Source organism: Nelumbo lutea, chromosome 1 (genome assembly GCF_056320005.1).
Source record: "Nelumbo lutea isolate HS-2025 chromosome 1, American lotus-T2T, whole genome shotgun sequence".
NCBI lineage: Eukaryota > Viridiplantae > Streptophyta > Magnoliopsida > Proteales > Nelumbonaceae > Nelumbo > Nelumbo lutea.
This window is the reverse complement of record NC_142684.1, coordinates 119,627,798-119,690,287: the sequence shown is the minus strand read 5'-3', so window position 1 is coordinate 119,690,287 and position 62,490 is coordinate 119,627,798. Positions and strand designations below refer to the sequence as shown.

The window sequence follows — 62,490 nt, the reverse complement described above, 5'->3', positions numbered from 1 at the left end:
TCAATGCATGTATACTTTATTTTTTAAGTTTCTAGGCATCGGATGCTCGACGAAGGCCAGATCGGACTTGTTACCTCCCGATATACAGAGACAATGATTTTTCAATGTGCTTTAACTTATAAATCACCGCATATTGGATGGTAAAATTTTCTAACTTCCGATTAGCGTAGGATGTCCCTCTTCCCTTTAAAAAGATTGTAGGTTTGTTTTGTTGAATCCAGTGTTTTATCCCTTCCCCATTTTCTTTGTTTCATCTCTTTTCTCATTGTGTTCAAGGAAAATAGCCATCCCAAGTACATCATATTGGGGTTCGTGGCCTGAGTTTGTAATGTTACAATTCTCCCAAACGATAGAAAAATTGTATCGATAGTTTGTTCTCTTCTTCCCAAACAGTAGCAATGCAAATGGCCCTTACAATCGGCTTAAATTTTGCTCTTACTTGAATCGGTCATACTTGCATTTACACTCTTCGCAAATGGAGCCTAACCTCGGTTGTAGTTTGCTTCTATTTGTTTTCATGATAAAAAAGGTAGTTGCTCGGCTATGGTGCCTTTGCGAAGGGATACCACATCTACAAACACGGAGGCCAAGGCTGAAGGGCATTTTTCTTCAGAAAAAAAAAACAAAGATAAAATCGGAATTTATAAACTATATAAATTGCATGGTATCGCAATACTAAGTGCATACAATTTATGATGGAGCACTAAATATTTACTCAATTATCCAAAAATTTAAGAATACTTTAAGAGATTTTATAGAAGAATTTTTTAATCCATTTCAAGTTTTTTAATAACAAATTCATTTCATTGCTTAGTTAGGAAACTGTTGGTATCATACTATCATGCGGATGAAAACAGGTGTAATTAGGTAATTAAAATATGTTTATATTCCTTAGAAATATATTGGTGGCTCTCTGCTTCTAACATGATGATTTTTACTTTTTTGACCACCCATAAAAAGGCTTTGATATCAACCGAGTGGTGGGTCGGTGGGCACATAATTGGGTAAGTCACAAACGAGCGGTTTCGAAACCTGCTAGACCAAAAAAGTGTGGTATTATCCCATATGCCATGGAAATTGAAAATAACTTTGATTTTATTTGTCAATACAAAAAAAAAAGTGTGGTACTTTAAGGGGGGTGTTCTTTTTTTGGATTTGGAGAGTGAAAAAAGTTGATCAATGGGATTTTAATTTTCATTGGCCAAGAATCTCATGTATTTTTTTTTTTTCAGTTTTATGTGGAGATCAGTGAAAATTTATTTTCCTACGTATTATTTATCCAGGAAAATGATATTCATCTTTTACATGAATAAATAATTTTTTCAGATAAGAAAAAAATTGCCAGTACTTAAATAGCATAATGGATTTTTATGGCTAAAATGATCATTTCCAAATAAAAGAACATGAATAAATGCAGTATTTTCTAGAAAAAGCTTACTCAAATATAATTGCATTTATTCGAATAAATAACTTACCAACTTACCGAAAAATGAAAAGGGCCTATATTCACCTTTATCTTTTCGATTTTATTATTTTATTTTCATTTGGATAAATTTCTTAACCTACCAATTTTTCGTTACACTCCTTCACATATAACATCACATGTAATATCACATGACTATTATATCTTTGAAATTCCTAAAATGCCCTTTCAGTATTATGGAAGCCGCTTCTCTTGTTGTCAAATGAAAATGTTCTATTTCCAATAAACTCTTCCCTTCTTTACCTTCACACCCTCACAGCGTTCATCGTCCTTACTCCTTTTCTCTTAAAAAGCCGTGCTACTTTAACACGGGTGTTATGGTGAAGGATCTGGTGAAATGGAAGTAGGGCAATTATGAGAATAAAGGCCCGGCTTGCTGGAATTACAGAAATAGAGGAGGCCGATCAGTTTAATACAGGATAGGGGGTTGGCCGGCTGGAATTACAGCAAGTGAGCTGACATTGGTTATCTCTTTCACCGATCATGTTCCGTGTATTTGCCGCCGTCGGAACATCGCAGAGGCCACTGTGCCCGTCAAATCACCATCGTCAAAGTTGAAAGAAATCTGCAGGATGCAATGGTTGTAGCAGGAAATATAACCAAGAACCCAAAACTTGTTCCTGGTGGAGGTGCTACAGAGATGACTGTATCAGCAACATTGAAGCAGAAGAGTTCGTCTATTTAAAGGCATTGAAAAGTGGCCTTCAAAATAACTTTTGAGGCTATTTCATGGACTTTGACACAGAACTGTGGGGTGAATGTGATTCGCTCCATGACAACCTTTCAAGGAAAGCATGCAAATGGCGAGAATGCATGGGTGGGCATTGATGGGAATACATGAGCGATTGCAGGTATGAAAAAGCAAAGATCTGCTTGCAAGACAGAAGAAATAAGGAAAACCTTATCTAATGGAAGAAGGGGAAATAGATCTTTTTCCTTTGTTGCTTGTTTCCATTTTCTGAGAAAGCTTGTGGAGAAGGGAAAAGATTTGCTTTCTGTTTTGTATTCGTCTTGGGTTTCTTGTTTCCAGGAGGCTCGTCTAAGATGCAGAGTTATAAACAAAGGTCGCCATTTGAGGCGTGGGCTTGTATCGTTTCTTAAGCTTTTTCGAAATTTTCATGAGTTTTATTTTGAAAATTTAAGAAATAGTAGAGGATAAATTTGACATTTCGTTGTTTAGGTAATTAGTGAAAAGATAGTTTTTTGCGCATTTCATTTTTCAAACACCCTCCCAGCGTTTGTTCATACGATTTCGCGGCAAATGTTTTGTTTTTATGGGCGCGGCAAATGTCGATTAACTATAGTTTCTTTAACTCCAGTTAAACCCTAGTCTCGGTGTAACCAGCAGTTCACTCGGAAAGTAGGCGAAGAAACAGGCATTACTGTGAAGAGGAAAGATGAATTATTCGGGTTGAAGGGATCGAGGATTTTCTCTGGTTTTCTAGTCAGATTTGGGGTTGATAGCCTCGGAGGTTGCTTATATTTGCGCTTTCGCTCTTTATTTTTTTAGTTGATATTCTGTGGAATCTGAAAGAACAAATTACTTCGCAGTCACTTGTTTCTGGTTATTTTCGTGGAGTTGTCATGTTTTCTTGTTTTTGCTTTTGCTTACTCTCAGTGGAAGTTTCAATAAATGTCTCATTGATATTAAAAAAATCGAGAAATTTACTTGTTATTATCCTTTGACTTAACACATTTCTGAAATCTCGTATGTCATTTTTTTTTCTCAAAATTTATTTGGAAGGCTTGATGGATATCTGTTAAATTCAAGCTATCGTGCATTTCATTTTTTGTCTAATTGATTCTATTCGTGTCAACTATTTCCTCTTTCCCTCATCCTTTTCTTGTTCGAGATTTTTTACTAGTTCGTTTCCCACATCCTTTCTCTCGTTGAATGCGTGAAAGCTCTAGTAAATCATTATTTCTAATTAGTCTTTTTATCCCTTCTTCTATGACTTTGTTTCAGATTGGTGCTGTACTTCCTTTCTGTGTCTGTTCGATGGAAGACTAGAAGGTAGAACTAATGCCTGAAATGTTATTGAGTCGATTTGTTTAAGTTTTGCCCGTTCTTTGCTTTGCTTGTTGGTTGCAAGCATCATCTTTCTATTAATTTGAAGGTTTAAGAGAACCTTGGGAGATGCATGCTAGTGCGTTGGTTTTTTACCTTGAGGTCGGAAATACCGTGTTTGACTTTCAAGTTGAAAATTTGGTTGAAGGTATTGGCTGGGTAGTAGATTTTGGTTGACTGTTTGAAAATCTCTACCAGAATGGAGATTTTAGGATTTCTGGCATTTGTTTTTTAATTTCTGGGGTTTTTTGGAACTTTCTAGTTACCACATGCCATTTTGGTTACTTTTGTTTTTATCCCCTTCTATTAGCAACAAGATCAAAAGAATTTATTAGATGAAAAAATGGAGTTAATACAATCCCATGATCCACAAAGATAAGGGAATTAGGGATCTATGGTCTTACAACTGATGATATACTGTAATGAAAAGAATGTCAGTACAAAATTGATACCTGATTTAAAATTTCAATGTAATGCATTATATTTGTTTATTATTATTGTTATTATTGCTTCATAGAAAACTTGATTTTTCTATCTTCCTTTTGAAGACACCGAAATTATGTTTAGTTTTGAGTTATAAACCCAAATTATTGATTATTTTCATCCTATTGGCTGCACAGAATCTAATGTAGACAGATAATTTTGATATGAGAACATCTCAGTATGAATTTTCTGCCCCAATTTGAGATTTATCATTCTTTTTTTTTTTCATTGAAAAGGTTCTCATATTTACGTTAAGAATTTATAGAAAAAACTGGTCCTGCCAGTTAGAGGAAACTAATTTAGTTTTGTTTTTAAACTGAAGCGGAGTTTTAGTATATATTGACTTCAATTTTGATTTTGGTTTAATATTATTCAGCTTGCTTTTGATTCATTTGTCATCATTTTAGCTTTGCTTCAAAATAATTGTGTTCGTGTAACTTGTTACATTGCATGCCTAGAGTATAATGAGATGCTACCACTAAATCGATGCTAAAACCATTGAAATAAAAAAGGAGAGCATGCGTATGTGGGCATTTCTGAGCTGATTTTTGACATACTCTCTCTTAAACCTGAACCATCTGGTGTTGGGCACTCGGTCTTTTAGCCAACATGTGTCAAGCTATATTAGGTGGCTTTTTGCATTCTGGATCTGATTTGAAGTCCATGTGTATGTATCCCGACATAACATTATGGAGGATTCTTTTTTGTTGTCTTGAGGGAAATTTATCTTTGCCAAGTCCATGATATGCACCTATGAAATTTAATTTCTTTTGTTATAGTAAATTTATGAATGAATTGTAACTTTGTCACACCCCATATATTTAATGCAAACTGTTATATATTGTTTAATCTGCACTGGTGTTGTTCGCATTGGTAATCCTTCTAATTTAATCTTCCCAGCCCAGGCCTTGCATTGGTGGGAGCCTCGTGCACTGGACTGTCCTTTTTAGTTACAATTTGTTAGCAATTAGATTATTTTGTTTTCAGAATTGCCAAGTGAATTTAGTTACCCTCCAGCAGATGTCCAGTTGTTGAAATTGGTGGGGATATTGTGCTCAGGAACATGCTTTTTTGCAAGGTTTCTCCAATGTTCTCTACATCATAGGTTAAAGTGTAATGTATTGTCAATTATGACCACCTATTGGCTCATAGTCCCTTGAAAAGTTCCTTTTTGTATACCTAAGCTAGTCTCAATCCCCTAAAAAAGAAAAAATCCTCTTTGATTTTAGTAGTGTTGTTTGATTCTCTTTATCAATCTCAGGTTTTATCATGTTTTCACAGAAGTAGCTCTAATTTTGACTCATTGTCATCTTCACGACTATTTGGAGTTCTGCACGTGATTTCAAATCATAGGCCCTGTCTTAAATTTTCAGTTATGGCTGGTGACACCTTGATGAACCTTTCAAATGGCAATGCAAATATACATCCTGATCCCCAGAGGACTTATCAAATTGTTGTGGCTGCAACTCGAAGTATGGGTATTGGAAAGGATGGGAAATTACCCTGGAGACTGCCTTCTGACCTTAAATATTTTAAAGAGGTCACAATAGCTACGTCGGATCCTGTAAAAAAGAATGCGGTGATAATGGGTAGGAGAACATGGGAAAGTATTCCTCTTGATCATCGGCCATTACCTGGTCGGCTTAATGTTGTCCTGACTAGGTCTGGGAGTTTTGATATTGCAACTGCTGAGAATGTTGTAATACGTGGAAGCATGTCTTCGGCGTTGGAATTGTTATCAGCATCTCCTTATAGTTTGTCAATAGAGAAAGTGTTTGTTATTGGAGGTGGGCAGGTACTAAGGTCAGTACTTTGTTGCTCATTGCTCCAGTTTAGAACCTTATTTTTTGGATAAATATTGATGATGTTTACCACTATGATTTTCAATGCAGAGAAACTCTCAATGCACCTGGATGAGATGCTATTCACATCACAGAAATTGAGACAAGCTTTGAATGTGATACATTCATCCCTCCTATCGAATCTTCAGTCTTTCAGCCATGGTACTCATCCATTCCATTGGTAGAAAACAACACGCGATATTCTTTTGTGACTTATTTCGTGTGAGGAATTCTGCAGAAGAATCTCTTTCTTTGAACAATGGAGTGATGTTTGATGCTGTTCCAAACAATGCTAAGTTTGTGATAGAGAAATTCTCCTTTCTGCCAAAGATGATTTTTGAGAGACATGAAGAGTATATGTATCTAAGACTTGTTGAAGATATTATCTCAAAAGGCAATTGTAAAGATGACAGAACAGGAACTGGTACCCTGTCTAAATTTGTTTTGGTTTGCACATGGTGTGTTTAGTTTTGCTTAGTTTTGCTTTGCACATGGTGTGTTTCCTAGTCGTGTTTTATGCATGCATTAATTTATCCTTAATGACATTCATGTGAGCTTTTTCCTTCTTGTCTGCTTGTTCCCAGATGCGTTTTAATCTGCACAAATCATTTCAACTTCTTACTACTAAGGTGTCATTTCACTTCTTAGTTCTTACTACTAAGTTATTATCAGCTTTCCATTTTGTGTGCTAGCTTATGTTTTCAACTCTTTTTCCTGGTCTTCATGATATGCATCAGGCTAGATATTTAAACAGGAATCCTTTCTAGATCTATATTTTGTAAGGGTCATTAATGGTTGTTATTTGGTTTCCCAGAAGGTGTTCTGGCGAGGTGTTGTTGAAGAACTTCTATGGTTCATCAGTGGTTCAACAAATGCGAAGGTAAAATCTATACTACTATTAAAAGTATGAATGAGAGTGTGGAACTTTTATTTGGCTAGAATACCTCAGTTTTTGAACAACCACTTTTCTCCTCATTCAGATCCCTCTCATTAAGTTTTATATTTAAGGTATTAAGTCCTGTTAACATTTATTGAGTCCTATTCTTGACTGGAATACCCCTACTTTTGAATTTGGTCCTTCTCTAATTGTGAGTGCACAAAATGTAATTTGAACTACTACATTTTTCCTCATTCAATACCCTTTCTTTAAGTCTTATATTTAGGATATTAATTTCCATTTTTTCATTGAATGCTATATTAATTAATCATATTATATTAAAGAAAAGTAAGTGTGACAAAGAATTCATAAAAAAGCGTGACAAAGAATAATTGTTTTTATTGATCATAGAAATAAAATACAAATTTAAAACCAACCCATAGATTTGTTTTCCTGTTTGGTGGCAAGTCAACAAACAGTTTATCATAAATAATGAAGAACAACAGTTGGGCAGTAAAATAGATATGGAAGAAAAACCTTGCTGAGTCCAACCCCCCCTCTGATTCCAATAAAAAAACACATTGGGTCAAAATGTATCAATCTTTTGTTCATAGTTAAATAATAGTAAAATTTAAAAGGATGAAAACACACAAAAGTGTAAAAAAATTGTATAGAACATTTAGGCACATCTCTAATATCTTATATTCATCATATTAAGCAAAAATAAGTGTGTCAAATAAGAATAATTTTTATAGACATAGAAATATAAAAAAATCATTTATTATCATCATTATCATAAAAAATTGCCACCTGCAAAGCACATATACACTTACTAGTCCTAGTTAAACATCTTATTAAGGGAGGGCTTAGATGAAGATTCAGCTAAGCTGGTTCAGCTGCTTTGAAGCACTTGGGATGGGCTATTCAAAGAGGCTGAAGCGGACAGCCCTTCAAACAACAGACAATCAATTTGGGGCCCACCTTGGAAAGCCAGAAGCTGCTGCTTCAGCACTCCCAAACAGGCACTAAATATCTGTGCTCATTTTACTTTCTTCTTTCTAAATGCGGGGCCCACCTTGGAAAACCAGAAGCCACTGCTTCAGCCCTCCCAAACAGGCACTAAATATCTGTGCTCTTTTTTACTTTCTTCTTTCTAAAACCCTAAAATAAAGTGAAGCTCATGATTCTATTTGTTTTGGAAATCGTGGATATCTTTTTTTTTTTTTAAGTTTTAACCTACATATTGTGTTACATTGATTGGTTTGGTTGAGCATTGTTGAGAGATGAGATATTATTTATTTATTTTGATCAGTAAGGTGAGATATTAATTATGCTTATGGACATAGGTGGCATTTGGTTGGGCTTTCTAAAAAGGTTTTTCAAAGCTTAAAACCTAAAGGATCTTTCATGTTTCAAGAGATGACAATAAAGCTTTAAAGCAGGTTTAGTAACACTGTTCTCCAAACCCTCATATTTGGTCTTGTGACAATGAAAAATAATTGAAGGATCTGAAGGATGTTTTCCAGTTGCCTTATAAATAGCACACTTGACCAGTGTTGTCAAACTTGGACCTACCAGACAGTTAAACCATCAAAACCGGGAATCAACAACCAAAATGGTTTTTAGGTTGCTTGGTTCTTAAACGTTGGCTTGATGAAACCTACCTTAAATACATGTTTAAATCTATGTTACACCCCATGCTATCCTTTTAAGCTTATTTTGATACAAGGCTTCAAAACATAGCCCTGAACGTTTTTTTTTTTAATTTTTATTGAGCAAGCTGAATTATTGAGCTGGATGACTAGATTGTTTGACTTGTGACCTAGTGATGAAAATGGTTGTCTGAACCAAGTTTGACAACAATGTATTGGAAGCTCAGATCCAGAAATTGGAAGGAAGCTTCAATTGGAGCTTCCTGTTTGTGATCTTTTTTGAGCTTTTACTTCCACTCAGCTGTGGAAATAATACCTTACCAAAACCATAAAATATCTTTCCTGGGCTTTATTAGCTTTCAAAAGCCCAGTCACAACTTAACCAAGCAGGGCCTTGATTGTTTAGGAAGGAAATGGTTGCTGATATCTTGATTTGCAAGTTGGGATTAAGGAAGACTTTCATCTTAACTCCTTTTGATAGTAAGAAGGCAGTATTGAATCCTCTTGAAATCTCAACTCCTTTACTTTGTATAAATGGTCTCCTTCTAATTCGAAATCTTATGCCATTGAAGATGGAATGATAGTAAGGTTGATTGGGCTGCCTTTCCATCTTTGGAAACATGATGTAGCTGTCTCTATTGCTGCATTTTGTGGAGCTCGTCTTGTTGGGGAGTTTTGGGGATATTTGCGCTATGCTGCCCTGTTATTGAATGGAGTTAAACCAGAGGAGATTCCTCTAGGAAGATTACTCTTCAGGCTGAAGGACTGTCGTTATAGGTGTGGATAGTTTCCTCCATTGAAGCTTCCCTGTGGTTAGAAGCTAGACAGGAAGAAGATGAATCAGTGGAAGCACAGGCTCTATTTGGTAGTCTATGATTGGAGAATCAGAGGAAGATGGAAAGTTTCACTAAAATGGACAAACACAGGTTCGACCAACCAAAAGATATGGGCAGAAAAGATGGTCAAATACGTGAGATACAAGGTAAAGGACTGAAAACCAAAAAATCCTTCGGAGAAGTATGGATAGACCCAATGCAAAATCTGATTTTCACTGCACAGCTAAAAACATTCAAAACGCCCAAAACTACACCCTATGCATCCATACCCATCTGTGAATTGGCACCTATAAATTCGCGGCGGCTTGCTTGCTAAGGTACGAACTAGCGCTGGTAAGTGAACGAACCTGTGAATTCTCGCGACAGGCGTTCTCAGCGAGAAAACTACAACAATCTTTTGAAGCTGAAAAACGGATGCGCGCGCTAGTAGTTTTTCAGCTGGGTCTCCCTGAAACCTTTTGCTCAGGTGCTAGTTTCAAGCGCCAAAATTTCAAATGAGTTCATCCATTCGAACATAAAATAAAAAACAGGGTTGACCAAGGAAATTGAGCCAACTCTTGAGAGGGTTGAGACGTTGGGTCAACCCGAAAGGGGTTGCCCTTTAAAAACTCACGTGACGAGGCTTTTGTCTCAGGTTAGGTCTAATGCATCGACTGGGCCTTTAGAAAAGCCCATCATTGGGCCAACTGGATTTGGCCCATTTGATAAGAAGTCACATGCTCCCTTAAAGTTGCACGTGTTTGAAGTTGGCCAGTTGATAGACGATGCCATTCGTCCAGCATCATCCCCATCGAGCTCCTCTAATTCTATGAAGACTTAGAACTAGAGAACTTGCTCGTTACAATGGGTTCCTTCAAAAAACTCCCTTGACCTTCCCAAGATCGTCGCAACTCCAGGTCTGTTCGATGTAGAGATCTTGAGAACGAAGAAGATCCTGTCAACAGAAGCCGAGGGCGACTCAGATTCAGACTTGGAAGACACTTTTAGCCTTGGAAGTGTGAATCTACAAGCTACAAAGGATTTGTTGGAAGATGAGAGTTTAAATACAGCTATTCTTTTCCTGAAGGAGGAAGTTTCTTTTTCGAAAGGCCTTGGAAATGAGGATAAGGGGAATCTAGTAGCAACTATAGAGGACGGTAAGGGTACAAATACTCCAACAACCAAATCCATTCCAGGAAAGCAACCATTAAAAACTTTTAGTATGGAGGGGCAAGAAACTTCTTTGCAAGTTTATGAAGAGGCACACACACAGGATAACCCAAGAAAGGTTTCTTTGGTTATAGAGGTTGACAAGGTAGCGATTGAACCAAGTTTAAATCCACAACTGATTCAGCTAGTGGGAATGATTCTTGTCCAGAATTCTATTGCTGATGCCCCAGTCGTAACCCATTCACCCCTTGATAGGCCAGGTATGTTTGTCCATTCGGGTTTTGATACTTACATGGGTTCTGTGCCTGAAGCAGGTGCCCGAACATCCCAATTAGGCAGAACAGCTGGAGGGGAGTGGAGGTGGAAGGGGTTGGATGTAAAGTTGGGGAAGAAAGCTCTTTATTGAGTAAAAGGCAGGTGGAGGAACTAGGGAGCATATGGGAGCAAATTTGTGCCTTGATGGAAGAGTATAAACAGAAGGAAGAGCATTTGGAGGCAACACCAAAAAAGTCAGAATTCATTGGGGCCACCTATAGTGAGAAGAAAGGAAGAGGAAAATTCGAGAGTGCAAAGGAAAAACCTTCTAATAAAAGCAAAAAGAAAAAGAAAAAAAATTAGAAGTAGAAAGATTACTCTCAAACATCGAAGGGGATTTAGAATTCGGTGGAAGAGGGGAAAGGAGGAAGGCTCCTACGTGAAGGACAGAGGGTATTAGGAGGGTGTCGTTCTACAACTGTGGTGATGAAGATCACTAGCTGGAATGCGAGAGGTTTAGGAAGTGCAAGGAAAAGAAGGTTGATAAAGGATTTGCTAAGGAGGGAAAGGCCAGATGTTGTATTAATACGGGAAGCCAAACTAACAGATTTAGATGGAAGATGGGTTAGAAGTGTGTGGAAAGCAAGAGGTGTGAATTGGTGCTCAACTCCTTCTTGGGGAGCCTCTGGGGCTATAGTTACTCTTTGGGGTGTGAAGATCACTAGCTGGAATGTGAGAGGTTTAGGAAGTGCAAGGAAAAGAAGGTTGATAAAGGATTTGCTAAGGAGGGAAAGGCCAAACATTGTATTAATAGAGGAAACCAAACTAACAGATTTAGATGGAAGATGGGTTAGAAGTGTGTGGAAAGCAAGAGGTGTGAATTGGTGCTCAACTCCCTCTTGGGGAGCCTCTGGGGGTATAGTTACTCTTTGGAGAGAGGATGTGGTAGAACCATTAGAGGAACTGAAAGGCAGTTTTTCTGTCTCTTTAAAGTTCAAGATGGTGGAGGATGGTTTTATTTGGGTGTTAACCAATGTGTATGGGCCAAATGATTATAGAGAGATAAATGAATTGTAGGAAGAGCTTCATGGGATTCAAGGGTTATGGGAAGGTCCTTGGTGCTTAGGTGGAGATTTCAATGTAATAAGCTTCCTAAATGAGTCAAACAATCCCCAACAATCTATCACTTCTAGCATGAGTTCAATGATTTTATCAACAATTGTGATTTAAAGGAAATTCCTTTGCTACAAGCCAACTTTACTTGGTGCAATTTCTAGAACCCATCTTGCTCAAATTAGACAGGTTCCTTTTCAATGAAAGCTGGGAAGCACACTAGAGGGGTTTGGTGGCTAAAGCTTTGCCTAGAGTTACCTCAGATCACTGCCTTATAGAGCTAGGGCAAGAAATTTTTGGTGTGGACCTAGACCTTTTAGGTTTGAGAGAAAATGTGGCTAACACATTTGGACTTTGAGCCAAAGGTTGAGGAATGGTGGAGAGAAGAGATTAGGGGCGTGAAGTGGAAAGGGGTGAGGTTCCTTAAGAAATTAAAAAGTTTGAGATCTAAACTAAAAGATTGGAGTTGGGAGAAGTTTGGTAGTTTGGAAGTTGGAAGAGCTTAAAGCTAAATTGTCAACTCAAATTGAGGATCTAGACTTAAAGGAGTATCAAAGGATCATGAGTGTACAAGAAAGAGAATTGAGATGGAAGTTGAAGAAAGACTTAGAAGAGGTCCTCTTGAGGGAGGAAATCTCCTGGAGGCAAAAATCTAGGCATAAGTGGATCAAGGGGATGGGAATACTAGGTTTTTTCATGCTATGGCCAACGGAAGAAGGAAAAATTTTGGTGGCTAAGCTTGAGGTCAAAGGAGTGGAAATTGACTCTCAAGAGGAGATAGCCAACTATTTTGCAGCCCACTTTAAATCTTTTTTGAACATACCTTTGGAGAGTTAGGTGAGGGTGGAGGATCTGGCATGGCCAGTTTATCTGCCTTAGATGTACTAGGTGTTCGTCCCATGTAGCGCTATATACCAGTATATCATAAAAAAAACGAGTATATATTTGCGCAAATGGGTTCGAAATATGTCATTCATAAGTGCTTGGAATGTAGCTAGCGCATTGGTCAACCCAAACGGCATGACCAAAAACTCATAATGCCCCTCGTGTGTATGAAAGGCAGTCTTGTGGATGTCACCCTCATGGGCCCGAATTTGATGATATCCCGATCTCAGGTCTAGTTTAGAGAATATGGTGGCTCTGCTGAGTTCATCTAGTAGTTCATTGATTACCGGTATGGGAAATCTATCCTTCACAGTAATGTTCAGGGCCCTATAGTCTAAACAAAGCCGCCATGTCCCATCCTTTTTCACAAGTAATACCGGCAAGGAGAATGAGCTTTGGTTGGGTTGTATAATTTTTCTATCAAGCATATCTTGCACTTGTCTCTCAATCTCTAGTTTTTGAAAATAGGGGTAACGATAGGACCTTACATTTGTGGGTGTTGTTCCGGGAAGCAATGGAATGCAATGGTCATGGGCACGTTTCGGTGGTAGTTCCTTAGGCTCTTGGAAGATCACTGAAAACTTTTGAAGTAGCTGCTGTAGTTGTATGTGGGCTTCTTTGGATCTGCTGGAGTTACTTCCTTGGGCTAGAATTGGGTTGTTCCCGTGGGAGTCTATTTGCATTAAAATGATGTGGGTTGGGTCTGCTGCTTGTTTTCTTAGGGTGGCGAGACTAATGGGTCCTGGACCCTTGGACAATTGTCCTTGAATATGCACCTGCGAGCTGCCCACTTGAAAATCCACGGTGAGACGGGCCCAGTCACATATCACCGGCCCTAGTTGCCTTAACCTTTGGACTCTGAGAACTACATCTGCTCCGCTGATTTCTAGGGATGTAGATCTACCTCGAACTCATGTCCCTGTATCTTCATCTTTAATCCTGTGCACGTACTGTCGCACACAAGGTTGTTCCCATTAGCTATGTGCACCCGGAATGCTGTACATGGTTGGACCAGAAGCCCTAGTTGTCTGACCAATGTTTCGGTAATGAAATTGAGAGTGCTGCCATTGTCTATTAGAACCGACACATGGCACCCTTGTACTAGTCCGGTTACTCATAGTTTGAGAGGAAGCAAGGCCGGTCAAGGCTTGTAGGGATACTTTCGGGTATTCCTTTGTCCATTGCCCCCTTTCTTGGTTGTCCACTGGTTCTTCAATGTCTGCTGATTGCTCGACGTTTTTGGTTTTGGGTTGAAGGAAGAAAACTTGTGGGATCTCACAACGATGGCTCGGTCCGAATTTGTCTCCAAATACATAACAAAGGCCCTTTTCCCGTTGGGCTTGCATCTTAGCCCAGGTTAACCTCTTGGTTGAGTTGGGACCTGAACCAAAGTTGGCGTCCTTGCCTGTGATTCCTACTCCCGGTCTGGACTCCCAAAGGTCGATTAATCCTTCTTGCTCAATTCAGTTGGTCTTCACGGAGTCGAGCTAAGGCTGTTGCGCCAAGAACGATGGTGGGTTGCATGGCTTTCACCTCCAACTGCAATTCTTTCTTGAGCTCACCAACAAAACTGCCGACAAGTGCGTTTTCTGGCCACCCTTGCATACGCACAGCTAACCTTTCAAATGCCATCTGATAATCTTGGATGGAGTTGGTCTGTCGTAGCTTAGTGAGGCTTTCATCATAGTTTTCAAAGGCCGAGATCCAAATCTCAATGTTAAGGCATTGGTGAAGTCCACCCATGTGGCTCTTGGGTGTCGTTGCCGGTACCACTGGTACCAAACGATTGCCTCTCCTTCCAGGTGTACGGAGGCTAATGGAACACAATCAGGTCCCTGCGTATCGTGGTAATCGAAGTATCTTTCAGTTCACAGAAGCTAGGATGTGGGATCTCCCCCTACGAAGATGGGAAACTCGATTCTTGCCGTTCTTGATCCGCTTCGATGACTGGTGTCACTGCGTTCTTCTTGCCCTTTCCGATTCAGCGCTGGTGGTGTCTGTTCCAGTCGTTCAAGCAAGGATGCGAAGCTTTCTTTGATTTCTTTGACGTCAGCCGATAATCTTTGCATTTTTCCTTCCATGTTGTCGACCCTGTTCTCCATCGCGGACGACCTTGTGCTTGGCATCTTGGCTCTGATACCAACTTGTTAGGAACTGCCTAACTCAGGGACTTTTTCGAGGAAGCCTGCCTCCTCTGAGAGAGAGAGAGAGAGAGAGAGAGAGAGATTGTATTTCCAAAATCAATAATTCCTCTTTTGGCTTCCTTTCCTTATTTATACACTTCTGTTACAATTCTATTATATCAGCCTCTCCACTTGTCCAGTTTGTTATTTAGTTAGTTCTAGTGGTTGGTTGTCAGTTACATTACTTAAAGGCTGACGTGGCCTTTTCTTGTACACTTGTATTCCCTTTATTTGTGTCTCAATAGATGGGTTGGCTGGAAAGAAACTTTGAAGAAGAGGAGATAAGAAAAGTTGTTTTCTCTATGGATAGATCTAAGGCATCTAGACTTGATGTATTTACCATGGTCTTTTACGAAAGATTGTTGGAGCATTATCAAAGAAGACTTGTTTGAGCTTTTTTTTTTTTTTGATCAATAACAACACTTTTATTAAAAGAGATAAGAAGATACAACAAGAAAGGAGGGGTAAAATGTCTTAACCCTCCCTTTCAAACCCGAAAAAACATTACAGAATAGCCCAAAACAAATTAGATCTTCCCACCCTCTGTTTAGCCAAGGAGTCAGCCATGGAGTTGGTACTCCTCTTAGCCCATTGAAACCTTATAGTCATGTTCTAAGTTAGTTGCTTGATTTTCTTTCTTTCATTTGAGAACTTCCACATGTTGGACTTTTCCATCTGCAACCTTCTAACAGTTAGTTGGGAGTCACCTTCCACCAACAACTTGCTAATATTCAACTGCTTAGCCCTTTTGACTCCTTCTACAACTGCTAGGATTTCACCTCTCAAAGAATCCCCCCAGCCTATAGGTCCTGAGAACATAGCAATAATTCGCCCTTCTTCGTTCCTGAAAATACCACCTATGCCTGAAGGGCCTGGATTTCCTTCACTACTACCATCAAAGTTCAACTACCACTTGTTTGAGGCTTTTAGAGAGTTTGAAAACATCCATGTTATTAGTCGGGGGATAAATGCTACCTTATTGGCTTTTATCCCTGAGATATTAGATGCAAAACACCCTAAAGATTTTAGGCCGATTAGTTTGGTGACCAACATCTACAAGATTGTGGCAAAAGTGTTATCATTGAGACTCAAAAAGGTTCTTCCCTCTGATTACTTAAGCTCAAGGAGCCTTTGCATAGAGTAGACAAATTATAGATAAGATCCTCATAGCAAATGAATGTGTGGAGGAGATGTGGAGATTAGGCAATCAAGGCTTTGCTTGTTAGTTGGATGTTGAGAAAGCCTATGACTTGGTGGACTAGAATTTTTTGTTAGAAGTGTTAAGGAAATGTGGATTTGGGGACAGGTGGTGTAGTTGGGTGAATGGCTGTATAACCTCTTGTCATTTTTCAGTTCTAGTTAATGAAGGGGTCAAGGATTTTTTTCCCAGCTTGTAGAGGGTAAGACAAGGATCCACTTTCACCTTTCTTGTTTACATGTGGCAGGTGTGTTTAGCATAATGATTTCTAAAGCAGACAGGGAGGAGCTAATGAGTGGTTGGAGGATAGGTAGAAATAATGTCCTGGTGACCCACATTCAGTTTGCATATGATATTATCATTTTTTCTGAGGGAAGAGACCTAAGGAGAGTGGGAAATTTGAAAACTCTAATTAAATCCTTTGAGTCTGCCTCCAACTTGTCAATAAACCTTGATAAAAGCTGCGCGGTGGGAATCAAATTTGGAGGATGGGGAGATAAAGGCTATTGCAGGTTGCTTAGGATGTTCCATGTCCCCTTGCCCTTTGACCTACTTGGGGCTTCCTCTAGGAGCTAACCCAAAAGAAAGTAGATTTTGGTATCCAATTGTGGAAACGTTTGAAAAGAGGTTGGCGACCTGGAAGAAGAGTTACATTTCCGTAGGGGGTAGAGTGACCTTGATTAGGGCTACACTTGCTAGTCTACCAATTTATTTTCTATCAGTATTCAGGATACACTCAAGGGAAGCTAAGAAGCTAGAAAAAGTGATGAGGGATATTTTGTGGGAGCCAGGGGAAGAAAGACTATTTGATTAGGTGGGAGATAATTAGCAGAAGCAAGGAAGAAGGGGGACTGGGACTAGGTAACTTAGTTCTTAAGAATGAAGCTTTGCTAGGGAAGTGGTTATGGAGATGACCTTTGGAGAGAGATAGACTGTGGCACAAGATGGTGACTAGCATTCATGGCTGTTCGGAGAATGGATGGGATGTTGGGATATCTCGACGGGCGACCCTTACAACACCATGGCTGGTCAAGTATGTTGTCTACTTTGGAAATAATGTTCTTTTTTGGGAAGACCTTTGGGTGGTAAACCAACCCCTTTCTGGGTTTCTCCTGTTACAAGAAAGAGTCTATTTCCAAGTTTACCTCTTTCTTGGTTTCTCCTTTGGCATTGAACTAGGATTTTGGTTTTCAAAGAGAGTTAAGTGATGATGAATATGCTTGTGTTTTAGAACCATTGTCATCACTCGAGTCCACTTGTTTGGATCCCCCCAATTCTGATTTAAGAATTTGGACCCCTAACTCGAGAGGCTGTTTTACTTGCTCCTCCTTTTTCAAATCCCTTTGCTCTTCTTCTGCACCCCTGGCTTTCCCAGTTAAAGAAGTCTGGATTAGATCCATTCCCCCAAAGATTGCTGTTTTCTGTTGGGAAGTCTACTATGGTAAGACACAAGTTTAATACCTTTGACAACCTACAAAGGAAGAGGCCAAATTGGTATTTATCCCCGAATTGGCGTGTCCTTTGTAAAGCTCAAAGTGAGGACTGTTACCACTTACTGATCTCTTGTTCCTTTGTTGCAGCTCTATGGGATTGGATCTTTGGGCTGTTTGAGAGTTGGTGGAGCCTGCCATTTGATATTAGTTTGTTGTTCACTCCATCTACTTTTGAGTTGCATACAAAGAGAGGGAGAATTATGTGGAAGGGTATTAGAGCAGCAACTTTGTGGACTGTTTGGGAAGAAAGAAACACCGGAATTTTTTCTGAAAAGGAAAGAAGTGTATCAGAAGTTAAGGACTGTGTTTTGACAAGGGCAATTCAGTGGCTGAAAACATTAAACCTGTTTGATAGTTATTCCTTTGATGACCTATGAAGGAACTGGTTAGCAGTGGCTAATACTTCTACTAGAAAAAGCAGACTTTTGGTACAATGGGTGCCACCTGGGGAGGAGTTTGTTAAGCTGAATTTTGATGGAAGTAGCAGAGGTAACCCTGGACCTTTGGGTATAGGAGGAGTTATGAGAAATAAAGACAATATTATCATATCCTTATATTCAGGGCCTGTGGGTCTGGGAGACTATAAGGGCTGAGTTGCTCGCTGCTGTGCAAGGTATCCAGCGCGCAAACCAGTTAGGGATAGAGCACTTGCTTATTGAAGGGGACTCTCAGGTGGTGGTGGGATGGCTACTGAATCCGGACTCTGTGATTTGGGGCTATAGAGATCTCCTTAAGAAAAGTCAAATGGATAACGAGAAATATGACAGAGTCCAGTGGGTAGGAAGATCAGCAAATTTAATGGCTGACTCACTTGCTAAACAGGGGGTTTCTCGGGACTCTACTTTGGGCTACCTTGTAATCATGTTCATCTGATTTTGTAATGCTGTAATCAATCTTAAAGAAAAGGTTGCATCTCATGCCTTTCCTTGGGTTGCCTGTAACTCTTATTTTTTGAATTAATAAAATATTTATTCATTGATAAAAAAGGGAGTTTTTTCGGTCATTTCTGCATAAACTGATTTACTCAGCTAAGTCGGAATATATTATAGCTAAGCCAATACTTTAGTTTTAGGAGAATCTAAGTTAATACCATGAATGCGGATTTTTTAATTGTGTTGATTGTTGAAGATTTGTGCTAGTTTGGTTTGTACAAGGCCAAAAATTTGCTTGCGATATTTTGGTTTTATTTATTTGTTCATATATGAATTAGATACTTTTTTTTTCCAGAAGTTCCCAAGGAATATGCCTATATAACTGATGGCCTCATTGATGGGTATGATGGGCACATGATGGCATTATGCATTATCTAAATTAACTACTACACGGGCAGAGTCAAGGGGGACCCAGGGGAGCCATTTATCCCCCTCCTCCCCCCCATTTATCCCCCCTCCTCCCCCTCCAATTCACCTTAGGTTTTGGTCCCCCTCATGAAAATTTCCTAGCTCCGCCCCTGCTACTACAGTACCTTATTGGCACTTTTGCCATCCAAATCTCAAACGTTAAATTAACACTCAGGATGAATGCTCTGCAATTTCAATTAGGTAATCTGGATGTTGCTGATCATCATCATCATCATCATCATCATCCATGCCTTATCCCAACCTATATGGGTTTGGCTACATGAATCCTGCTCTGCCAATCCATTCTATTTAAAGCCATATCAACTTTTAAATTATTAGTGTTTACGCCCTTTCTTACTACTATCCATGTCCATTTTGGTCTACCCCAAGCTCTTCTAGCCCCTTCGATGTGTTACAAATCACTTCTTCTAATTGGCACAGTTGGTGGTCTTCTATGCATGTGCCCAAACCATCTTAGTCTACTCTCTCATTTTATTACCCATTGGAGATACTCCTAGGTTCCTACAGATGAATAACTTCATTCCTAATCTAGATGATGCTGATAAAAAAAAAGTAACATGGATGATGTACCAGAACAACTTTGGTATCATTTTCTATCCATTGTAATTTATATTCTATCATTAATGAAATTTGCAGTTATTGATAAAAAAATCTCCTATCCGTTTCTATTTTATCCAAACTAATACTGTGAAGTTTCATAAATTTGCAATCTACCACATAGATCCTCATCCTTCTGATGCTATATGCAAAATAAGGCTAATATGTGAGCTGATGCAAGCATTTAGGCCTCTGTTTTGTGGTAGAGGATTTGATACTTGAAATCTGTTTCTGCATGATATGGTTAATTATTTTTCCTAATAAACATATATGAGAGTTAAGGATGTAATAAGACCAACTCTACATTTAAAAATACTTCCCTATGTTCACTGTAAGGATGTATTACTTCAAGATAGAGGCCAATATTTTTAATGGTATGGTTGTACATGGACTATATGTGTGCCGATAAAGTCATCTGATACTTGTGACATTCCTGTACTTGTGATAGTGCTTAGATGGTAATTCTTCTTTTTTTGAATTGGTTGGTAATAATGATTATGTTATTTGATGATAGGGGTATTTATTCAGAGAATACCCTTCCATAAAGAATTTGGAATGTATTGAAAGTAGATAAGATACTGAAAAATGTTATTGCCAACAGGTTTTACAGGAAAAAAGCATTCACATTTGGGATGGAAATGCGTCCAGAGACTACTTTGACAGGCATATAAGTCATCAAACCCTGCTTTTGGAAATTTAAGATCTAATTTACTAGCATGAATCTAACTTTTGATTTCTGTTCTGAGCTTTAAGAAATTTAAACATTATTTCATTAATGACGTAATTGACAGTTCTTGCATTCTCTCTCCTCAGCATTGGTTTGACTGGTAGGGAAGAGGGCGACTTAGGTCCCATTTATGGATTTCAATGGAGACACTTTGGTGCCAGGTGTGAGGACATATACTCTCCTACTTGAATATCCTGGATTCTTACTTCCCCATTGGTATTGGCATGATTTTTTAGATGAATTGTTTGTATGGCTTTCCAAATTTACTGTTCAACATACAAATTGGATAGCTACAACAGATGGTTAACATAACTTCCAAGTGGTGGGTTTCAAATTACCTGTCCAGAAAATAAGAAAAAGTTGTATTGCAAATTGAAACCTGTGAATGATTAGCATGAATTTCATGCCTCCCATTACTATGCTATTTATTGTATTTAACTTTAATTTGTCCTGTTTGAGTGAATCCTCACTAAAGGCTCTAATTTGCAGGTATACTGATATGCATGCTGACTACACTGGTCAAGGATTTGATCAGTTGTTGGATGTTATTGACAAGATCAAGAATAAGCCAGATGACAGACGGATTGTTCTCTCAGCTTGGAATCCTTCTGATCTTAAATTGATGGCACTTCCACCTTGCCACATGTTTGCACAGGTTAGTAGTCGGCTGGTTCATTTTCATTTCTATCTGCATTTCTACTCCTATTTAGCAATGATCATGATATTTTGCAGTTTTATGTAGCCAATGGGGAGTTATCCTGTCAAATGTATCAGCTTTCTGCTGACATGGGTCTTGGTGTGCCATTTAATGTTGCATCTTATGCTCTATTGACGTGCATGATTGCTCATGTTTGTGGTATGTATTCACCTCACCAACTAGAGTCCAGTTATGTGCTGATTTGCACTTTGGATGTATAATATCTGGATAGGCACACATTGACATTGAATAAAACATCACGATGAACTGTATTTTCTACTGTGTATAACAAGATGTTTTGTCATTGGATAAAGTTTTTGAGAACTTTATTTGATTAAACTTTTTTTCCAAGGCAAACCAAACCTCAAAGCTGGAGGTGGCATAATTCATGGTCCAGTGTTTAATTTGGGTATTTCAAACCTTGTTATCAACAATATGCCAGGGATATTTAATGATAGAAAAGATTTGAAATTACAAGTGCTAGGTTTACATGGTCTTTCCATGGTTTGGAACTCCTTTTTGGTGAGTTTGAAGGGAAAAATAATCTGACTTGAGGAGGGACTGAGACAAATTTACAAGAAAAAAGAGACTATTGCAAAACCAATCTATTCCCCCTCTTTTTGACTATGTTTATTTATATTCTCAGTTTTTTCTTCTTATATTAAATCGCAAATGTAGTCCTGTTTAAGTGAGGAAACATTCCATTTAAGCAGTCATCGGCATTTGATAGACAGAGTTTAATAGTAGGTGGCACCTTTTGGTTGTAGTCATAAGATTTGGATTGCACTTGCCTCAAGAATATATACCCCAGTCCTATAATTTGTTATGCAAAAATGAAACAAGGGAAAGAAGAAATTGAAAAAGAAAACAATTTTCTTACAATTCCTCTAGTGCTATGCTATGCCCTTTTTTATCAGTATATTATATTAGCAGTTAAAATTCTATATCAGATTATTAGCAGGAAAAATATGGAAACAGGGGGGATATGGTATTTGTTTTTTATTTTTTTCTTCACTTCTTGGGATGTGGATATTTTTTATTGATATATTACTTTTCCCTCCTTTTTCTGGTAGATTGGTTTATTTGGTCATGAAAAATCTTCCTTATAGGATCTCTCTTAATAGACTATTTTCTTTCTCTTTCTCTTGTGTAGGCCTTGTTCCTGGTGATTTTGTCCATGTTATTGGGGATGCCAATGTTTATAGAACTCACATCAGACCTCTGCAAGAGCAACTCCAGAAACTTCCTAAACCTTTCCCTGTGAGTATAATGAAGCAAACAGAAATTCAAATGAGCTATTATGTTTCCTTCCTTGGTGTACTGTTGGAGAGTTGTTTAGTTTCCTTCCTTTCCCTTTCTTAATTGTTTTATTCTGTCCTCTTACCTTTGTAATGCAGATTCTGAAGATCAATCCTCAGAAGAAAGACAGATAATTTTGTGGTGACTGATTTCAAGCTTGTGGGGTATGATCCTCACCAGAAAATAGAAATGAAAATGGCAGTATAGAAGCTCTGACCCTATTCTGACTTTTGAGGGTTAAGTAAATTATATACAGAGGTTCTGTTCATCCTGTTTGGTCAAGATATTGCCTTCAGCATTTGAGGTAAGTTGTTTTTTGAGGGTCAAATTACATTATCTAGTTCCATAAATTGCTTGTTATATATAAATATTATATTCTACATTTAGTGTGAGCTACGCCATGCTCCTTTTTTTAATCCAGGCATTGCATTGTTCACTTGTGTCATCAGTGTTCCCATGCAACTGAGGTAGGAAGGGGGTACAAATTGTTTCAGGTAGGAGTGCAAATCATTGCTACAAACAAATAGATGCAAAACTAAAGCAGGTGCAAAATTTATATCTGGTTCAGATTTGCACTGCAACCAAGTGCTGCCTTAGGCTAAGTTTGTTTGCTATACGAATTTCATTTGTGCTGGTGTAAATACATAGGAGTGCAAATAGGCTCTATGTAAAGTCTGGTTTACTTTTGCTTCAGATTCAACTTTTTGTTGTTTGTTTGTGAGAAGTAAAATTTAGTGCCCACCTTATATGAAAGGGAATGGAGGTAAGGTTTAAAATATTGATATGAACAATACAAAAGTCCATATCGTGCCTTTCCAAGGGTTGATATTCTTTTTTTTTTTTTTTTTTTTTTTCAATTTGATATTTACAGCTGGGTTTGTTAGGATGAATCCCCCAACTCTCAGTATTTTGAGTATTGGTGAGTGGTAACCTTTGATACCAATGGTACAGTGCAATATATATCGATACTTCAAATCTTGGATTGAGATAGGAAGTAAGATGATTTAGTCCCCACTTTATATGAGAGAGAATTGAGGTGAGGTGGTGAACATTTTGCATCAGTCTTTGGGACGCAAAACTTGCACTGTTAGTGAGTGTAAATGAGACAAAATACAAATTTTGTGTTAGATAAGAGTGCATATTATAATTACAAACATATGAAAACTGAACTGGGTTTAAAATGTATTTCATTCAGATTTGCACTGCAAACAGAGCCTCTGCAACAGTTAGGGGACGTGTCTCAGTTGGGGGGCATGTGAAGTATTTCAGGACAAAAGTAAATTGGTTAAGATCTTGACCATCTCTGACATTAACATATATATACTGGTTGAGGAAAGTCTCCAACGTTTGGATGACCACTGCTTAGGATGAATTTAATCCTGGCCTCTGAGGAAAGCAGATGTTTTTTAACCACAATTGCTATTTGTTTTCTCTTGTTGAGAACTGTTGCATTTTCCTGATAAGATGGTTTATAACTTTATATAACTTAGACGTCTTTTATCTCCATGACCTTGAGTATATTTGATTGATCTTGGTTAAGAAAACCCCAACCCTAGCTTATTTTAATGGTTTATTTTGATAAACATTCTTGCTTTATGAAATTTCCCAGTATGTATTAACTCTATATTCTAGATCTGGTCAAGTATCAGGCAAGTAAATTTTTCTTTTTTCAATTTAGAAAGCTTTACATTATCCAAATCCAACTAAGCTAGCTTCTACAATTTCATCTCGAGACAGTGGGTGGAGTGAAGAAGTTACCTCTGATCTGCCTAGTTGAAAGTTGTGAAGATTTTTTTTTTTCCTTTTTTGCTACAAGTTCTTTTGAACCTCTCTAGGTACACAGGGTTTACGTTGATATAGAGTTTTGTAACAGCTGGTTGTTTTTACTTATACAATAAATTTATACTGCTAGTACTTCTACATCCTTCAGTTCCACCTTTTATGATCGATCCGTTTACTATGAAGCGGTTTCTTCTATTGGTTTTCTTGTCTCTTTCCCCTATTATATGTAGCTTATGCATTGCTATATTACTGCAGAAAAAATTATAGTGATCAATATTTTTTCTCTTTCATGTTTTTATTTCATTCTTTTATGGGTTCCATTGTAACTAATTTATTGAAGTCTTGAAACCAGTTCAAGGAGAATTTGGGGAAAGCATATACCTAGACAAGGTTGGCAGATTAAGAATCTACTAGTAGGTTCAACTTGTTGGAAAGAATACAACCGATCTTTGTAGGCCTGCACTGAACGCTTGACAATCATAATGTTTTGAAGATAATTGGTTTATTGCATTCAGCTGCCTTTTGGTTTTGCTCATTTCTAGTAACAAAGCCATAGTTCAACTAATGATGGAAGACATTAAATTTAAACTAACACTTGTAATTTTAAAGATTGTACCCCGTTCTCTGAATTCTGAAATGCATTAGATAAAAGATTATAGTCTGAAATGGTTCTTAGAGTCGGTCTTATTTCAAAAGTGTGGAATATCTTGAGAATAGTACTCTTCATTGATTCAGCCTTAGGGAGCTGGCTACCAAAATTAATAAAATAAAAGGAAAATAAAGCACTACTTGTTAACTTAATTCTGTACCACATGGTTTGATCTTTGATGGTAATCAGTAAGGCCTAATAGTAAGCCTCCGGATCTGCTACCCACTACTTGTTGATTGGCCTGCATTCTCCGAAGTGGTTTCCTCGGGAAGGGCAATACATGGCTACTGCCATGTTGGAGGACATGATTCCTACCACCTGATTAAAAACCCTAAATTCTTAGACCTTAAATCCTAAAATCGAAACTTCCAACTTTTAATCCTTAAATCTTAAACCCTAAAATTTTAAAATCCTAAAATTCTCAAATCTTAAACCCCAAACTTTAAATCCTAAATTATTATGGTAGGATGTATACCAGATAGAATGCTATTTCCTTGGTAAATCATTTTTGCGAAGCAACAATGGGGAGTATGATGCCAATACGGGGATGAAGACTGATATCAATTTGATTTTGATGGTAATAATGGTTTTGGACATCTAGTGTTTTTTTATTTTTTTGAAGGATGATTTTTGGGCATCTAGTTAATGATATTAGTGATGGCCTGGGGATATATTCACCTAAAATTAGATGATTCCAACTTCCAACTTGCAAGCACGTGGGCATTAATGACTTTTTATCATCTCAAAATTAAAAAAACAGTGGCACTTCATCCGAGGGTTACCATTTGTCATCTCTTTACCTATGCTTACCGTACAACCAGAGTTAAAGCGCCAAGTGTAGGAAAGAATTAAAGAAAGCCACTCCACTTCCATCACTTTATGAGGAAATCATATTTTTATTCTGCTGGCAAAGTATGTTGCTACCTTCCTGTTCTTTTTGAACTTGTCTAGGTTAGTGTTTGGACCTGGCTAATCTGTACCCTGTTCATTTCTTAGGTCTGAGCTTAACATTATTGGACCCTTAACTGGACTAGATTTAAGGACCAACATTTTTAGGGGTGTAAACCAAAGCCTTCTCCACTCTCCTGTAAAATCCTCTTGTATCAACGAACTTCTCAAGATTCTCTATGATCGCTTTCTTTAGATCCGGATCCGTGGTCAGCGTATCGGAAGGTTGCGGGATGGTCAAGATTTGAGTCATTTGACGGAGCACCAGTAGTCCTTCCCATTATGATAAACCGTATGTGTGGAGCTTCACTACCTTTCTTGTTTGATGGCTTTTTTTTCTCTATGACTAGGACGTGAGACCAGTAAGAATCGAGCACTTTGTCTCTCTGTGTTTATTCGTGAAAAGTGAAAACTGAGGTCTAAGGAATGGATGGATTTTTGATCGTTGATTCGAATTGAGATTTCGGTTGGTGATGGGACTTGGGAGAGGGTTCGGCCCGGGCAACAGGTAGATGTATGTCCACTTCAATTCCTTTAATACCTTGGAAGAACGTCAACGATTTGTTGGTTTTTGTCAATGGAAACGACGAGCCTTTTCTCCTGACCTTATCGGGATTGTTCACTTTGAGTCTTGGAGCGCAAGGGGGGAATCTTGGTGCCCAGGACAAGTAAACGTTGGCACACCAAGCGTACCGAGGGGTGACTCGGTGAGGCCGTGGAACTCACTAACTCAGCGATGACGAGGTTGAGTTGAGACTTAGAGGAGGGTCAACCGGTCAAGGCTGCGGAGATGATAGAAGAAATCGTCCGGGATCTCGTCGGGTAGAGTGGACGTAGAAGGTAGAACTCATTGGCGATGGTTCGAGTAAGGATAAAGGAAGCCGCTGCCTGCCGCCGGCGCCGGGCTTCCAGCAAGTAAATAAATACTGGACAATGCTAATTGCTAACTCACGCCCCACGGGTGAGTCCTTCCGTTCACGGACATTGTCATCATTCACCAAAGGCCCCTCGTTACCGGCTTCTATTTAATAATAATAAACATTATTGTTAAATATTATTTATTTAATAAATAATAATTATTTTAATAATATTAAAAATAATAATAATAATAATAAACATTATTATGAAATATCTATTGTTAATTAATTAATTTATTTATTCATAATAACTTTTAGTCATAGTATTCATTTAATAATAATATATTATTAGAATAACAATAATAATTCATTTAATAATAATAATAATAATATAATATCATTATAAATATTTATTATTAATTAAAAACGTTATTATTTGTTTCTTTTAAAGAAATAATAATATTAGTATAATAATATTTCTTCAACAACAACAACAATAATAATAATAATAATAATAATAATTATTATTATTATTATTATTATTATTATTATTATTATTGCTTAATGAAAATAAATAAATATTACAATCCAATAATTATTACAAATAATAAATAATTTCCTTTTAATTTATATAATTTATTAAAAAATCATAACATTTGTTTATTAATATTATAATGTTTTAATTTAATATTCTTTTCATTATTTAATATTATCAAACGATCTATTTATACGGGTAAAATTTCAGATAATGGAGAATTTCCACTTAACATTTCAGACTAAAATAATAGATTAATGAATTTTAGACTTATCATATGCCACTTAAAATTTTGATAGCTTTGGAAGTTTTTCAATATAATCTTACCATGCACGTTGGTGCAGAAAAGAAGAGTCTAACCAGTAACCATGGTATGGAAAAGGTATGACACCTAAAAACTTGAAAATGACCAAATCAATAGTCGTTTTCCTTGAAAAAATGTGGAATGTGTTGACTGTTGACCCAACCAGCTGGAAAACTGTCACTTAATTGCCAAACAAAAAAAGATGGCCCTTTGTTTAATTTACAAGAATAAGCAAGCATGTGGCAATTGGGGCTGTTGGTTGGCTTCTAAGTTCCAGCTTTCCGTTCCCGGCCCGAATACTTGTAGTTTGTTTTGTACAATAGAGATTAGAGATAGAGGTGGATCCCCTTGCCCTTGGGTTGCTGGTCCTTAAATTAAGATTGTGTTGTGGGCCCAGGCCCCACTCAACGTTGACGACCATCGACCACTGCTGCTGCTTCTGCCATAGTAGACGACATGGCTTCCATGCTCTTAATCTTCTGCTGCTGCTTCAAATGCAGGAATTGAAGGAGGCATTGTAGTGCTATTTGGGGATTGTCGTTCTTCATAAGCTCCTCAGCCACTTCAGCAGGGGTGACCTCCACCACCTCCTTTATCAACCCTTGGATTTCCTCAACCTTAGAAGAGAGGGAATCATCATCATCATCATCAATTCCAAGGTAATTAGAAGCAAGTATCTTGAATCCACCGGGAGTGCAGTAGGACATATGAATGTGCATGTCCATGCGGCCTGGTCGAAGTAGAGCCGGGTCCAGCCGGTCCTTATGGTTGGTTGTGAACACGATGATCCGTTCATCGCCGCAGCTCGACCATAGTCCATCCACGAAATTCAGCAGCCCTGAAAGTGTCACCTTGTTTTGTTCTTCTTCCTTCCTCTGGCTGGGATTGGCTTGTCCTTGTCGATCTTGAAAATCAACACTACAATCGATGTCCTCCACCACGAGTATGGATCGGTTCGCTGTCCCGACCAGCAAACTTCTGAGCTCCGAGTTGCATCGAACGCTCGTCAGCTCCAAGTCATATACGTCGAAGTTGAGGTAATTAGCCATGGCCGCGATTAAGCTAGACTTGCCCGTGCCTGGAGGTCCATACAGCAAATATCCTCGTTTCCAAGCCTTCCCTACACTCTTATAGAATTCCTTCCTCTTCACAAACCTATCCAGATCCTCCATTACTGCTTTCTTCAAATCCGGCTCTATGGCCAGCGTCTCGAAGGTCGCTGGGTGATCCAGGTTAATCGATATCCATGCGTCTGATGGGTTATCGTAATATCCGTTGTAATTCGCGGTTAACAGTTTCAATGTCTTCTTCTCGTCCTTGATGGCCTTTGATTTCTCCAATATGTACGGAAAGTAAGAACTCAAAACCTTGTCTTTATACTTCTTGTGGAAGCTTAGCTCGAACGATCGGACTTCAGATCGGACTGTCGAATTGAACTGGCGCCGGTGGTTGAAAATCTGGGACTCCACCGGCGCACATACGAATTTCCACTTGAATCTTACACGGTCGAAAACATCTACTATCTCTTCGTTTCTCTCCATGGTGACAGTAAAGTTCTTCTCCTTCTCAGGTTTCCTGACCTTCACTCTTCGGGTGGAGGGGTTGACTTTGGTGCCCAAGTAAATCTCGGCAGCGTCATAGATTTCATTGCTGGTGAGGCCGTCGAATTCTTCGATGACCATGATTAGCTCGGAGGAGAAACGGCCGAGGAGGCTTCGGATGCCGGAGAAGATGTAGTCTTGAGTTTCGTGGGGCAAGAAGTCGTAGACTATCGAACGGACGAGCATCATCGATGCAGCCAGAGAGGCAGCGGTGGATAAAATTGTTTTGGATGAGACTGCACTGTTTTCAGAAAACATCGTTTCTACTTTGGAATCACGAGCGAGGGCTTGAGGTATTTGAAGATTACTTCAAAATTAGTTCAATTGGCGGAACCTCTCTCTCTCTCAATCGATCTGAATCGATCTCTCTGTCTCTGGTGTTTGTTTCTGGCCAATGCATAAACAGATTTTTATACTAGAGATGAGAAGAAAAGGAAGTATCATCCTCTCTTTGACCGTGGAATAAACAAAATAAAAAAATCCATCAAATCGTCGAGGAAATGTCATGGAAGGAAGGCGGAAGGAAGGCGGAAGGAAGGCGGAATACCGTAAGTGAAACGGAGGAGGATTAAATTTAAAAAAGAAATTTCTTGTAATTAAGTGTGAATGCAAATATGTACAAATAAATTTACTTCTTACCAAATATTCTTTAAGTTGTAATGAATGCAAACACCAATTCTATATGACTTTATTTTATCATAAGCTCACTTGAATTCAAATTTACTTTTTATTTTTATATCCTATTATTAATGTAAATATTTATTAAAAAATGTATTTTTTGACAGCTGAAGGAAAATTTTCGCCTATTGAATTCAAATCAACCCCCCAAAAGACTGTGCCCCACAAGGTTTTCATTTTGAATATTCATTTCATATTTTGTAACTCCATTTCATTAGTGAATTTTTGTTGAGATTTTACCTTGTTATTTAGATCTCTGAAATTCTTTTTATCACTTCATTAGTGAGTTACTATTGTTACCTAACTTTTTGTTGTATCTTTGTTTCTATTATCATCGTAGATTTCTATGATTTCGGGTTTGACTGAAAATAAATCCTCTACATATCATATGGGTCCTAATGAGTTGAAAACCAACTTCTTGAATTTTTGTGGGTTGAACTTGCTTGTTCCCATTTAGACCTTTTCATGGGCCGGGTAGTCCGACGGCCCTTCCCGGCCCGGCTTACACTCCAGTCAGGCGTTAGGCCCGTGGGTCTAACCTCGAGCCCAAAACACCAAGCACAACTGTGTTTCGGGTTAGGCTTGAGATTTTTTAAAAAAGCCCGGCCCTGTATATATTAATAATTTTATATATATATATATAGGCCCGATGTTCGGGGTTTAGGCTTATGGCCCAAGTTGTAAGCCCGATGTTCATGACTCAATATAACTACTCAGTTTGAAAAGAGTACAAATGCAAATATGTACAGAATAAATACATACAAAATAATATAAAATATAAAGTTTTGCACTCTATATATTTGCATTTGTACTCCTTCGCTAAGGCTCAAGGTTCAGTTTAGAAGGAGTACAAATATAAATACGAAGATCGTAGACTAGAAAACCATATATTTTGTATACTTTACATATTTCTTTCTGTTTGTACACTTTTCAAATTGAGCGTAAAAATCAGCAAATTCCTTTGACTGGCAGTTACAGAGGAAAATGCATTTGACCATAACTTCGAACGGGTTAACTTTGGCTGTTTCTGGGTTGGGGACGTTCTGGGCATTTGGCTGTTGCCATGCTGCTCAACAGCATGGCAATTATCTCCATTTCCGCGAGAATCTAATGAATAGGGATGGCAATTATCTCTATTTCCCCGATTCCGGGTGGGATGGATTTTCCCAATGGGAATGAGAAAATTTTAATTATTTTAATTTTATTTTTTTAAATAAAATAAAATTGCCATATTCCTACTTGTGAAGCTCCCTTATATACCTTTCATATTGTCATCACAGCATTCGTGCTATCTGAGCCTGAAATTAACAATCACACACCAAGCTAATAAACTGGAGGAAGAGAAAGAAGGACAACAAACACTACAAGTAGTAGGTAGATAGTTGAGTTGATCATCGGGAGAGAGGGAAGCAGCGCCGAGAACGGGACATGGAGAGAAAGGGAATTGGGGGGACGGGGGGATGGGAGATGCAGACGAGGATGGAAGTGGTTTCATCAGAGAGTCCCAGGGGGTGTTGGAAGATAAATCTTAGTCATGGGTCGCACTGGTATGGCGCCACCATGAACAGCCCATGGCTGCAGATGACATTCTCCAGATTGAAGGTTGAAACCGACTCCCCAAGCGGCAGAGTGAGAAAACACGAGACAACGACGAGGACACCTCCACTTCTTGTAGCTTGTGGCCATCTCTTCTCTCGTCGGACTCCTTTCTCCATAGAATCCTCTGATCTTGGTTGTTCAGCAAGGGTAGACGAATCTGAACTCTGATTACCGTTGACAAGAGTCCAGCTTCTAACAGTCGCCGATGATAACAGTCCGGCTTCTACAGGGCAAAGTCCAAAATACTTGAGGGGGTCGTTGGTGATGGCTGTTAATCGCTGCCGGTTGGAAAGGGAGAGAGTGAGAGTGACCGGGGAAGGCAGAGTCCGGGAGTCTCGAGAAGGAAGTGGAATGGAACGAATGAGAAGCCGACGGCATGAAGGATAAACTCTGTTTAATTCATTTCACGCATTACGCCACGTTGCCACGACCCAAAAGATGCGTGGCACGTCTTCGTGCGGCGCGAGCGATACAAGTATGGGCTCTGCCCTAATACTCTAATAGAAGCCGGACTCGTGCCACTATCTTGCTATCCTCCAACTCCAATGAAGCACATGCCAGCGATGAAAATTAGTTAACTTCACATGATGTTTTGAGTCTATTTAAAAGCGGAAAATGTGCTTGTCGTGATTCTCGATTTTCCGTTAAATTTTAGTAATTATCAAAGCATAAAAAAATTAATTAATTGATAGATTGTTGAGTTTTTTTATTTTTCTTTCTTTTGTTCTTTTATGTTTTTTTTTTTTAACCAACAGATTGTTGATTTGGGGCTTTGAGCTTCACCGGACGTTTAAGTAAACTTTGCATTTTAATGCTATCGATCCAATCTTTGGATGTTGTATCAAATAATACTTCTAATTTTTGTAATGTATGTTTTGTTAAGAAACTTGATATATATATGTTAATTAACTAAATAAAATAATCCATATATATTGATATTGTTCCTAATTTCTTTTTATATTTTCAAATACAATTTATTCCTTCATATTTATTTTTATTCGATTATATCATTTCTAATATAATATATTTTTATAATTTTATTTTATAAAGCTTTACTTAATTTACGTATGTTCTAGTACTTTTTCATAACCAAATTTAAAGAATGTTTTTGTAATGAGGATAAAAAATTAATACCAGCAAGGGAGGGGGCGGGGTCTCTAAGAGTAGGGGCGAGTGAATTCAAATGGAGCAAAACCCGCTTGCAGAAAGGCGTTGGGGGGCTTAGTCATGGTCCAAAGTCTCTAACCCAGTCCAAATGCTATTTTTTAGTACATTAATATTATTATTTTATTTGACAATTATATTTAAAATTTTCATATTAGTATAATTTATTTTTAAATAAAAATAATTTATAAATTGGTAGATCCTACCATTACTTGTCATGGGTGAACATGCGTATGGAGATGCAGTTTTTTTTCACATGTGATACATTGAGACATATAGTGAAGATGCAATTTTAAAGAAAAAGCAAGGATATATTTTTTGGTTAAAATGATATTATTATTATGAATGATTTTAAGTTTAAATTGTTTTATTTTATTTATATCTAACCAAATAATCAAGGCTTCTTGAATTTTGGGGATTGTCATACTTAAAATATTTTAGGTCTGGTTTGCTTTTTGGTAAGTTACTTATACGGGTAAGTGTTTTTTAGGAAAAAATTATCTAAATGAATTTATTCATATTCTTTTATTTTCCAGGTAAATAAGATAATGATCCTTTTAGTCATAAAAAGTCATTATTAAAAAGGAATAATTTTGTTCCATCCAAGTGTTAGCAATTTTCTCCCTACTTGGTAAAATTATTTACCCACTTTAGAGATGAATTGAAAAAATAAAATTTTCATGAATACCACATAAATTTAAAAAAAAAAACATAATTTTTTTGTCAATAAAAACTAAAATCCTATTAACCAACATTCTCCTCTCAAAATCCAAGAAATAATTAGACCCTTAAAAAATTCATTTTTTCCCTAATAGTGCTATTTATATGAGATGCATTGTATCCGATTTGAAGCTCAAAGCAGTGAAACATACGGCTCACGAAACTTGAGGTTTTAGCCTCAGCAGAACTACAAGGCAGTTGTACTTGTTAGTTGGGACAGTGAGCCTATCACAATACTGAATCGGGTCAACCTCTACATAAGAACTGTTGACCCAAATGGTTAAGCCATGATCCATTGACCCAAAGAAAAAAGAAAAAGAAAAAAAAAAAAACATTGGTGCTGAGACATTCCTGTCTTGTTTTATTGACAAGGTGTGCTGGGCCCAGGTTGGAGTATAATACTTGCTATCACTCTTGGTGGTGTAACTGGTGTTACCGTCTTGACGAATTGGGATGAGAGGTGTTATTTCCGAATGCATTAACACAAGTTGGGTTGGCCCTACCCTATCATGGTCACTGGATTTCAAATGTGATCCACTAATAAATTAGATTCGGATTTCAAATGTCCAATCCATTCATAAATGGGTCCACCCCAATTGCATCCAATTAAAATCAATTTATATTTACAACCAAAATAGGTGTAAATGTTAAATTAAGGCTCACTAATTTAAAGTCATTTTTTTTTAGTTCATCTAATTGCATCAATTGTAAAAAATTAAGAAGAAAAAAACAAAGATAGTTTAAAAACAAATTGGATTTCGGTTATTACAAAGAAGACGTTATTGCATAAGTTAATTAATGGCTTAAGTGCAAAGGTTTTATAGCGATTCAATTGTGGATAATGGATTATGCTTGAACTGCAAAAGCAAAATATGATTTGTATTGTTTGAATAACAAGACAGAAATTAATTGTCTGAATTGTCAATAAAAATAAACAAAGTATTCAATTCAGATAGCAATGAGTTGTAAATGAGTGCAAAAAAAGTTTATGATCGTAGTTAATTTCTTGGTGCTAAGGTTTGATGCATTTGCTCCCCAAACTACTTTCGCCAGCATAAAACTTCCTACGCAAACCTGCAATAATAACAATCAATATTAGTACTAAAATAGTTTGTGTATGTATTAGATATATTATTAGCATAAATATTGTAGCCTTCCAAAAGCATGAATTGTTAACTATAAATGTTGTATTAGTTACCTGAATCAGCCAACATGTGTCCAATTTCAGATAATAATCCTTGACTTTCACTAATCAGCAGGCATGCTTTTAGCAAAATATCCCTAAGGATGCTCCCTCTTAGTTCATTTAAAACTGGTCAGCCCCGAATGCAACAGGTGCAAAAAATTGGATCATATCTTGGGAGAACCCTTGGACTGATCAGTCCCCAAACTAAAAACTAAGCTGACATGCTATTGCTATGCTAATGCTAAAGTGGGTTGAGATGGTAGAGGAGAACCAGACTAAGGGGAGTTTACATTGGAAGACGTTTCCAATACACGGTTGGGATGTACCATGGGGTGCCCGTACGTCAATGCATATTCGACTTAGGGATTAATATGGTTCTACCATGGAGCTAATAGATGCCAAGAAGTGCAAACCTAAAAGACTAATATACTGTTGTGACATAGATACTAGATTGATCTGATGTGAGTTTTAAAAAAATGCACGTTACTGTAAGATTGAACCAAAACTGGGCTGAAATGGTATCAAATCAATGCATACCTATAAAGCTACATGTTGCAACAGCAGGGATCCTGAATTGGGCTGAAATGATGCCAAAACAAAAATGCAGGCTAATCCAAATTTGTAGAATGATTCTTGCTATATGTGAAAACATTTCAATATAAAAAACCGTAGAAAATCTAACATCAACAAAAGCATGATACAATACGATAGAGAGATGAGAGAGAAAGGTAAATAGGTAGGGATGGACCCTTAACAGCATCCTGTACATTAACAACTAAGCACCTACTCCTGATTGGTAGGCAGCAAACGACAAAATACATAAATTATGATTGAACAAAATAACAGTCTTTCCTTTTTTGCAATATCAACCAACCAGGAAAGAACATGGTTCTCAAAAAGCAGATTTTCACCAAAGTCTTTTGAAGCACAGATGTGGACTGCTTGATATCAAAAGAGTTGCAGGTTAAGTTTGTTTATACCATTGTATGTTGCACCTTAGAATTATCCTTTCCTTAAAGCAGGGGGATTCACAAATGTATGCAACTCTTTTGACTATATCAACAGGAAAAAACCAAAAGAAAAATGTATTGGCATAAAGTCCCCTTGTTAAGTGTCATGGCCCATTACAGCCATTTTATTATCCAAGGCATGCACCAAATAAACAAATAAATCGGTTTATTCCACTAACCTTCTACTGATCCCAAACCAAGGGTTAGGATGACCCCCCACCCAACAACCAAATTACAAAAGTCAGGGCAGATAGACAAGTGGAACATACCAAATGTACTACCAGTATCATGTGAGCATAATAATGCATATATGAAAAAAAAAAGAAAAAAAACTGACACATTTGTTAATATATACACAACAGAAACCCTGCATCTTAATCCTAATAATATAGAAAATGTAAAGGGATATTGGCAAACAATGCATGGAACTTATTCTTTGTCAACATTTTTCTTTTCTTTGATTCTTGGTTGTCTTAGTTATCAGTTATTGGAGGGGCTAAAGTGGGCTGTGGTCTAGCAAGTCCCCAACCACAAGAGGCAGAAGTACGGGACAATAATAACCATTAATTATATGGTTTCTTAGAAAAAATAGGAAACTCAGTTAGAACATTACTGTCATCCCCAAACCAAGGTCTAAAGCTGGGAAAATTATTGAGCTACAAGGACATAACATTGGAGGGAGATTATATTTTCAAATCACTGTTAGCTGCCTAGGTATAAAAACCAGGGATCCTATCAGTATAGACACTTTGAGGGAGGTGAAGCAGCTTGTTCAATAACTAAGAGCTGAGTTGCAACGGATACAAAGAACAACAAATACTATGGCAGTTATCTTGGAAAGAAAGGGGTTTCCAGGGAGGAGCTATATTGAGGAGTTACCAATAGAAATTTTTGAGTTTGGGTCTATATAAAGGAATATATCAGACAATATAAATCAGGATATCTAAGATCTTTGAGGGTGCTTGGCATATTTCCTCATGTTTGTTCTCCTCCATTTAATGGTATTCTTATATCAGTAAAAAGAAAAGGAAAGGAGACTACCAAACTCTGGAAATTCGACAACATTAGACTAAATTTTCCCCATCACATTAAAGGTATTTTCTCATGAGAGGAGGCAGAGATTTTATTACAAAAAGTATGCAAGAAGTACATATAAAAGAAAAGAAAAAATGAGAAAGAGAAACCAAAGAAGAAAACAGAAGCCCTGATGAGGGGGGCACCGGACTTCTATACAACATATGCAATTCAGCCTGATGAACAAAAATAACAACCCCAAGCATAATTATGAAAAATAATGCACAGAAACAAAAACAGCATGCTACCAGCTAGAGGTGCATCATGGACTGGGTTAGCCCCATCCAAAGGTCGAGTTGAGTTCAGTTGGGTTGAAGGTTGGGTAAGGATTCAGAAATATGAACCTGACTTCAATATGCATGTTTTCATGCAAACATGCATGTATATATGTATACGTATCAATAATTTTGAGTTTTTAAGGAAAAAATTTTTGGTGTAACATAAGTATGGCACTCCTAAAGCATCAACATATATAGTTAACCATAATTGGCCAATTCTATGTTTAAGCAGTGAAAGCGTTTTTCTAAAACAAAAAGAAGTAAAAAAAAAATTAGGCTAACCTAAACCCAACCCAAGTTTAGGGTTGGGGGATTCAACAACTTGGGTTGGGTGAGGGTTGACCTCAATCCGACCTAACCTGAGTGGACTTGCACCCCTACTACCAGCCAAGCTCAAGCAAGCACCAGCAACAAAACTACAACACTAAGGGCCCGTTTAGGGGGACTGAAGCCTTGGTTCAGTGCTTTCATTGAGCTGCTTTGATTAAGCTTTGATTAAGCTGCTTTAGAGAAGGCACTAAAAGAAACTTCAACGAAAAGCCATATTTTGGACTGTAACATAGCTATTCTAGATTTTATGGAGTTTTTACCAAACATCGCTTATATACTTTCCAAGCGGGGCCCACCTTGTAAAGCCAGAAGCTACTATATCAAAACCCTCCCAAACAGGTACTAAAAGTAAGCTTCAATGGAAAGCCAGTTTTTTTCGCCGAAAGAAAGCTAATTTGGGCTTTCCAGGTATTTCACCAAACAATGATACTGTAACTTTAGAGTAACAAAGACAGTATCCAATCCATCCCTCCCAAGATCCCGGATAGCTGGGATCAAAGTAAGGGCAAGTGGGCAACTAAGATTTTAGGTATCAAAATGCATGCTACTATTACAGTGGGGGCATTGTCAATAAGACACTGGTTGGCAGAAAAATGCTAATAAAGGACTTTTTCGAAAAAAGAAGGTAATATAAATTCTACATAAACTGGTAAGAGTTAGATCATCTAGATACATAGAACACCAATACAATGATTAATCCATAACCTTACATACTGTCTTATTATAATGCATCATTCCAGGATGTAAAAGAAAGCTTATAAGAGTAAATTGACCACTGGTACCCCATTTCAGGTGGTTTAACAGGCCTTCTTAGTACAAAGATACTAGATTGGACTGATGTGTTATGGACACACTGCCCGGCAGCACACTGCAGCGCAGTCATAGGCAGCAGAACGCATGGCAGGCTGCACAGCAGCAGGCACCGGCCGGCAGCGCCGCACAGCAGCACGCAGCACGCACAGCAGGCCGCACAACAGCAGGCACCGGCCGGCAGCACTGCACAGTAGCATGCACCGCCTAGCGGCGCGCAGCACGCAGAATGCACTGCCCGGCAACGCGCAACATGCACCACACGGCAGCATCACTAGGCAGCAGCACGCACCGCACGGCAGCAGCACTAGACAGCAGCACACACCACATGCAGCAGCATGCACCGCACGGCAGCAGCACTGTGAGACGCGCGCACCGCCGGTAGCAGCAGTAGAGCGGGGCCCGTACGACAGCTCATCAGTGTGGGTCCACACTTATCTTACCAATCAGCTCCGCTCGCCAACTCACCGCCAGCTTACCTTATCCCTTATCCTTATCCTTATCTTATCTTTATCTTAAGTAAGAGTTGTGTTACCATTAGGAGTTTTAGTTTAACTTGGATTACCCTAGCCTAGCCGAATCCAACAAGGAATTTCCTTCTGTAATCTCCTATTTAAGGAGCTGTGAATTGAAGTAAAGACATTCAGTTTTCCAGTCAAGAGAAGAGTGAGGAGAGTTTGGGTAGTTTCTTGGACAAATCACCCATTAGGAGAGTTCGGGTGGTCTCTTGGACAAATCACCCATTCGGTTTCCCACAATAGGGTCTGCACGCAAGGGAAGGCGCAAGGGAAAGCAGGGCTTTCTCACCGTGGACCGACCCGTGACGAGATCCTACGCGCGGGCCCATAACATTCTGGTATCAAAACCAAACATCTTGGGCGAAATGGAGCAACTATCTTCCAAGGTCCACGAACTGGAACATAGGCTAGCAGAAACCAGCATGGAGGTTCGTGAAGTCAAGGAAGATGTCCGGGAGCTGCGATGCTTGCTGGAAGCATTCCTCTCCAACAAAGAAAGGAGTTCGGAGGAAATAGCCAACACAAACAGTCGCCGTCCGGACTGGGCAGAGGCATCCAGCGAACAGCAGATTGCTGCCCCTACAGACGCAGTTATTCCCAAGGATCAGCGCACGGAGGATGAAACTGTAAAGTCTCCTCCTTTGGTCGGGGACAATGTCATGAACATTATGTTGGTACCTGTAGAATGCGCTCCTTTGTCGAAGACAGGTGGGCTTGGCGATGTTGTTGGGGCTTTACCGATGGCTTTGGCTCGGTGTGGACATAGAGTTATGATTGTGGCACCACGATATGGTAATTGTGCAGAAGCCCAAGAAACAGAAGTGCGCAAGAGATATAAGGTGGATGGGTAGGATATGGAGGCTGCTCTTGAGGTTCTCTTCTATAAGCATACGTTCCTATGATCCACAACATAGCACACCGGGGTCGTGGTCCAGTACGCGATTTTCGTTATGTGGATCTTCCACAAAACTACTTCAAACTACATGACCCAGGAGGTGGGGACCACTTCAATGTCCTTGCAGCTGGCCTGAGAGCAAAAGATGGTGTAGTCACTGTAGTCACTGAAACCTACAGTTAGATGTTTACCTGGCATCGGATGGCTACACCAATTACTCTGTGGAGACTCTTCAGACTGGCAAGCCTCAATGCAAAGCAGCTCTACAAAGGGAGCTTGGTCTTCCTCTTCGGGAGAATGTTCCTCTGATTGGGTTCATTGGCAGGCTTGACTATCATAAAGGGGTTGATCTCATTGCTAAGTCCATTCCTTGGATGGTGGACCAGGATGTACAACTAGTCATGTTGGGCACTGGGAGACCTGACCTGGAACAGCTTCTCAAACATTTTGAGAGTCAACACCATGACAAAGTTAGGGGTTGGGTTGGCTTCTCTGTGAAAATGGCTCATCAAATAATTACTGGTGCAGACATCCTACTCATGCCTTCTAGATTTGAGCCATGTGGACGGAACCAGCTTTATGCACTGAGCTACGGGACAATCCCTGTTGTTCATGCTGTTGGTGAACTGAGAGATAGTGAGCAGCCATTTGATCCATTGGCAGAGTTCCAAGCCACGTATCAAGAATTCGAGCTTGAAGACAAGCTTGTCGTCCAGGAGGGGTGTGATGTTATGGACACACCGCCCGGCAGCGCCGCACAGCAGCACGCACTGCCGGCAATGCGCAGCATGCACAGCAGGCCGCACAACAGTAGGCACCATCCGGCAGCACCGCACAGTAGCACGCACCGCCCGGCAGCACGCAACACGCATCGCCTGGCAACGCACAGCATGCACCGCACGGCAGCAGCATGCACCGCATTGCAGTAGCACTAGACAACAGCACGCACCGCCCGGCAGCACGCAACACGCATCGCCTGGCAACGCACAGCATGCACCGCACGGCAGCAGCACTAGGCAGCAGCATGCACCGCATTGCAGTAGCACTAGACAACAGCACGCACCGCACGGCAACAGCACGCACCACACGGCAGCAGCACTGTGAGACACGCGCACCGCCGGCAACAGCAGTAGAGCGGGACCCACACAACAGCTCATCAGGGTGGATCCACACTTATCTTACCACATCAGCTCTGCTCGCCAACTCACTGCCAGCTTACCTTATCCCTTATCCCTTATCCTTATTATCTTATCTTAAGTAAGAGTTGTATTACCATTAGGAGTAGGTAATTAGGAGTTTTAGTTTAAGTTGGATTACCCTAGCCTAGCCGAATCCAACAAGGAATTTCCTTCTGTAATCTCCTATTTAAGAAGCTACGAATTGAAGTGAAGGCATTCAGTTTTCCAGTCAAGAGAAGAGTGAGGAGAGTTCGGGTGGTCTCTTGGACAAATCACCCATTCGGTTTCCCACAATAGGGTCTGAACGCAAGGGAAGGCGCAAGGGAAAGCAGGGCTTTCTCACCGTGGACCGACCCGTGATGAGATCCTATGTGCGGGCCCATAACATGATGTGAGTTTAAAAAAAAAATGCATTCTACTGTAACAGTGAACCAAAACTGGGCTGAAATGGTATCAAAACAATGCATACCTATAAAGCTACATATTGCAGCAACAGGGATCCTGAATTGGGCTGAAATGATGTCAAAACAAAAGTGCAGGCTGATAGAGCTACATGCTTCAGCAACAGTGGGTCCTAATGGTCCTAATGAGTTGAAAAAAGAGCAAATAGTTCAGAATAGAAGACTAAAACAATCTATCAAACATGATGATTTTGTGGAAAAGAAGAAGGGCTAGGATGGAGTTTTAAAATGGTTGCACTCTTCTGTTATTTACAACAGCAAACAGATTCTAAAGAATAATGCAGGCCACAACAATGGAAACTCTAAGCATGCAAAGTTCCACTTCATTTTATGCATTTCCAAGAGACAAACAGATCCTAAAGAAACAAAACTTAATGCAATCAGAGTTATTCATCACCAAACCAATATCCAAATAGAATAAGATTAAATTTCATTCACTTGTAGCTCTACTATACAAAATGAGAAAAGAGGAAAGAAACTGAACTGCATAACTATATGATAATTAAAAATAAATAGCAAACTACCTAAAACCACATCTTATTTACAAATATATGCATATAAACAAACATTTTTTAACTTGTATTGTTTTTCCGTCCTTAATGGTATTTTTATCAGACAACAAATAGAATATTTTATTAATATCAAAGAGATGTATACATCATAGACTTAAAATGGTGTATAACCTCAGCTATTCTTCTATTTCATTCTAGCAAGGGTCATGAATCTCTAATGGACCAATGCTTGAATGAAATGCTGAAGTAAATAATAGAAAGAAAAAAAATATATTTGAATGAAATGTTGGTGAAAATCCAAAACTCCAAACACCTGAGGATTGATTACCAGGTCTTCATCCACATGCAACTTCGAGAATGAAGACACCAAACCTGTAGACATCTGATTCCACGGTGGCCCTACTAGTGAGGCTACACTTTGGAGCTGCTACTAATTTAGCTATTTTCTCTCCTCTAAATTATCTTATTGCAACCGACTCTGAGTATTGGGCAATCCTCAGGGGCTTAAGGAAAGAAAAGGAGCTGAATGCTGCATCAGTTGTTATTCATACTGATGCAAAGATCATGATACGGAAAACTCTTTTTTTGGTCTGAACAGTGCTTAATCGATGCAATATGCCAGACCTTACCATCTTCTTTTGTTTTCTGTAAATTGGTGTATGTAATGAGAGTGCAAAAAGTAATGGTTCGTGTAGTAACAAACCCGAGAGATCCAAATTTGATTCGAAATCTAATGGGTGTCTAAAAAAAATAGACTAGAATTCAATTCATTTAAATACGACAATGTTTGATTTGAATCTGAACCCATTGAAATATCAGTAAAAATGTATAAAAATTAGCATTAATTGTAAAATTAGATATAAAACAAATATTATATAGCATACAAAAAAAAATAGATTTATTTAACCGCAATGGTTTTCACTTGGAATAAGGATTTAAATCTGTTTCATCACTGCCATCTACGACTCCTTCAAAGATCTCTCTGAGAACCCTTGTTAGATCAGTTAATAGGTGCAGATGCTTGAGATACAGCCTTAAGGCTCAGTCTCAACTGTATCGATGACTGCCACCAAAAATTAAAAAATAAATAAATAAAAACAGAGATAGCGTATCGGGTGGAAGAACTGAAACAACCAAACTCCAACTTTCACAACGCTGCAGACAGAACAATATACTTAAATAGGAATAAATTAAATAACGAAGTTTGGAGGGGGAATCTGATCTAAGAAAAAGCCACATTAATATCAATAGCCTGCAAAAATTTCCCGAGGAAACAACTCAAAGCAATAAGGAGGAGAAAAAATGATAACTGCAACTTTGCGGATTCGAAATGAAAAATGAAAACTGGTTGGTCAAGTCATATACAGACATTAATTACAACCTTCAAAGCCAAGAACGTGGAAAGTGAAATCTAAAACACATGAAGTAAAACCTAAAATCGAGGCGGCTGAGTCTAAAAAGCATAGAGAAAATATTCTGAGAAACAGAGCGAGAAAAACGATACCTTGAGACAGAGAGGGAGAAATCTGGAGGGGGAGTTGAGAAGAAATAGCCAATGGGCCAGCAGATTGTTCAAATGGGAAGAGAATGATTCTGACACAGGGTGTGCGAGAAGAACCACACCCTGCCCATCTTAAGCCTCGTTCGCCAATCCAATGAACTATGCTCAATGTTTTAATGGCAGAACCGTGCAACAGAGAATGCTCCGTTAGGCATGTGTTTATAAACTAAAAGTCTCTCATCTTCTACTACGCAGAAACCCAGAGTTCCGCCAACTTGACCTTCATAAAGGGTTTCTGGAACAACGAAACCTGAGCAAGCTTGTGACCCCTCAAGCACTCCATAGCCAACTACTATCTTCGTACTTTCCAGTCCCATACTTCCTCTTGCGAAGGCGACGACTTGGCCTCTTGCTCAAACCACCACAGTTGGACCCAAGAGGCCTACCGCAGAGCCCGTTGTTGCCGTCGAAGCCAGCGGCATCGAAATCGGAAAAGCAGAGAATCGTACCGGAGAGACGGTTATTAGCAACCGAGAACTTCTTGAGACGAGTAAGCCGGGAGAGCTCATAAGGGATTGAACTGGAGAGACGATTGTTGGCAAGTTTAAGACTATTGAGAAACTTGCAATCGACGAGCTCAGGAGGGATCGAACCAGAGAGGTCGTTGTTGGAGAGAATCGGAGAAATAGAGAGGACTGAGAAGAGAGGGAGAGCGGGAAGAAGTTCTGGAATCAGGAGAGAGAGAGAATGCGGGGTGAGGACTGAGGAGAGAAGTGGAGAAACAGAGAGCCAGAAATGAGAGGGTGAGCGGGAAGAAAGAGGAAAAAAGTAGATACATCACACGTTATGCATGCAAAATGGAGGGAGAGAGAAGTCGTTGGAGGAGAGAGACCTCACGCATCGATCACACGTACAGTTCATTGATCTAATGCCAATTCATTTTTCTCTCGTGCGATCATAGATGTGGATAGGCTGCACGGATAGAACACATATACATACATAATAGTTTGATTATTTTTGGAGGTATTTGATAACGTGAGTGCTTTTTTGGTCTCTTTTATTTTATTTTTTAATTCCCACGCCCAAGATGGTCCATGTTAATCTCTTTAGTATTATTTCATCATCGTTTTTCTTTGTATGTGAAATCTATTTAGTACAAATCAACGCCACATCACAGAGTTATTGGGAGTAATGATTTGTCGATTTATAAAATGTCAAATTAGATGTTTTGTCATGGGATTAGTCATTGGAGCCCGTGCGGCAATCGAATGCGACAAGTAAGCCTAAATGATAAACAATAATACAAGAAAATGTAATAAAGATGACATATAAATTAGATAAAAAGATAAACTGTATTATATTAATAGATGGCAAGTATAAGTATATAGTTCAGTGTCAAGGGGATCTCATGTTTAATCTTTAGATGCTCTTGATTCACTCGACTACCTACCTCTCCTCAAAGAGTATGTTAAGCTTTTGGGGGAGTGACAATAAGAAACATCAAAAAGATAAAAAGTCATACTATAAAATTACAATAATACCATTGGAAATCCCCCCATACAAAACATATGCAATGTCCCACCCAAGACATACACTTGGACACTTGGAAGGCGTGTTGTGGGCATGGTGATGGCACTTGAAGACGTGGAAAAATTGTCCCTTGCGACATTCTCCCCCACTCAATTCCATCTTCGTCCTTGAAAACCAGTTTCTACTTGTGGCTTGAAGTTCTTGTTGGTGGAGGAAGTTTCTTCAACTGCTCCATAGACAGGGTTTCTTCCAAGGCCCAGATAAGAGGTTGGGTAGATGGCTTGTGGATGTTCTTGATGGTGAGAAAACCTATGGCTAGTTCCTACAATAAGTCCTTGCTTGGATGTTCTTGATGGTGACCAGGACTAGGTCAAAATGATATTTTGGATTGTTAGGGTGTTAGTTCCCATGCATTTTTCCCCAATGGTGACTCATAGGGCTACTATGGAATTTAGCCTGAGGGATGATGTGAATGTGGTCCTTAAATGGCTTGGGTGGCACTTGCTCTCCCCGATGGTTGTGGTAGTAGATGTGGGCAAGGTTTGACATGGCCTTGGGTCTTATGTTGGACCCATCACTTACAGGCGCTTGCGGCTTTTGCTGCGAAGTCAACTTCCGCTGATGTGGTTGGTGCTGAAGCTAATGTTGATGCTGATGTTGGTGCTAATGTTGGTGCTGACATGGGCGCTGGCATTGGCGTCGGCGCTGGAAATGGAACGACTTTGGGGGAGACTTCTTCCTGGTGACGACTTCCCAACCGGTTCTAGTGTTGATATTGGATGACTGGTAGGGGGTCTTCCTTGTTGTCGCGGTGTTGGCTTCATGGTTTCTTGTTTCTTGGTATAATTGCAAGGCTGAAAGCTGCTTCCCGAGTATCTGCAGGGCTGGTGATACATGAACCATGCAAGGGGAGTGCTCATCCAAGATAAGTAAGCTGTTGAAGTGTGGCATAAGTGCTGCTTCCGCCTGCGTGAGGAACTCCACTCCAAGAACAACCTGAAAATCATCCAAGGGTACTACAGATAAATTGATGGGTCATTTCCATGGTCCGACTTGGAGTTCTACTCCACGAGCCATGCCCTCTACTGCTTTGGCCTCTAATTGACAGCCTTGACCCACCCTGTTTGCTCGGTGGTGGTCAAGTCAAGTCGCTTTGTCTCTACAAGTGAAATGAAGTTGTGGATGGCCCTAGTGTCCACCAAGGCTTGGGTCGGCTTCCGGCCGAGGGTGATGTTTATGTAACTCAACCCCTTGTGGGCTTTGGTGGGCCGCTTGGATGTGGCATCTTTCTTAACCATGGCGTTGATAATCTGAAGGGTGCCTACTCTTAGCGTCGTTGGGGTTTTCTCCTCATCACTCTATTCATCATCACTGAGTTTGGTGATGAGGGCATTGACCTTCTTCCGCACAGGACAATCGCTAGTCCAATGTTTTTCATTGCAAAAGTAACAGGGAGCGAGAGGAGTAGTTGGTCTCCTGATGTATCGGTGGCCTTGATAGCTTTGGGTTCCTTGTGGCTTCTTCCCTTGTTAATGATTGACGAGCTTGTCAGTGTGCACTGGCTTCTCCTTTGTAGAGGTTGATTGTCGATCTCCCCCACTCAAACTCATGGTATGTGGGCTGGATGGCTTTTGCTCTTCTTCCTTAGGTGCTCTCAGATCAACAAGCTACTCAGCTATGGCCATGGCGGTGGCGAGGTCCTCAACCCCACATCGTTGGATTTCAAGCTCGACCCATGGCTTGAGACCGTCCATGAAATTGAACAGGAGATCCTTGTCTGATATGTTGGAGATTCCTGCGTCAAGGCCGAAAACTCTTTGTCATAGTCATGTAGTGATTCTTGATGTTGGAGATTCTTCATTCTTCGGCACACCAAGTACTCCGCATTTTCAAGGTAGAACTGACGCTTGATCTCATGCCTGAATCCAACCCAGGTGTCGATGGTGCGGGTTCTACATTCAATGTCTTGGCAACACCTACGCCACCATAACATTGCGATATCAGTCAAATACTTAGCGGTTGTACGTACCTGAGTTTGGATGTCAATGATGCCAGTGGTGAAGAAATATTGCTCCAATTGCCACAAGAAGTTGTCAAGCTCCCTAGCATCCCGAGCACCCGAGTAAGGTGTTGGCTCACGGATCTTGATGTTCATGGAAGCTAGGGTGGAGGGAGTGCTAGGTGAGTTGGCCACCGCCCTCTTTAGGAGAGTCATCTCGGCTCTCATCTCGTCTAATTGTGTTTGAAATCTATCTAGCAAGCCTTATAGGCTACTTTGGGAAGGCCCTGTTCCTGAATTTTGTATGGTGGTGTGCATGTCTTTGAAGGCGCCATTGAAACGTCCTTTTAGTTCCACCACTACATTCTCAACAGTCTCTAGGTTGAGGTGGAGTTCATTGACCCGACCTCGGATTTCTCCCACTATTGCCTCGCAACGTAGGAGGTGCATGTCCATGCTAGCTAGTTGGTCGACTGATTTGTTGCGCTTGCTAGCTTTAGTTGTGTGGCCCTTTGGGGCTTGTGTCTTGGTAGGTTTCGCCAAGTGGAGCTTCATCAGTGTTATGGGCTTGGAGCCACCTGTGTGGTGTGTCATCAACAATGTCACGGTTGCTCTTCATTGTGCTGAAGTAGGGGCGAAGACAGGGTCCAATGTATGAGTAGGAGCTCCTGCTCTGATACCAACTATCACAGGGCTAGTCATTGGGGCCCCGTGCGGCACTCGAATGCGACGAGTAAGCCTAAGCAACAAGTAACAACACAAGAAAAGGCAACAAAGATGTCACACAAATTAGATAAAAAGGCAAATTGTATTGCATTAATGGATGGCAAGCATAAGCACACAGTTCAGTGTCGAGGGGATCTCATGTTCAACCTTTACATGCTCTTGATTCACTTGATTACCTACCTCCCCTCAAAGAGTGCATTAAGCTTTTGGGGGAGTGACAATAGAAAACATCAAAAAGATGAAAAGTCATACTATAGAATTACAATAATACCATTGGCAATCTCCCCATACAAAACATATGCAATGTCCCACCCAAGACACACACTTGGACACTTGGATGGTGCTGTGGGCATGGTGATGGCACTTGAAGGAGCGGAAAATTTGTCCCTTGTGACAGTTTGGTGCATTGAGTATCGTGATTTACAAGATGTAGGCATTTTTTATTGTTTTTTTAAAAAATGCCTGGACCAAATAGCATTATAGGCGACAAAAAACGAAAATGTGAGATGGCTCCGACATAGCACCATTTTTTGATAAATGGCATCGATAGCAAACATCCCCTTACCCTTAGTTTAACTTATTATTGAATATCATAGTTTTCAAAGTGACAAGACGAATCTAGGCTAGAGGGGAGAGGTTAGTCACTTAGTGGCCTATGTGCCCACCTAAGCATGTATGTCTTAGAAAATAAGGACAACAAGGTGATGAGCCCCTATTTTTGTCATGGTCAAAGCCTTATTCTTGTCTTAGAAAACAGAAAGAAAGAAAGTTGAAAAATGATGGTGAAGAAGCTCCTGTTTTTTTCCAAGAGCCTATGTCTTTCTTCCAAAAAAAAAAAGAAGGAATGGTTCCCCTGTTTTTTGTCTTGAGAAGCTCTTTGATTTTCCTTGATTCTTTATCACTCAAACCATGACAAAAGTACCTATCGAACTTGTTTTTGTCTTCCAATATATACTATAATTAAACTATAATAAACTTAAAATATGAAACTTTCAAACTTTTTATATAACTCATATGATGATGTTTGGGCGAAACCATGGTTTTTAAAACCGACCCAGAGACTGAACCGGTTAGGGGTCTAGTTATCGGGTTGAATGGTCCAATCGTTTAAATAGAATGATCGGCCCATTCTGACAAAAAAATAAAAAAATAAAAAATTAAAAAAATGGTCAAAACCATTCAAATGGTTCAAATGGTTAACCGATTGAGTCAACGGTTTACTGACCAAAATCAACGGTTTTTGAGAAAATCCAGTTTTGGGGGAAATGAAACCAGTCACTTAACTTGTTCCTGATTTTTCCAGTCCGACCATCTGGTCCAGTCCGATTTTGAAAACTATGGGCGAAACAAGCCTCAAAAAACGCTTATAGGCCTAGGCCATTAGGCATAGCTTTGACAAAAAATATGCTGAATATAATAAAATGAAAGTTAATATGGATATCTATACGATCATACATGGAGGTTCATGTTTTTTTTTCTTCTTTTTTTTTTTTGGATCCTTCCTGTGTGTAGAGCGCTGCATTCGATGCAAGGTTTTTAAAACCGACCCAGAGATTGAACCGGTCAAGGGTCCGATTATCGGGTTGAACAGTCCGATCGTTCGAACCAAACGCTCGGCCCATTTTGAAAAAAAATAAAAAAGTTTAAAAAATAAAAAAAATGATCAAAACCGTTCGAACGGTTAACCGCCTGGTTCAGCGATTCGCTAACCAAAATCAACGGTTTTGGAGGGAAATTCGATTTTTGGGGAAAAGGAACCAGTTCCCTATTTTTCCAGTCCGACCGTCTGGTTCGGCCCGGTTTTGAAAGCCATGATTCAACGAGTTGAACACAATTCCATGTTTTCTAAGGTTATTTTAGACGAGAGTTGCACGTTTTTAACAAATTAGATTTGGGCTGAATAAATAGATAAAGTTCTATTTAGGTCCGTTTGTTTTTTTGGTAAGTTATTTATTCAGGTAAATGCAATATTCCGGGTAATTTTTTTTTTTGAGAAACATTTAACTGGCTAAGTGCATTTACCCATGTTCTTTTATTTATCAGGTAAATAAGGTAATGATCATTTTAGTCATAAAAATTTATTATTAAAAGGGGCATTTTTGTCCCATTCAAGTGTTAGCAACTTTCCTCCCGGGTGGAAAAGTTATTTACCCACCTAAGAGATAAGCAGAAAAATAAACTTTGCTTGGTCCCTTGATTTAAAAAATGAACATGAAATTATGAAATTCTGGGTCAAAAGTAATCAAAATCCCATTAACCAACTTTTCATCCTCTCAAAATCCTAAAAAAGAATGCCAATTAGTAGAGGTGTAAAATTGAATTGGGATAAACTTTACACCTCGGTTCGTTTTTGCATAAATTTGGTAAACATGTAATTTTAAATAAATTTGCATAAAAATCGAGGTAAAATTACATTGATAATTGATGTAATAAATACATCGAAAATTTGGATGTATTTATTACATTTCTCTCTCTCTCTCTTTCCTTCTCTCTTCCTCCGACGAGAACAGAGAAGCGGCAATCTCTGAAGCTATCACTCTCTTTCTCTCTTTCCTTCTCTCTTCCTCCCGACGAGAACAGAGAGCCGGCAGTCTCTGGAAGTTATCTCTCTCTCTATCTGTTCTCCTTCTCTCTTCCTCCGATGAGAACAGAGAGGCGGCGATTTCTGGCAGCTTTCGCTCTCTCTCTCTCTTCTTCTTCTTCTTTGTCTCTCTTCCTCCGACAATAACAGAGAGAGGTGGCGATCTCTGGAAGCTTTTCCATCACCTGTTTTTGGGTTTGATACGCCGGTTGCAACACCCGGCAAGGACTGCAACCCAATCACTAGACGAGAATGAAAACAGAGAGGCTCATTGCAACCCGGTCTGATACACCGGTTGCAACACCCGGCAAGGACTACAATTCCCGACGAGAACGAGAACAGAGAGGCGCTCACGTACAAGAGCCTCTCCTGTTGCAACACCTAGTCACCAGTTTATGGGTCTGATATGCCGTTCGTGGTGCTCTGTTTCTTGGCCGACCGGCAAGGATTGTAATTTCTAGGTTGCAGTGGACTTTTACCTCGGTTTCCTTGTGTTCATCGTCATTTTGTTCACAGCACCATCCACAACCATTGTTTCCTCTCCCCCTCTCTCTCTTCCCCTTTCCATCTTCTTCTTCTCTCCCCCTTCTTTCTTCTTCTTTTTCGTTGTCGTCCTCGTACATTTTAACTGTTACACCAGGTGAATGCAAAAGATAACCGGTGATCTTTCAAACAAAGATCAGTGTAAAGCTTTTACATGACCGGTTCATCTTTTACACTTATCTGATGGGCCGTTTTTTAAATACATCGGCAAGGATTGTAAGCTTTAGTGAAGGGCTAAACCCTGGCATCGATCTTTATAAGCACGCGACATGCCTAGTATGACAGCGATGATGTGATGGTTGCTGTGGTTGTGTTTTTTCGGGTGAACAATTTATAGGCTTTTAATTATTCATAAATCACTCTATGGAATAGTAATAAATGATTTAAGTGCTAATAATAATAATAATAATAATAATAATTGATAGGCAATACAGAGCTCTGGCTTAAAATCTAATCTTACTGGCTATAGAGAGTAATACGTTCTAGTCCTGACTCCTGAGGGGGCCGGGTTGTATCATGTATGCATTTGCACTTCATTTGGTCCTCTTGTTTCTCACCTTCAACTTTGTTGCCCTTTTTCCCCTTCCTCTTGAATTTCTTCACACTTTATTAATATCTCTCCTTGGGATTTAGTAGCTTTGGCTTCGTCTTGTTCCTTCTTTTTTGTTTGTATGAATTGGAGAAGGCCTGTGAGTACAATTTCAGGACTGTCATTCTTCATGAATTCCTCGGCCACTTCAGCAGGTGTGACCTCCGTCTCCTTGATCAATTCATCAATCTCTGGAAAGAGAGAGTGCTCAGATATCCCAAGGTAATTAGAGGCAAGTAGCCTAAAACCGCTAGGAGTGCAGTAGGACATATGGATGTGCATGTCCATGCGGCCAGGGCGAAGTAGGGCGGGGTCTAGCCGATCCTTATGGTTGGTTGTGAACACTATGATCCTTTCATCTCCACAACTTGACCATAGTCCATCAATGAAATTGAGCACCCCTGACAGGGTCACTTTCTGCACATTTCAGTCAAAGCGTGTGTGAGAGAGACACAGATACATACATATCTAATCCCTATATATAAACACAAATGAATCATTTCTAAATGAATAGGTGATGAGGGGCTAAGCTAGAAGACAATTTCTGACCCAATCCATCCGACCCTGGATATGAACCAGTGATCAATTGGGTTGATCTAAGTGGATAAGGTTATGGTGTTATGGGTATCCCCCTTCGGTCGGTCAACTTCTTTCTTCTCTCTAATAGATTAATAATGTGACCTGACGTTGTAACCACGGTAAATGAGCACTTAGAAATTTGTGGGACACTTAAAAAGATTAATACTCATTTTTGAGTGTTGTCAAAATATTTATGAAGTATTTGAAGTGCTTTCTTTATTGTATGGATTGTGCCTTATAGATTTGGTCCGCTGTGTATTTATATTTTTTTACTTTCCACTTCAGATAAATACCTATTAAAGTGTGCTACAGTAGTATTTAGTTTCAAGAAATGTTGGGGCATCGAGAGAAATAAAAATTTTACATTTTCTCAAATGTCTCATACATAAAAATCAAAATATTTCAATTTTCTACCTTTTATTTTGCATCATATCCCCTGTACTTATATGGCTCTGATGTGGTGGTGTTTTTTTAATAAAGCCGACAATAATGCCCACGGAACCAAAGCACATCAGTTTAAACACACAATTGGCGGTGGTTCGTATCTGAGAGAGATGACTTCAAGTGAGAAAATAACTAACCTCGCTATCTTGACGAAAGCCATTTACGTAGAATTTGGGTCTTTCATCAGCTGCGCCTTGTCGATCTTCCAAATCAATACTGCAATCAATGTCTTCAACGACAATTATCGAACGGTTGGCTGTTGCGACCAGCAACCTCCTTAGCTCCGAGTTGCAACGGACATCGGTTAGCTCCAAGTCGTACACGTCGAAGTTGAGGTAATTGGCCATGGCAGCAACCAAGCTCGACTTACCCGTCCCCGGAGGGCCGTACAACAAATACCCACGTTTCCAAGCCTTTCCTACCCTCCTATAGAATTCTCTCCTCCTCACAAACCTCTCTAAATCCTCCATTACTGCCTTCTTGAGCTCCGAATCCATCGCCACCGTCTCAAACGTTGCAGGATGATCCAGGTTAATGGAAGTCCATGCATCTCCCCTGCTTCCATAGACGCGGTCGAATTGCAGCGTGAATAGCTTCAGTGTCTTGTTCTCTTGTTTCATCTCCTTGGACTCCCTTAATATGTGATGCAAGTAAGAACCCAACACCTTATCCTTATGTTTCTTGTGAAAAGTGAGCTCAAAGGATCGGACTTCGGATCGTACCGTCGAGTTGAAATTGTAGGGGTTGTTGTAATAAGGCGACGAAGATTCGACAAGGCTGCATACAAATCTCCACTTGAACTGTACACCGTCGAAGACATCTACTATCTCTTCGTTTTTCTCCATAGTGACGCTGAAATTATTCTCTTTTTCGGGTTTGCTCACCCTTAGTCTTCGAGTGGAGGGGGAGAACTTGGGGCCCAAGTAGATCTCGGCAGCCTGGTAGATTTGATTGTTGGTAAGCCCATCGAATTCTTGGATGACAATGGTCGATTCCGAGGAGAAACGACTGAGGATGCTTCGTAGGCCGGAGAAGACATAGTGTTGTACCTCATGAGGTAAGAAGTCATGGACTATTGACCGAACAAGCATCGCCGACGCTGCCAGAGACGCCGCTGGTTGAAGGTATGTTTGTACTGGAAAACATTGTTCTGGTATTGGGGTATTCAACAATTCCAAACACTGTACTGATCACTCTCTCCTTCTCTCTCTCAGACACAATACCACACACACAAAAGTAGTCTCAACTCTCAAGAATAAGAATTTCTCAGGTTTGGTCGATGATTTGGTGGTCCTTTTATAAACAACAAGATAGTCTTGTATATATTGACGAACTATGTTAATTGGGAGCTGGTTGTCAGATTGACTAATTGACCCTTTACCGTGGGGTTGGGGTCAGTGGAACCCTTCAAGAATACCAACAATTGATGATATCATCGTCGTCGTTATAGATGTTTCTTTCCTTTCCCACTCAAGAAAATGTTGAAATCCTGGACACGCTTCAGCTTCACTTTTGACTCGAGCAAGAAAATAAAGTTAGAATTAGAATTCTGAGAAGGTTTGGCAGTTTTTTTTCTCCCAACGCGGGCTGTGCATCATTTTCAGCAATCACTAACCTTCCCTCTCTACATAGGCGACTTTTTTCTTAATCTGTCCCCTTCTTCCTTCGATATTTGGATTTTGCTCTGAGGCTAGGGATGCAACTTCAACTAGATTTGTTTGTTTGAACTCAATCCAGAAAAGTTGAGTTGTGTTAAGTTGTATTGGAGATGTAGTTTTAGAAATTCAGAGGAAATGTTTTGAAGCATATTTGAAGATGGTGCTTTTAGAACATTATTTGCACTCACTCAAATGGTTGAATTTACTATTGGGTTGTAAGTAAATTTATTTTTAGGATACAATAGAATGTTGGGTGAGAAACTACAATCAGTAAAATTGAAAAATCTCTAAGGAAAAATTCTGTGTTGTGAAAATTTATATGTTTAATGGATTGAATTATTTTTTTTATTCATAGTTAATTAACAATTAATGATTCTTCACATTTAAATGATGTACTTTGATCACACTTGATTAAGTAATGGCCATTCGATTTAACTTGAAATGTTAATGATCATGTTTAGGCTTCCCATATCAGATGTTATTTGTGATTTGCGATTGCCATATTGCAATGGCAATTTCACTTGTGATGAAGACTTTGCTATTTGCAATGAGGAGATTGTGATGACCATCTCATCTCATCTCGCATCCCGCCTCGTCTCATCTCACCTAATCTGATCACATTTCATCTCATCTTGTCTCATTTCATCTCATATCATTGCTACATGAATATATAATAATGCATGTAAGGATGCATATAAATACATATATAATGTTTGTGTATATATATATATATTTACTTATATATATTTATGTATGTATATGTATTTGTATGCACGTATTTAAATGCTAAGATTTTCTCTAATGTGATACAGGTATGGTACTCTTAAAACGACATAACTTTGCCCATATATATATATAGAAGTCTTTTCTTTTTTCTAAAAGCAAAATAAAGAAGGAAATTGGGCTAGTTAAAAGTTAAAACCCAATTCCACTTGGACTGGGTTAGGACCTAAATGGTCAAACTTAAAACTGATTATACAGCTGCCTTTCCTTGACTTCTAATTTTCGTTATTTTAGGCAAAATCCTAGAAGTTTGGGTTTGGACTTTAGAGAACTAGGATACGATCATTTGCAACCTATGGTCCAAAGCTTACCATGGAACCCTTAATAAATTGACTCTGTCAAAACGACAAATATATTGCATCAGATGGCTATATTTATTAAAACCATCTCCTTTTGGTCTATTTTCTGCCTCTTGTGTCAAACGGGTCAATTAATTGCAATTACATTTCAATGCAATGGCGGGCAGGAGCACTTTTCTCTGTCAATAAACAATAGCAAAACAAATCGGGCCAGTTCCACCTCCACGGGTTGGTAATGGGCTGGGCCTCCCAAGCCAACCCTGTCCAACCCAAACGGAGGTCCACCTGAACCGAGTCTCTGACTCTGAGTGCCAGACTTTGTGTCTATGTGCTTGCTTCTGCCGCAACCTTAGGGCCTGAAGTTGGGTTAAGACAAAGTTATGCAGTTCTTAATTTAATCCAATGGTCCAGCCCAGCCAATGCAAGAAGTCATTTACATGTTCGACACATTGCCTAATTATATCAAATACGGCAAGCACTATTCGACCTTCAGACCATCACCTAGTGTGGATTCCTTGACCTATGAGTTGACCCAGCAAAGGGATACTTTTCTTAATTTTGTGGTAGTCATTTCATTCCGGGAAACAAATTTCTAGCACAAAATATGACGACCGATTTATTATTGTGGTCTTTCATTTGAGATTTTGGTCATTGTCTCTTGCCAGGAGATTGGTTTTAGAAGCTCAAAAGAAGCTTCCAACAACTTGAAACAAGTTCCCATCAAAACAGGAAACCAAGTTGCCACTCAGTTGGGGTAGGAGTGCAAGTCGGGCGGTCTGGTTAGGTTTTGCCTCAACCCATGTCCAATCATTAGAATTGGGCCTTAAGTCCCAAGTCTGGCCTGAGCCCAAAGTCAAGCCTATATTATCTAATCTGTGCCCAATCTATGGTAAAATTTGATGTATTTAGGTTAGGCTGGGTTACGCTCAGATTGATCATATATTATATACAATTAAGTCCTAATCAGGTTGGATTAGGACCAACCGATCAAGTTTGGGCTAATTAAGGGTTAGGCTTCAGGTTAGCTCAAAAAATTAAAAAGTTAAAACTTTTTCCCGAGGCCAATCTGAGGACCCAAAATTTAAGTCCAGCCTGTATAAAATTGTGGGATGGATTGATCGGGCTTGGGCCAAATTGCACTCCTAGTTTAGGGAGTCCGGATTCCATGCGTTTGGAATTGAAGAAATTTTCTCTTCGAGTTAACACATCATTCGTGTTTAATGGACCATCACCTACACTACAGGCTACACCCGATTAAAGCTTTAAAACTGACAACAATGTTTATAAACAAAAGTTATTAAGTCAATACCGACAGAAAATTCTGAAGCCCTCATGTTTTATGTTCTCTCTGTTCTCAAACTCAAACCTTGATCTGCTCCCCAACCCAACCATTAACCTTCACCAGCAGTGTCCAAACCTCAACAAAAAGTAACTATGGATTTTAATGGCAACGTCAACGGAAGGTTTCAACCATCAAGAGTGTTCAAAGGAAGCTGCTAGCCGCTATCTGTGTTTGGGGTTTTGTTCACAAAAAGAGAGAGAGAGAGAGTCAAACACTTTATTTCTTCCATCATCTGGCGAAGGCTCCATCTGTTCATCATCTTTATTTTTCCCTTTTCCAAGATTAAACAAGACTTTGAACCAGTTAACTATCGGATTATGGATTTTACACTCCCAAGACATTGTTCTTTTTTCCCCAAATAACAGCACAACTAACGTTGAGCGCATCAGCTTCTCCATGGATTTCCAGCATTTCACTGACCCCATGGGATGGGATATAGATGGCCCTTATCAATTTGATATACTTGAGAGCATCAGCTTTCTTGATCCGGGCACTGCCTTCATAATCTTCATCCGTGTCGTAGGTCGCAGTGCATCAAATGCCACACGTTTCCGCTTGTCAGGAGGGCCACTACAGATGGGATCCACAACAGCATAGAACATACTCAAATCCACACCTACCTGAGTCTGCAGCATCCAATCCAATTCAGATAGAATCTTTTCATTGATAACTTTTACAGCTCCTTGGAAAGTCTCTGGCTTCAAGAAACTGAGCAATTTGCGGAGAATTCACTCTAGTGCAGCCTTGCGGATGGATTAATTTCTCAAGAGCACCAGGATTCCAGAATAGGAAACCGGAACCTCTGTTTCAGTCATTTCCTTCTTCAGAACATCCACATTTTAACGGTCCGTTCAACCTAGTGAGCCTTCGGAAAGCTCTGATTGAAAGAACATTTGCCAATTCCTGCCTCGTCGTAGTCTTCAGGCCCACTCTCTTAAACTTTGACAGCTCCACCACAAGAAATGCATTCTCCCCTTCAGCACGTCCGTTCCCCTCGAACCTCTTTTCCTGCAGTTGTTTCAAATGAGCAATTGCATCCGTTTGTCATCTTGAAAACCTCCTTTAGGGCTTTCATGGCTTCATCAGTCTCTCATCTCCTAACAAGGACACTGCTTTGTTGATTTGCGTCCGCCAATGATTTGACCACATAGCCAGTACCCTAGTATACATCTCCGAGGCTCTCTGCTACCTTCCCATATCCAAGTAAAGCCCATCCAAATTGTAGAGAGCTTCCAAATGCCCTGGCTTCAAATCAATGGCCTTCTAAAACTCCTGAACTGCCTTATTACAAAAGAGATGGTGGCCAGGTCAAATCTAGGTATCAAATAGCCCCTCGCCCATTTGGGAGATGAAAACCGCCACAAAAACAGGGAAAAAAAGACAACGAACAATGATTCCATTATTGGAGTTGGGTTCATAGAGAAGGAAAGATGAAAAACAACACAGATAGCAGGCTAGCAGTTTTCCTTTGAAATACCGTTGCCGTGGACGTTAAAACCCATAGTTGTTCTGTTGCAGTGTAGTTGACGAAGGTTAATGTGAGGGCTTTGGAGTTTTCCGTCGATATTAGTTTTTGTTTATAAAAATTAAAGATTTTATAACTTATCAATTTTTTATTTACAAATTTTAGGCCTTAAACAGTATTCGAAAATCTGAATTTGAATCCAAGATTCGGTATAATAAAATCGAATCGGACCTTACCTCTCTCTCTGAAGTTTCAAAACCCTAACCCTCCATCACTGCCTTAGTCGTCGCTGAATGGCGCTTGAGCAACCACCATCACTGGTCACCACCCCTCATTGTCCGAGCAACCACCAGCCCTTCACTGGACGCCGCCATTGCTTATCTAGTCATCTTTCCTCTCTCTCTCTTCTCTCAGAGTCTCATTGTCTTAGTGAGACAGTGACCTGCTACCCAAGCAATTATCATCACCGATAGCAATGTGATAGCGGTCCAGCACCGGTCACTGCCCATAGCTCAAGCTCAAGATCAATGCCGTCTCCTTAGTCGCTGCTCAAGCTCAAGCAACCCTCAACTGTGTAGCATCACTGGGCTTGTGCTGCAACCCACGACTGCCATCGGGAACCCATCATATTCGCACCACTGGGAACCCATGCCATCACACACTCACACTTGGCTCACTGCCAGGAACCCATGCCTGCTGCTATCAATCCCTTGCCTCTTTTATCAAGATAATTTGACTTTCATAGATTTCATAGATTACATATTGGTTTATTGGTTTATGAGCTAGATTTTTCAATTTATTTTCCTATGCTAAATTTCTAATGAGATAGAATGGATTACAAATTTCTGATAGTGATTTAGATAATGATTTATTTGTTTTTTGGTTTCTGGTTATGAACTAGATTTTTCAAAGTAAATGAGATAGAATAGATTACAAATTTAGGAATTGGTTTATTGGTTTATTGGATTCTAGTTATGACTTATGAGCTAGATTTTTTAGCTTAAATGAGATAGAATAGATAGAATAGATTACAGATTTAGGAATTGGTTTAACCTTGATAGTAAAGTGGTTATGTAGCAAATTTTTTTGTCTTAATTCCTAAATGATATTGTGAATATTTATTGCTTCTCATATTTTAGTAATTTTATTTTATGATTATGCATTTACCTTACTAGTTTTAAACTTCTAATATTTTTTAAACTTTATTTTGTGTGGTCTTTATTTAGGTTCTATATTTACTTTTGAAGAAAATATTAAATGCCTGGATCGATTAATCCTTCTCAATCTAGCACTGGACCTAATGGCAATAGTGAAAATGGAGAAAATGTGAATAGTCCTAATGCTGCATTGCCCCCATTGGTCCCTAGAAAAAGAAAAAGAACATTTGAAGTGTGGAAGCATTTTGACATAATCCTTAATGCAAAAAATGAGGAAATGGCTGTTTGCAATTATTGTAAACAAGATTTTAATGATGCAAGCACTAGTGGGACCACTCATCTAGTTAATCATGTCTCAAGATGTCCATGAAGATTACTAAAAGGATAAAGAGAAATTGGACAATAAATGTTGACAATTTCTACAAATGTAAGCGAAATAACCCGTAGACTAGAGGGACATAAATATGATCCCATAAAGAGTATATATGACTTTGCAAGATACTTAATCAAACATAACCAACCATTTGGTGTGTGTTTCCGTGCGGTCTTTCGATTGTTTATAAGCTGTGAAGACTGATTTTTGGTCTATTTACATTTGGCACCTAGAAGATCTAGCCACCAAAGATGAAACACCGAAAAAATGCGAGAAGCCCATTTTGGGCTGATTTCGGGAAGCTCCAAATGAAGATTTTCACATCTTTTGCATTTTAATCTTGCGCAGAAAGACACGTGTCTACAAAACATGCTTCGGGCTGCTTAGACCTTCATGCAAAAATTCAATGCGTCTTTTGCATGTCAGAGATACCAGAAGATCTTCCCAAAAAGACGCACCAAACGTGCCCAAAATTTATATATATTTTTAGTATTAAGCTTATCATCTTTCTAAAATGAGTGTATTAATCGTATTCTATGTTTCTCATTACATGTTTTAGTTTCTTTTGATGAAACACCTACTTCTTCTATGTTTCCTATTGATAAATCTATTGAAACTCTGATGACTCCATCATCAAATTAATCCAAGTGGAAGTGAAAGTGTAAGCACAAATTTTGATGGAAATGGTGCTCATGCAAGTGGTGCATCCAATTAGCATATGTAAGATTGAAAATAATTTTCAATCTTTTAAATATTTATGAATTGTGATTGATGTATTTCAAGATTTGGACTAACATGTGGTTTTATACTTTTTTTTCTCTTTTTTTTGTAGGCTTAAAATTTGGTCATTTGCATGAAGGATAGTTTGGAGCCTTGAACAAGTTAATTGGTCATTTGCATGAAGGATATCTCATTAGCTTGAACGTGGTCATTTTCCTCGGAGACTTGAAGCCTTGAACTATTTTTTATAATTTGTTATGATGGTTGTATGGATAAATTAGTTATTTTAAACTATTTGAGACTGATTTTGATATATGCTAGTTAGTTTTTTTTTTCTTTTTCTTTTTGGTTTTGTTGAGTTGACACTCGATGTGGCTATGTGAATCTTTAGTTTTGGTACTTTGATGAATATGGCTTGGACTATAATCTAAAGTAATCAAGCAACTTATGTTTCTCCTCTTTAATTATTTACGATTGTCTTTAGTTCATGCTTTGATTAATAAGGGAAGTAATGAACAGATAATACTTGAGTTTTGACATCTTTATATTTATTTTTTCAAAGTATAGTTTCAAAGGAGTTTTATTAATTAGGTTTTAATTTTTGTAGGCTTTTGGTTTGAAGTTGAGGGAAAGTAAGTGAGAATCCAATCCAAATACAGCCTTGGGTGATAGGCAAATGAGGGAATGGGATGTATCATCTAACAATCCTCACCAAACAATCCTACTTCATTCTAGCAATGGAGCTTGCACTGAGGCAAATAACACTAGTTTATCCCTTTTAATGACATTTAAGATGCAATCCTTGACATTGATGTATAGCCTTGATTAGAATCAACCTACCCCACCTTTTGAAATATAATTTATTTTCCAAGTTCCAAAAGGTGGAATTTGCTTTAGTTCTTTTTAAATTGATACAACTATGATACAACAAAATATCTCTATGATGCAAGTGAACTGAAATAATTTATTTTCCTCTTCAAATTTATTTGAAATATATCTATGAGGCAAGTGAATTGAAATAACCTTTAAGTGAACATTTGTTTGTAAGCTCTCATGCTTCAAGGGCTTAGCTTATTGGAATCCATGGACTAGAAGCTTCAATGTTTTAGTCAATATTGGTGTCTCAGGAGATTTACCTCTATTTCATGGGTATTGAGAAAAGTGGCCCTCAATCTTCATTGCTGGGTAATACCTAGCTCAAATACATCATGTGGCCCAGTTAGCACAAATTTCCACTTGCCATTCTTATGGGTGGTCCTTCTTAGAAGCCTTCATATGTTATATTTTGCCTTAGTTGCCTCCATGTGCCTCTGTAATGTTTGACACAAGTACCCATAATGGGTAAACATGCTAATAATGGAAACAATAGTGTGTCATCATTGTTAAAACTAGGACTTTATCATAAGCGTATTAAATATTGGCTCTTGCATACAAATCTATTGAAGTTCTTTGGTGGAGAGAAAATTTATGAAAACTACAAACATTGTAAAGAAAAAGGAAGAAAGAAAATTGTTTGGCATTGAAGAGCTTATGGCACCATTCATTGAACCATGTTTTGCATTTTTATCAACCTACATTGGGTATATATCTTCACTCTTCTCTACAATTTTCTAAATTTCATGTATGCTGTCCCTGTTTTTCTAAATTTGATGCATGCTCTTTGGATACATTTTTGTATCATATTCACATATATAGTATTATTATCATATTTGCCTTTATGTTCAAGAAAGTTCTTTTCATATTATCCTAGGTAGTATTTTAATCTTTCTGAAACATGCCTATATTCTTAGAAACTCTGCAACTTGACTGGCTAAGTCAAAAAGTTCACCTCAAATTTTATAAATCACCTGACTTAATGGTCAAATAAATAAATGGGCTTTCAGAAAAAAAGAAATAATAAATTAGATGATCTTCAAAAGCAAATTGTTGTCTGAGGTAGACTGGGAATTGATTTGAAACTTCTAAGACTTGACTTAATTGTATACCTTTAAACCAAAGTCATACTACATGTTGGAATTAAAACTTAATCATACTGAAACAATTGAGTAGGGCGGAGAAAAAATTGTCAACAATTGGGTCATGGGAGCAAGAAAGCATCTGTAGAAGCTAAATTGAAAAAGGAGGAGGTAAACTGATTAGTCCATTTTGTGGATGTCCTTTTATACTCATGCTTTTTGATACACTTGAGAACAACTTAGTCATTATCCAGTGATGGTCCTGATGATCTTGGGACGGGTAGGTTAATAGTGAATCCACTCCTCAGGCCTATGCACCGGCCCACACACCAACCATCCAAGATAAATCTCATCCATACGCCAACTAACCCAGATAAGCCTCATCTTCTGTAACTAATCAAGATAAGCCAAAATTCCTAACCAATTTGATCTCCACCTGTATTTATCCTTGTACATGATAACCATATCAAAACAACTATAATTACAATCAATGATCATCCAATGACGTGTGTGATCTTTCTGTTCGAAATCAACTTTGTGCTCTCTTCTTTATGGTATCAGAGCCATAGCAAAACTGCATCTTCATCATGTCAGCTTCAACATCAACCTCCCAGATCGACGCCAGTTCGTTCCCAACATCTTCATTAGTGATATCAAATATCTCCAATCTTGTGCCCATAAAGCTCGACAACACAAATTATCTCCTGTGAAAATCATTGTTCGAGCCCATTCTCAGAGGACATAGGCTTATGTCTTTCATCAATGGATCCAAATTAGTTCCAAGTACTGATGATCCAATGTTTGAAACCTAGTATGAACACGACCAGATTCTTCTCTCCTAGATTCAGACCACTCTGTCCACATCGGCTTTGCCTTACATGGTTGGCGTAAAGTCATCCAAGGAAGTGTGGGATATTCTAGAACGTCGCTATGCTTCGTCCACCCCCATGCACGTCACTT

The 62,490-nt window shown here is 39.0% G+C and overlaps 2 protein-coding genes, 2 long non-coding RNA genes and 1 pseudogene across 6 annotated transcripts; 2 read left to right on the top strand and 3 right to left on the bottom strand.

Moving 5' to 3' along the window:
- The first annotated feature begins 5,078 nt into the window (after positions 1 to 5,078).
- LOC148877118 (bifunctional dihydrofolate reductase-thymidylate synthase-like) lies at positions 5,079 to 24,470 on the top strand (annotated as a pseudogene). Its single transcript, XR_016111497.1, has 12 exons — positions 5,079 to 5,112; positions 5,296 to 5,837; positions 5,927 to 6,317; positions 6,452 to 6,504; positions 6,690 to 6,755; positions 20,076 to 20,137; positions 20,288 to 20,362; positions 20,691 to 20,856; positions 20,934 to 21,057; positions 22,052 to 22,158; positions 22,296 to 22,501; positions 24,332 to 24,470. The product of XR_016111497.1 is annotated as a bifunctional dihydrofolate reductase-thymidylate synthase-like (transcript).
- A 2,802-nt stretch (positions 24,471 to 27,272) lies between these two features.
- On the bottom strand, positions 27,273 to 29,250 carry LOC148877117 (AAA-ATPase At3g50940-like). Its single transcript, XM_088981785.1, has one exon. It carries the CDS (start codon positions 29,129 to 29,131, stop codon positions 27,677 to 27,679), a length of 1,455 nt encoding a protein of 484 aa, XP_088837911.1. The 5' UTR covers positions 29,132 to 29,250; the 3' UTR covers positions 27,273 to 27,676.
- Positions 29,251 to 29,674: 424 nt separating this feature from the next.
- Positions 29,675 to 31,506, top strand: LOC148877116 (uncharacterized). Its single transcript, XR_016105678.1, has 2 exons — positions 29,675 to 29,720; positions 30,832 to 31,506. It is a non-coding gene; the product is annotated as an uncharacterized LOC148877116 (long non-coding RNA).
- A 2,378-nt stretch (positions 31,507 to 33,884) lies between these two features.
- On the bottom strand, positions 33,885 to 43,635 carry LOC148877115 (uncharacterized). The gene is made up of 2 exons (XR_016105169.1): positions 42,791 to 43,635; positions 33,885 to 34,108 (listed from the first exon to the last, which is right to left on the bottom strand). It is a non-coding gene; the product is annotated as an uncharacterized LOC148877115 (long non-coding RNA).
- Positions 43,636 to 50,530: 6,895 nt separating this feature from the next.
- LOC148877114 (protein HYPER-SENSITIVITY-RELATED 4-like) lies at positions 50,531 to 57,815 on the bottom strand. Of its 2 annotated transcripts, XM_088942529.1 has the most exons (3): positions 57,562 to 57,815; positions 51,916 to 52,892; positions 50,531 to 51,172 (listed from the first exon to the last, which is right to left on the bottom strand). In XM_088942529.1, exons 2-3 carry the CDS (start codon positions 52,867 to 52,869, stop codon positions 50,726 to 50,728), a joined length of 1,401 nt encoding a protein of 466 aa, XP_088798655.1. In that variant the 5' UTR covers positions 52,870 to 52,892; positions 57,562 to 57,815; the 3' UTR covers positions 50,531 to 50,725. The 2 variants fall into 2 exon arrangements, with proteins under 2 accessions (XP_088798655.1, XP_088798658.1); XM_088942532.1 differs by lacking the exon at positions 57,562 to 57,815 and having other exon boundaries at positions 51,916 to 53,073.
- Between the last annotated feature and the right edge of the window lie 4,675 nt (positions 57,816 to 62,490).

Excerpts from the sequence above, each read along its gene's own strand:
- LOC148877114 (XM_088942529.1), bottom strand. The coding sequence starts at position 52,869 with ATGCTTGTTCGGTCAATAGTCCATGACTTCTTACCTCATGAGGTACAA. Across the intron at positions 51,173-51,915 it reads GCTTTCGTCAAGATAGCGAG|AAAGTGACCCTGTCAGGGGT; the intron begins GTTAGTTATTTT and ends TGAAATGTGCAG.
- LOC148877117 (XM_088981785.1), bottom strand. The coding sequence starts at position 29,131 with ATGTTTTCTGAAAACAGTGCAGTCTCATCCAAAACAATTTTATCCACC.